This window comes from Argiope bruennichi, chromosome 7, assembly GCF_947563725.1.
Source record: "Argiope bruennichi chromosome 7, qqArgBrue1.1, whole genome shotgun sequence".
Lineage (NCBI taxonomy): Eukaryota > Metazoa > Arthropoda > Arachnida > Araneae > Araneidae > Argiope > Argiope bruennichi.
Genome location: NC_079157.1, coordinates 66,013,503 through 66,085,591, shown reverse-complemented (window position 1 = coordinate 66,085,591; position 72,089 = coordinate 66,013,503). Strand labels below are relative to the sequence as shown.

Below are 72,089 nucleotides of genomic sequence, written 5' to 3'. Positions count from 1 at the left end.
GCTGTATGATATTTTATTTTTAATTAAAAATTTAAAAAATACAGCTTTTCCCATTAAAGATAATATGCTGTAAGCTTCTTTATTTAAAACTAGTCGCCTTTGGCGACCAGTCGGTTCGGCAATCTTAATGTTTGTTTAAATTTTAATAATTAAATATTATACGCAATTCCTACTTTAATAGATTCTTCATCAAAATATTTTAAAACTTCAAATTTTGATAGTCACATAATTTACTCATAATATTATAAAGGCCTTCAGTCATAACGTGATATGTATATGTATTTTCTGTTAGTTCTCGTAGAATTTATGCTTTAAATTAAAGTGGAAAGAATTAATCTGCAATTAATATAATAATATTTTTTACTGAAACAAAGCATTTTTTTATAATATGATTACTGATAACAGAGTCACTGAGCGTTTAAACTTTATAGGCACTAAAGAATATCTTTCTCAATTTATGTAATATCTCAAGAATTTGTCAACAAAATTTTTTCAGATTCATCATGAGCAGATCGATTCATTAACAATGTTTAATTTGAAATGCATCAAACACTAAGAAAATAAAATGAATCGTTTAAATCGGTTTTAAAAAACTACTTAAAAAACGATGTACGTAAAACTATAAGCATATACAAAAAATATATAACTAACATAAATACAATTTAATTTCAAAAGCATGCAACTAACCTAAAAATAATTTAAATCAACAATCTGTTGATAATACTGTCAACAATCAGAACACAATGCGCATGCGTGAATTTTCAACGCCAGTTACGGTAACGCAAATGCGTGAATTTTTCTACGCCAGTTGGGGTAACATTATGCAGATTAGAAATTTTTAATTTCCTTTATTCGGTGTTATTTTAATTCAAAAGTATTTCAGAATGAATCTGAAAGATCGATTCATTAACAATGTTTAATTTAAAATGCATCAAACATTAAGAAAATAAACAGAATCGTTTGAAATAATCGGCCGAAAAAAGTTACCCTAGCTTCATTACTGTTGTGGGGAAAAAAACTGAAGCCTTACTCATTTGGCGGTGGGGAAAATGAAAAGATTTTTTGGCGGGAAAGTTAGTTTTTAATTAATAATTAAAATTCTAATTAAAAATTCAAAAAAGGGACCCCAGGTGCACATTCACGACCTCTAAGGTATACATGTACCAAATTTGGTAGCTGTAGATCAAATGGTCTTTTCTGTAGAGCGCCAACACACACACATACATTAAGCTTTATATATAAGTATAGATATAGATTTAGTGTTTACATTTTGTACCTCTTAGTCTTGTAAGTTGATAATGAAAACATGGCTAACAATGAAAACTTAGTAATAATAAGGATGGTGCAGGTACAAATGTACAAATACGAGCAATATGATTTTATTTATTTCACTTGTTAAATCCATAGCCGTTGGTTATCAACATGACTAGACAAAAATCAGGCTTAATAATTTGCAATTTGTTTCTGAAACAGAATGAACTGACCAAAGACTGCACCAACTGATTAAAAAAATTAGACATAAAATCACAATTCTATTCAACAGATAACATTAAAAATTCTATTTATTTAAATTAATGTGTTTATGTATTATCGTATTTACATGCATATAAAGATTTATACAGACTGTTGGTCAGCTCTTTGATGGATTTGGTTTCAAATTTGGTAAGAATTTACATGTTAGATACTAAACTTGTCATCTTTCATTTACCTAAATCTTAAAATTTTGTAGTTTTCGTATTCACTTTAATTCGGACAGACAGACTTCTTATGATTAGACTTCATTGAAAATTTAGCAAAAATTAAAAAATTTACTGTGAAAGCCATATACCAAATTTCATCTGCCTACCTCAAAGCACTTTTAAGTTACGGTTTCACAAGCAAGCAGAGCAACAGACAGATATAATTCCACAAACGTGCTTTTCAGACTCATAGTAGTCTGAAACATGGATATTAGAACGAATGTCGTCCATGGAATGAATTTCATTGATTTAAGTCATTGCGTTTACATGCTTGTGAAAGTACAGATAGACAGACGGTCTATCCCTCGATGCCTTTGATTTCAATTTTATTACATATCTACATTTTAGAGGTTAAATCTAGTATCAAAAATTTTACCATCTAGGCTCTCTTCGTTTTGTAAGTATTGTGTTAACTCATATTCGGACAGAATAGACCTCGTTCTGGACAGATTTCGTTCAAATTTTGATAAAAAGCTACAAATATGGTGTAAAGCCTATGTACCAAATTTTATCTGTCAAAGTGCATTCGAGTTTTTTTGTTCACAAACAAATGTTTTTCGGGTTCAGAAAAGACTGAAATTTGGAGATTCTCAAAATATCGACCTTAAATTTTTTTGTCTGTTTTAATATCTTCTTTTTGTACGTTTCGCATATAAGAAAGTAAATGCAGATATATATACGCTGCTCAACAATTACATTTATATATCAGTTGTGGTTATAAGATAGATTATGTCAAATCACATCCTGATTAAAGAATGGATGTTAGTAAATATGTATGTTAAATGATACATGTAAAGAATGTGCAAAACCTGTACGTTACAGGGTGATCAAGAAATAACATGAAGTGTTCGGAGCCTTGCAAAATTTAACAAAATTTGCCACCAGATACATTAAAGTATGCGGTTTCAATTTGTCAAGAAATAAAATTAGTACCAAAAAACGCCGATAGGGGAAATTTTGGCGCTGCAAGCGCATAATGTGTGGAAAAAGAATACATAACTGCTAATGGAAACAGTAAATATCAACACACCAAATACCAATGAAAAACGTTTATTATTGCAACTTACAAATTTGGCTCAAAGTGACCACTAACTTGATGTTCCAATAATGTATGCGGTATACGAAGTTTTCGACGATTGCTCGCATCATATCGGCATTTATTCGTCTGGCATGTAATATTATTTTATTTTTAAAGTAGGAATGTCAGAAACATATCCTTGATACACAACGCCTTTCAAGTGAACCAGAACGCCCCACAACCAGAAATTGCCAAGATTCAGATCAGTGTCATCAGTTAATGGATGTTATCTTGCACGAATAAATTTTCTGCGTCTTACGCATTATCTTCTGCACCGTCGAGAACCGGGATATCTGTTTGTCGTGATATTGAACGTGCACTGCTGGTATGCTACTTATTAGCTATCGAATGATCCATAACGGAGGTTGCAACTTCTTCAACTTGATCCTGCTTGATAACTACGTCCTCGGCCTGGTTGAACCAAGAATTCCTGTTGTTTCAGATCTTTCAACTATTTAGTAAGTTAGTTACGATCATCCGTCCTCTATGTAACTGTTTTAACTGCCGGTATTCACGAAGAGCAGCACTGGTATTTTCATCTCGCTAATAAAACAGCTTGACTAATAATGCGCGTCCACGTAGTGACAACGCAAAATGACTTAAATTCCTGCAACCCTTCCTTTTATCTTTTATGTCATGTCACAAAGCACCCGTATAAGCAAATTATATAATAAAGTTTTCAATCGCAGCGCAAAAATTTCCTCTATCGGCGTTTTTTGGTACTAATTTTTTTTTTCTTGATAAATAGAAACCACATACTTTAATGTGTATGGTGGCCAAATTTTGTTATATTTTGTCGGTACATAACACGCTATGTTACTCTTACATACACCTCCAGTAGGTATCAGTGCATACACCTACTGTTATTTCTCGATCATCTTGTATATAAAGAAAGTGTAAAGCATGTATATTTAATGATGAATAATGTTTAAGGATGTATGTAAAGTATGAATAAACGATGCATGTTTCAGGATGTATTCAAAAGATGAGCTAAGTATGCATGTTTCAGGATGTATTCAAAAGATGAGTTAAGTATGCATGTTTCAGGATGTATTCAAAAGATGAGTTAAGTATGCATGTTTCAGGATGTATTCAAAAGATGAGTTAAGTATGCATGTTTCAGGATGTATTCAAAAGATGAGTTAAGTATGCATGTTTCAGGATGCATTCAAAAGATGTTAAGTATGCATGTTTCAGGATGTATTCAAAAAATGAGTTAAGTATGCATGTTTCAGGATGTACCTAAAAAAATGAGTAAAGTATGTATTTAAATGATTAATAAAGAATATATCTTTAAGGATATATGTAAAGGATGAATAAAGAATATATCTTTAAGGATATATGTAAAGGATGAATAAAGGATATATGTAAAGGAGGAGAAAAGGATAATTGTTTACATGCCAAATGAAGAGATTAATTCCAAGTAATTTTATCAGTTGTTTGTATCATAAAGTACGAGGCAAAATACAGATTTAAAAATGAAATTAAGTTATTTCATGACTCAATTCCCGAAATTCCAAACACTTCATAATTTTTGTTATTTATCCTCTATCTAACTACATTGTTTTAAGCAAAGGCTATTTATTATTTAACACAAAGTGTATCTGACGAACATGAGACTAGCTAAAAAGAAAAAAAATCGGTTGAAATGTCAATGAACTGTTGATTTCGAAATAGTCCTAAAATATTTTATTAATTTGACTTTTATATTTAATCTATCCATGTCCTGGTATATTAATTGTTTTCCCAAAATTTTTCTTCGCCATGACTTCTATTTCTCTTCAATTCACAAAAATAAGCTTCTTGTCATATATATAAACTAAAGCCCATAAAAGGTATATATTTTTGCCTTTTGATTCAACGACAGAATTCTTTTAGGTACTATCAATCCCAATATATCTATTTGTCTAGAAAACTGAGCAAGATTTTGGGTTCTACTAAGCTCTCATCTGTCAAGTGGTGCTGTAATAATACGTTATGTGAAATCTCTAGGTTTTTTTTAAAGTGGATATCAGTATTTCTTGCCCAATAATTTTAAGGATTTAACGAAAAAATATCGCAGATGTTTCTGATTTCTTCCTGAACATAAAATAAGATTTTCTCAGTACTTACCTTTTCTTGGATATTTCTACATTTTTGTGAGAAATATCACGTAATAAATTCGATCAAGAATTTAATTAATTTAATTCGATCAGGAATTAATCTATGATGTCATCAATTTTTCCATGCCAAAAAAACCGCCAAATTCTACAAACGCATGCGCAATAAGAAAAAATTCAGTACAGCGACATGTAGTTGTCCCGTTGGGATAATTACTTGCCATCGACCGAACAGCCTTTCTACTCATGCGCTGGCTACTTGCCGTCTTATAATTGGCCGAGTGTAAACCCGGTATAAATTTAAGATGCTCTGAAGTATCCTAAACGGTGTAGCAAGGTGTTCTTAGGGCTAGTGCGTGTGTAAGAAAACAAAGCTCCCTCAGTACCAGAGCAGCTGATTCTAACGAAAGTTTAATTTATTTTAAGTCTAAATTATTTTAAATAAAATGCCCAAGTGCCGGACGTAGGTCTTGAGCCACCTTAGGTATATATGCTTATCGAAATGCGATGGAGATTAAATAGATTAAATCTGTCTGATCAAGCTATGATATATTTTATGGTGAAAGACAATCCTCAGACCAGACAAACTATTAACACTTCTTTGGACAAAAATCTAAAATAACCATAAATGAAATGATTCATCCATCTAGCCTGGCATGGAATTTACTTGAATAATTTTTGTTATGTTCATCACTTGAAAATTGAGGTTAGGACCAAAGAGCTATTACCGGCTTGCATCAGTCCTTCTTGTGAGAAGAACATTCCTTTTTCTTGGATGAAAATATTCGAACTCAACACCATCAATATACCCAACCTGGAAGCGAGAATCTGCTTATTTATTCAGGATTCATCCTAAAATCTGAAGTAGAAATATTATTTTTTAACTTTTTAAAAAGCATTGAATGTAGTTTAAGTTATCTTTCTTCAAAGTATAAAACACTCCCATTTTTAAAATAATCATAAAAAAGATTTTTGCAATTTAATGTTTAGACATTATGTATTTATTCTTCTGTTCTCTTCATTTTGTATAGTTTCTTTGTGAAAAGCTTGGAAATGGAAATAACAAATATCATTAAACTGGTTACAAAATCTCTCATTTCTCGTAAGAAGAAAAGGCAATTTAAGGTTATACCGGAGATCCCTTGAATGGATTCTATAAATTTACCGGGTAATAGGCAGAATTTATTAGATTTTATGAATTGCGATTGGATAAATGTTTCCGTATTGAGAGGTAAAAGGAACATGAATTAAAATCGACTACACAGGCAATGAAGAATTTTGACAGAAACTCAAAAGAATACCGGAATCGTTACTCGATTCTCCTAAGATGCCGAAGGACTGTATAGAAGCTTTTAATTTTTCCCTGTAAATCCTGAAATAAACAGCAAACTCTAATAGTAACTTTATTCTTTCAAGGATATATCCTATATAACTGATTGATATACATAGCTCTGACCAAGTTTAAAACCTTTTTATATATAATTCTTTTACAGTAAAAGCTGCTTTATAATCGTTTTATAATATGCAAATCTGTCTTTTAGCAATTCTAATAAAACAAAATCCTTTTATTATCTGAAATGTTTTTAATTAAAATTATAATATCAAAGAAAATTAAAATATCATTGAAGCAGACGATTTTTTAAACAGTCAAAAACTAATTTCCTTCATAAATTTGTTATATTCATATTATAAATTTTGTTCATAAACGTTGAAGTATAAGAAAGGTTTAAAAAAACATTTTGAAGAACAACTAATTAAATAATTTTTCATTAATAAAAAAGGCTTTAAATTAAGTTAAATTAATGGTTTTCCTAATACAAATAGTTAAACGTCTCTGCTTCTAAAGTTTTCTCTCAGAATTTTGCTCATGTGCTCTGACAATGTATTGTATGTGTTCGTGTCAACATTAAAAAAAAAAATTATTATTTGCCCACAAAAGATTTGCTTATGTTCTCGTTCTGTCAGTTTAAATAATTATTCTAAAGGAAGCAAAAACTGTTATCAACAGATATGTACTAACATAAAAGAGAAGTTTTTAAAAAATAGAAGTAGAGTATTCAAAGTCTCAACGTTGCATAGCAAAGGATTACTTATAAATTTCCTTATTTCAGAATCGTTTGCGATAATTAAAATATTTACATAGAAACTATATCGTTGAAAAAATAAAATCTTGAATTTTAAGATGGTGAAAAATTATTTTCCTGGGTTAATTTCCATTGAAATTATTATGAAAAATGGGCCATATTTTGGCTAATTTTCATATTTTGAAACCGCTGCAATAATTAAAATCTCTTCCGTTTGCTTGACAAAAGTTTGCATCAAGCGCGTGCGCGTGCGTGCGGGATCGTAATCGTTCTTTTCTTATTCTTCCTTTTTTTAAACTTTTATTGAAAGTAATTAAAACCCCCAATGAAATTCTTTGTGAATTCTGAACTGAAATTAAATTTAATGCAGTCTGACTTTTCATATGTCAAAATGAAAAAGTTAAATCGAAGTATAAATTTGGGATTACGAAATAAATTTGAACAATTCCTAATTATGGGTCTTCTTCATTAGATTTGGGAAAAACTGTATCTAGATCTTCTTCATGTCTCAGAAACTTTAATTTTCACTTTTACAATTTCTCCTTTACAATCGAAATTTAATTTAATTTGCCTACATGAGTTTTCGAATCAAAAATATTTGATTATATTAATTGCTTGTAATGCAGATGCTATTAGCATTGTTTTCTATTTATAAGATCTTATAATAAGGCTTGGGAGGTCTCCCTAAAATTTTCTCGTTTATTCACCAATAAATGTCTCTTATCTCCCTCACCCTGCATAAAATTGTGAACCTTAAGTAAAGTCGCGAATGCTTTCCATAGACAAATTAACAAATGTATGTATATGTAATAATATTTTAATTCTAATTTCATTTTAATTAATTTCCAAGATTTTATCTTAAATTAGCCAATAGTAACTGCATTCTAAAATATTCTCTTATTTCGTGATCTAATTCCACTTTCGGTTTAATTAATTCCTCTGTAAAACTAATGCGCCATCAGTACTACGTCTCAAATGAAAGTAATCCCTTCGGTGCCCTTGAAAAGGTGTCAAAGGTCACCATGTGTATTCAATTGGCGCATGGCCGGAAATCCTATGTTATAAGACTAGTGATCATTTGTTTCGCGCTTCTTTCTTACTTCTGCTTTTGTGCTGCGCTGCGTCTGCTTGTAAATATTGTAATCTTATTGAATCTATCGTGTAAATATGTATTTTGAGCACCTTTTTCATCCACCAACTAAAACCAAAATTTTGTGCTTTCTCTGCAATAGTAGTCACAGAATAAAATCTTGAATTTCGTTGATTTGTGTCATTGCATTTAAAAGTTATCACATTAACATACATGCGAAAATATAAATCGACAAGCTGTCCACCCATTAACAGATTTGATTCAAAATTTGATTTAAAAAAATTCTATTTTCGATTTCAAATATATGTACTAAATGCGTGGTTAATCTTGCATCATACAAATTTTTTAGGCGGGGGGAGGGGGTTGTATTCCAGTATTTAGTTTTGTTTATCTCGGTAAAACGTATTTTTATGTTTTGTGGTACAATTCAAATGATGACAATTAAAATAATAAAATAAAACTTTTATAATATTCTACATGTTCCTGAATGTTCTTACTTTTAATAAAATAAGTGTGATGAATTTAATCTTCTGATTTATATTCAAGTTAAACTGATCTCAAAAATTATTTAAGATTTCAAAAAGAATGATGCCAAAGTTTCATACAAAGAAAAAAATGATAATTATTTTTACGAGCGGAAGTGGATTATTGATTGTAGGCAAAAAGTGGTAAAAAAAGATACAGATAAGTTAGATAGCATAGTTCTTGCCATGACGAATTTAACAGAAATCGACAGAAGTATTTTGCATTATATTAACCTTTTATTTACCACATTATTTTGCCATCAAATTTCCACTTTTATTTTTGTATCATTAGATAAGTTTTTGTTTAGAATAAACACTGGAAAGAGGAAAAAAATTAAAAAAATAATCAAATAACTTAATTAATTTAATTAACAATTAAAGATTTTTTTTATTTCTGTCTTTAATTGATATCTACTGCTTGCAATCGGAGTTACGCTCATCGTCTACTTTTGAATATCTTAAGAAATTATAGCCACATTGCAAAAATATCAGCATTTCCGTGGTTATTTTAAGTACCATCGGCATATTAAGGATTAAAACAAATGTAATGTATTTTTATTAATACTGGCTATTTCCAATAAAATATTAATTTTTATGTCTTTTCTCATATAATGATTTTTTTATTTTTTCTTTTATGCTGGAGGTATAAAATGCTTTTCGTATATTATCTTAAAAGAATACATTTCATGAATTTAATCTTTTTATCTAATTTGTGTTCACTACCAAATAAATTTTTATAATCAGATTGTAACAGATAATGATATTGATAGCCAAGCAATGGTAAACAATTTTGTTTTCATTATTACAGACATATGTATTGTATATTATCTCAAAAATATAATCAACTTTTCCAAGAGAAAATAGTGAAGCATATTAAAATAACTTTTGAAATATTAAAATAATCTTGAAATTTCTTCTTTGTTAACATCATAATATATAAAAATTTCTTATAACTTAATAGCATCTTCAAAAGCCAAAAATATTTTTCCCTTTATGGGAGATTTCTTCCTTTTCACTTTAGATGGAAAAGACTAATTATGAAATGCAAATAGAAAGAGAGAAAGGAAAACTATTTTTATGACTATAAATTCAAGTCCTAATTTACATATCCCTTCTGTGCATTTTCTAGCTTGCAATAGCACTCCATATATTTCTTATTTTCGAAAATATCTTTCGCCCGAAAACCTTTAAAATTTCTTATTCGCCTTTGCTTTAAAATTATTTAAAGCGTAAGAACTCCAATCAGAAAAATACCATTCCAATGGGATACATCTCTAATTTTTATACAAAAAATAGAGCTATTAAAATATTTTAATATTTTCAAAACTTTTGTAAAGAAACATGATTGCAATTTAAGAACTATTTGTGGCATAAAGGCGCTGTGGAAAACATTCTTTCAATGTTAAACCAACTTAGTTGAGTAAATTCAAAAAGTGACATAAATACTTCAGTATATTCAAAAATTTTGTGAAGAAATCTGAAATTATTTTGTTATATAACTTGAATGGTAACAAGTTATTTTCGAACATTTTTGAATTTTTATTTTCAGTGCAAACTATTTGTCAACATGAAATGTTACTCATAATAAATATAATATTTATTTGTAATATATTTAAAATCTAATTTACATATATTATCTGCATATTTTCATGTTAGAAATAAAATAAAATTCAACACTTTTATTATTTTCTTTTCTATGCAGTGGCAAAATAATTTGAAAGCAAAAATACCTAAGATTTTTTACTGTGACTTAAAAACTCTATATTACTTAAGAATTTGGAATTTAAAACATGGTTTATTACACAGCCATCTGTGTTAAGTCATTTATTAATAATTAATTTTATAATTAAGTAGTAAGTATGTTAAGTACAAAAGTATTGCAATGTGCTAAAAATTTATGGAAGGAGCCTAAAATAATAATACTGAATTAACACAGTTCTATTTTCTTAGAGTTACACAAAAAAAAGGAAAAATTATTTTCACATTATTTTTTATTCATTATTTTTCTAAAAAAATATTTCGAAATGCTTATAAATTTCTAATAATGTCTATTAGTTGGAAAATGAAGGCTTCTAATTTAAAAAAAAGTTTCTATTTGTATTAGTAATGTAAAAAGATATGCAAAATTAGATTTACAAGGACAGTTAATTTTATTCAGTAGTTGACTTGAAAAGAATGACTTTTTAAATGAGTTTTCACGAATGTCAATATTTCCTTCTTAGTATTTCAGAAAAGAGTGTTTGATATTCATAAAATGATATACTCAGAAGTATCTGAGATGAAGAATCATGAAAAAACCACGTATTGAGATTTTAATACGATTATCATTCCTAAATTAGTGAAAGTGGAACATTTTATTCACCAATTTTTCTGCTTTAAAACTGTGCATAAATATTGAAAAATATACATTCAATGCTTTCCACTAGCATGTTTGATTATTAGAACTGAAGATAACTCTATAAACTCAATCAATAAGGATATACCGTAAAATAATGTAAAAAAAAATATAATTATCGTAATCGTAAAAATAACGAAATGAAATCGTTTGGGAAAATACAAAGGAATTTATGCCACTGGTAAAAGAGTCGTTGAAATTATAAAAGGCTTTAATTAATAAGCTCGGTATCAAGTTAATCTACAAATTATCTTATTGGTTCCATGCATTTGTAAGCATAAACAAAGAGATAGTCAACCTCTTCTTATAATTAATTCTAAATTTGATAGATATCTACATGTTAGATGTTAAATCTATGTGCCATATTTAATCATCTTGTTCTCTTCGTTTTAGTAGTTATTATATTCAGAGACCTGGACTTCCTCAATATAGATGTCTTTCAAAATTTGACAGAAATCTACAAATTTGCTAATTTCAACTATATAGATCAAAGCGGTTTTGCATGTTCACAAACAGATAGACAAACAAACAAACCTAAACACAAAAATGTGTTTTCGAGCTCAGGATTATCTAAAATATGAAGATTCGCTAAATATTTAATACTTTCTCTATACTTTGTATGCAAAAAAGTAAAGAAAGCACAGCTTTATTGGTAATCATATCTATTTATCAAAAATATATATAAATGTAAAAAAAATTTTCTTGTAATTAATCATTATTGTTTCATTTAAAAAATATTTAATTTAGTAGACACCAATTCAATATTAATTTTTCAGCCGTTACATTAATCTTTAAAAAAACGTTTCATTTATATATATATATATATATATATATATATATATATATATATATATATATATATATATATTTGTCCCTTATTAATTAGTTGAAAAATGCATATTGTTTCATCGTTTGTTTAAATCATAACTCTTTTGTAAAAATTCCTTTTCGTCCAAAATTAATTTAAAATGACTTTAAAGTCTAAACATTCATTTCAATTATACGTAAAATTGTCTCTGGGTAACATATATTTCTTTAAAAAAGGATACATTGTAATAAAACTAAAATTACTTACGCAATAAGCAAATTAATTCTCATGAGAATTATTCCAAAAATAGGTCAGCTAAACATTCATTTAAATTGGAATTCTATAGTTCTCATATTATTTTATATTTCTATATAAATTCTATCGTTACGATATAGTTGGGAAAATGCAGCATTTTGAAAGTTTATTTTAATATAATAAAGATTTGTAAATGCATATTAACATATTAAACGCTATTTTTATATTGTCACAACAATTCCTATTTGGAAATGCAGAGCATTTTAATAAGGAATCATTTGTTTAAATTTACATAAAATATTTAAAAACACAACTTTTTCTTTGAATTATAATATTAAATTCTATTTTCCAAAATTATCCTCTTTTCTTTTTTTATTATTTTCATTCCGTAAGTTAGAAATATGATTTACACCAAAAAAATATTATCTTTTTTTGTCTTTCATTTCTATAGTAACTTTATAAACTTTCTATTCAAACTTTAAATATTATTAACAAAAATAAAAACCTTAAAAGAACAGTATTACCATAATACAAAATATTCATTTTTCATCTATTAATTAAATTCATTTTTTCATCTATTAGCTAAAATTTTATTGTTTTTTATGTTTTATTTAATTTTGTTTTATGTTTATAAAGTTGGTGTTTTATAATCGATTTTGCCTTCTTCTTCTTCTTGTAATTTTGCGAATTTGTTGCACTTGATGATGTCAATATATTATTTTAGTATTTTCAATACTTAATCATTTATCATATATTAAAAGTTAGGATGCTTAATTTTAAATATAAGATTAGAAAATAGAAAATAATCAAAAATATTTTTAAAATATAATCACAAGCATACATTTAAAAAAATTGTTTATTTTTTTACTTTCTCTTCAATGTAAATGTTTTCTCGCTTTATTTTGATATTTTGTTTCCTTCTTTAAAATTTTTGAGTTAATACAAGGTCAGATAATCGGTTTTATTCAAATTTTAAAAAAGATTATTTCTTTTTAATATTCTTCAATGATTAAACAAACTCAGTAGCGGAAGAAAAATTATAACAATAATTTGTTCTCATACGTTTTTAGCAATGCTCAGTATTACACTTTTATTTAATGGGCTTTTAAACTTTTATTTATACATTTATTTTTTAAGTTATAAGTATTGTAGAACACTTAGCATAATAGAAATACAGTACGGAATAGATAAAAATTGAACAGATGAATAGATTAAAAAAATAGATCAACAAAAATATGTTTGTGTCCATAATAATTAAACTAGTTATGCTTCTTAAACTAATTAAAATAGTTAGATATTCTTGTTAACTTATACTGGTGGACAAAATTAAGAGATGGGAGACATTTTCCCAAATATCTCAAAAAATACTGAATATAAATAAATGAAATTTGGTATGGATATAGCTTATACCATGATAATAAAGTATGCGAAACAAAAATGAAAGTGCCATTCACTGGCAAGACCTATTGCCAATAAATCCAATGTAGTCTGAACTTAAGGATAAAAGATGACAATAAAAGTGAGGCTTGTATAGTGTGTGTTGCGTCTAGTATGGTGTATGGTCACCCCTGACAGACAGACAGCATGCACAACGAGTATGCATGCTGTTAATAAGGAAGTTAAGGAGGGGTTGTGGAAAACCCTCCCATTCTTCCACCAGAGCAATTTTCAACTCTAGAATGGTTCTGGGGGGGGGGAGGTTGGCGCTTCGCAATATCTCTCCCAAGAGCATCCCAAGCATGTTCAATAGGATTCAGGTCAGGGGATTTGACTGGCCAATCCATTCGTTGAATGTCCTCGCTTTCCAGATACTCATCAACCATGAGTGCCTTATGTGGTCGCGCATTGTCGTCCATAAAAATGAACGCAGGGCCAACAGCGTCCCTGAAAAGACGCACATAGCGCTCTAGGACCTCCTGCCTGTACCTCTGGGCATTCACGGAACCATTGTCAAACACATGGAGCGGTGTGCGGGTACCTTGCATGGTCCCTGCCCAAACCATGAGTCCTCCACCAGCATAATGGTCCCTTTCGATAATGTTGCTGGGATGGTATCGGGTTTCAGGTTCCCTCCATATCAATAACCGTCCAGAATCAGGTTGTAGACTGAATCTGGACTCATCGGTGAAGAGAACATTAGCCCATTGAAGCTGTGTCCAATTCTGATGTTGTCTGCACCATTCTGCACGCGCTCTTTTGTGGGAAGGAGTGAGTGGGATGCAAATAGCGGGCTTCCTGACATACAGCCCTCTTTCATGGAGTCTTCTGGAAACTGTCTTACTCGAAATTGATGTTCCTGTAGCAGCCGCGAGATCCCTAGACAATTGAGTGGCTGTAGCCGTCCTCTGGCTCTTAGCTGAAACGAACAAATACCGGTCTTCATTGGTCGTTGTAGCCCTCGAGCGACCTTGTCCTGGTCGTCTGCATACTGTCCCACTAGTTTTAAATTGACTCCCCAAATTGGAAATGACACTTGGTGTTATATCCAATTCCCTAGCAACTTGAGCTTGGGACTGGCCTGCCTCAAGTATACCCACAATTCTCCACCTCATACCGTCATCTAAACGATGATGTTCACTCATTTCACCTAAAACCCAGCAAGAAACAACACGATTATTCAAAAAATGCACTAAAATCTGCAACTGTATTGAAGAGTGGAATGAGATGAACAGCTCGATGCGGACTTTTATACCTCCTGCTGGCTTAGCAACGCCCACAAGAATACGTAAACTTATCTCAGGGCCAATAGCGCTACAGTGACCATATATGGCAATCAACTGCCCAGGTTTTCTGCGGTAGTTTTAGAGAAATGTGCGAAAATGCTTTCCATCTCTTAATTTTGTCCACCAGTGTATTTTAAATATTAACTTGTTAGAATTATTGAACTTATTTGATAGATATGAAGCTCCCAAAAAGATTTGCAGGCATTACTAATCAGTATACATAAATAATTTCCATAAAAGCTAAGAAATTTAAGAGAAACAAAGAATATGTTTTATGCCTCAGAATCTTTTAAAATTAACGATTTATTAGCAGTTAAATTCAGTTTTACTGGAAAAAAACCATGGGTGATATATATGTTTTGTCATGATGACAGAATTATTAAATATAAATGGATAAAATTTAAAAAAAATATATTTTAAAATTGAGAATTTAGCAAAGATATATAGAAATTGCTATTATCTTTTAATGTACTTAAGTGTACTACCAGATTTTTTTTTCTAATATTTTTTTTCTATTTCCTCACGCTTAGCAAATATAACTACACACATGAAAGCGCTAAATTCCGAAGGGAATAAAATTATCCTCGAGGTGATTATTAGATAAATTTCTTACTTCTTCATTGAAAGTGAAATTCAATAGCAAATTGATGCAGCATTTTAGGGCCTTTAAATCTTCATTTATATAATACGTATGCTACTAAAAAACTAATACAGTTTTCGTACTTTTTACAAACTCCTACTAGTGGCTCTCCTTATGGATACAGGTAAGTGCATGATCCTCAAATATACGCCTGTTTTAAAATCGGCAATTCGCAATTCCCTTCAAACCCGAGGTATATGGTACCGGTATTCTTTCATAATAACATTTTGTACTCAGAAAATGTACACCCTAAGAAAAAAAAGTTAAAACCAACTTTGATAATGTAACACGAAGATAATAACATAAAATGACATGACAATAAATTTTATTTAGTTCTAGGTAAGCATTAACTTTCATATGCGATTCTTTAACTGTTGCCAATTGGACAACGTAACTCATGTTCAAAAATAACAAAAATATTGCAAGACAACATAGACAATTCTTAGCAATGCGTTTGCACAACATAATGCGCATGATATAAAATAGTACCGTTGTATTTATTCCTTAAAATACATGTAATTTTTTTTATCAGAATGAAAAATGCAGTTTTGAAATATTTATTCAAGAAAAGAAAATTCCACCACGGTTTTTCTTAGTAAATAATTACAGGCATAGTTACAGTAGGATCAGTGATTAACAGGCGTAATATTTGAAGATAATGAAAATCAGTACATTCTTGTATACGTTTGTGTGACAAGTAATATTTGCAATAAAGTATTGAAATTAGTGTGCGAAATTTTATTTGAACTCCAACAGTCCTATTGTGAAATTAGTGTACGAAACTGTATTTGAACTCCAACAGTCCTATTGTGAAATCTGTTTTGGAAAATAATCACGAACATCCTGCAAATGTGGACAGCCAAAGAATATCGAATTCCTTTAAGCAGAAAGCTTGAGATGAGTTGGCCGATAAACTTTCGAAATCAATTCGAAAACAAATATGTGAATCTCCTATACTTCAACGGAGACTTAATTCGAACTGATACCAAATATATTTTTAAAAAATATGTGCAATGAACATCGAAAAAGATGGTTGGTTTTCTTTCTTTCATCCAATAAATCGATTAAAGCGACAAAGAATATCAAGTTCCGTTAAACAGAAAGTCTGTCGTGAGTTGACAGGAAAAAAGAATTCGCGGCTAATTCGAAAACAGATATGTGATAGTTTCGTACATTAAACGGAGAAGTTAAATCAAACTGAAAATAAATATATTCAAAAAATATGTAAATGAATTTCAAAAATATAACTTTTTTTTCTTTTTATGCAATAAATTGACTAATGCTTGCAAAATAAGATTTTCACTGAGCGGTGCAAAATATAAAATTTTAACTTAAACCCAGAAATTATGGTTACTGATTTAAGGATGGCTATTCATAATGCAGTAAAAGATGTTATCTCAAATTCAATATTATATTATGTTATTTTCATATATCACGAGTATGATGAACAAAAATACAAGAATTTGAAGAAAGACTATAAGGATTCATTCAAATGTGGATAAATGGGTGCATTGGTTTTGGGAGGGGTACCTTGTTTACTGTAAAATAAAGTATACGATTCTTTCGTCGAAGAGTTCAAGTCTCAGAAGTCAAAAACTGATCTCTTAGACAGATTCAGCGATTCTCTAACAGAAAATATGTATATTTATTTTTATATATTTATCTATATATAATTATATTATTTTATTTGTTTTCATATTTGAATCAAATTTAAAAAACATATTTTTGAAAATAAAAATCTATATTTATACCAAATAAAAAATACCATTTTATAGTATAGTTTTATAGCATTTTATAGTAATACCATTTTATAGTTTTACTTACCATTTTATAGTAAGTAAAAAACAAAAGTAAAAATTTATTAAGAGTAAATACATGTATTACTATATGTCACTTTACCACTTTTGATTTTCCTGTTGACCCTGCAATTTACCCCTTTCACAAGCTTAGGCGTGCAACTAACCTACCCTCCTTCCTCAGAAATGGGAAATAGAAGCTTCCAGTTCAGTCGTAAGCTTTCGCTATCCTTATGGCCATAGTAATGCTGTGGAATTTAATTACTTATCTGTTCCAGTGACAGGGCATACCTACTGCGAGAAGGATTATACTATGTCTAATGATGTCCATTAGGTTTCAACCTATGTTCTCGCCTCCATGCGAAGGCGGCAACAGTCAGTTATTTAACAGAATTTATCTATGAAGTGTTGCATCTATCTCAAGGAAAATGCTAAATACCTTTTAAGGAATTCATTTTTCTAGTAAGAAAAATAAACTCATTTAAAATTCATGTTGAGAAAAGTGTGAAAATTGCAAATACTAGGTACAAAAATTAGAACAATTAAAATTTTGAATGGTGTTCAAACTTAAATTTCTCTTTATTAAAAATTTTTCAATGTATAAACTTTAAAAAAAATAATAAATGTTTTAATATAGAAATCGTTAAAACATTTAAAAAACAAATTGAATAACATAGTTTCTGTTGCTGGGAATAAGTTTTTATACATTTTAAATTTAATAAAATAGATTTTTCTCTGTGGTATCTTTCGTTGAGTTTCGTTTTCCAGTTCCCATGTTGTCTGACCCCTCGGCCAGCAGCTATGTTGGGCTATTCTTTTTGCCTCCTTACTTTGAACTAAATGGCACAAGTTTAGCAATTACTGAGATTTTTTTTTTGTTTTGTTTTCACCATCATTGGTTTATTGCAACAGAAATTTCGTTGGTGTTTGTGTGTTTACCAAGAAAATACTGCACACAGGTCTTTCCTTTTAGCATTAGATGCTCTCCCTTCAGTAGGAAGTAAATTTTGTAACATTGAAGGATCTTACACATTAAATAGAATCTTTTGAGATTTTTGAAAATTTAAGGAAACATCGTAGAATAATTAAACTAATATCATTGTATGCTTCTGTCTTTATTAATAGGAATTTAACAAAATAAAAGCTAAAGTAAAAAATCTGGCCATAGAGTTAATATTCAAAGAAGGATTTTTTCATGACTTTAACAGTGGCAAAAAGAGCAAGAGAAGAATAGGATGAAATAATAAACCTGAAAATAACTTTTGATAAAAGCTTCAGGAGATATTCATTTTTATCTCAACCATTTCTTAGTTCTTAATAGTTTCTTGGTTTGCATTATCGATATATTTTTTGTTGTTGTAGTTATTAAACAATAAAAGTGGTTTGAATTTAATTATAGCAACAGAAAACATTGTAACAAATAGGATTACAAATAAATTTTGAAAAAATAATATTGAAATAATTTAATGACAGTTATATTAGTACCATAAAATTGATAATTTGCTCTTTCAATTGGTATATAAATCATATATATTTCAAAGTTATAGACACAAAAAGTTGGGCAAATACACCAAAATTTGGTTAGTAATAAATTTTTATTAATTGATTTAGGGATAATTTTTATCAATTGTTTTCAAAATAATATATTTGACCAAGAAAAGAGACTAAAAATTGTATATGCAAATTTTTTGTTACTGTTGTTCAACGTTTACAAGGAATTCTTTTGATTTGGAGATACATATATTAAATTTAAGTTATATACATAAAGTATATAATGATAACTTTTAGTATCGAGTATGAAACATTATTTAATTGGTATGAATTGTTCCGACAACCCAAAGAGACATACGAAAATAATTTAGATTACACATTTCGTTTTATTTAATGTGTGTATTTCCATTGCAATATGTTCTGCGAAGCAAAATATTAGGAACAAGGAGCATTCACTCTATATTATACTATTAGGAAATTCAAAAAAATATGCACAATAAAAAGAATTGCAAAAGGGAATACGAGAGGAATGCAGTTCTATGAAAACATCCCTAACAAGTTTGTGGCAAAGAAACCTTCTTTGTGGTTTTTAAAGTATGATTTTTATAAATAATAATAATAATAATAATACAAATCTCTCTGCCTTAGGAATAATCCTATCATTTTAGCCGAAATCGATATTTGCTTGCTCAACGCTGAATATTTTTCTTAATTCTAAGCTAAGCCTTGATTTAAACAATATAGTTTCGGATCATATTTTTTCTTAAGATGGATATAGGTATAGTGTTAATTGAATTATACTTCTAGACAAAGATTGCATTGTCTGTGTTGTAACACAGCGAAATGTTTTATTTCCTTTTAGCACTTGTGGAATATTTTTTTATATAAATTTTTCTTTCCGATAAACCTTTTTTTGACTGTGGTGTAATTTTTTTGGGGGGGAGGGGGGAGGGGTTAAACGTTTCTCTACTCTGAAACTGATTTTGCCAGAAAAAAAAATCGAGTGTTCCAATATTGTGCACATAAAACCTTGTCTTCAGAGTTGAACCCCCTTTGCCTATTATGCTTGAGAAATTTATTTAGAAATTTTAACTTATCCACCCTCCTTATCATTTAATCATGGTACAGATTATTGCACAAATAACTTAATATTTATTGAAAACAAGATATTTCAATTTATGTCCACAGTTAAGGTATTCCACTATGCTAAAAATATAAATTTGTATGAAAATTCCCATTTTTATTTATTTATTTATTTAGTTTCCAAAAATTGGTACGCTTCTGTTTCCAATGATATCTTTATTTGTCTCTTTATCAATTAGAAGCCAAGTAAGAGCAAACTATTGACATGTTAAATGAGGCTAATTTATAAGCATTTAAAAACTCTAAATGCATTTTCTAAACAATGAGTTTTTTTCATAATTCTACTGTACGAGTAGTGTCATATCTCAAAAATAATCAAGATGTATTAATGAAATTTATTATTAATGCTCGTTATGTCATGCAGAATGTAATGGACTATGGATTTGATGTTGAATGCTCTGGAAGTGGATTTATGTTTGCTTAATACAAATATTATTATTATATATTTATTATATATACACAAATATTATTATATTATAAATTTCAAAATTTCATAGATAATTTTATATTTTACACACAAAAAGTTTGTTTTTTAATGTAAGTCTAAGATAACAGTTAGTTACACATTATGTTACACATGTAATGTTACAAAGAAAAATGAAAAGCTGTAACAATTGGTTTCTCTAGAACAATCCTAGTTTTTATAAATAAATGCTAAAATTTACAACAAAATATGATTTTTCTTCAAAGGTACATATATATTTAAATAATATCACTTTTTATTTACCATTTTATTCTAATATTAATAAAAAAATTATATAAACATTAAAATAGTTGTTTTTTTTTAAATCCCCTCCGAACCTAGTCGGATACCATAAAAGTCCTCTGGCTAATATAACTGGGATCTTAGATGTCCTCCTCATGAATCGTCCTTCACATGGCCCAGTAAACCTATTGGTTCAAAACAGAATGTTAGTGTAAACAGGAGTTAGGTTAGAAGCACATCTGCTCAATACTCGTTCATCTTTCTTTCATATGAGAGAAAAAAATTGATGATAAAAAGCCAATAGTTTTCATCAATTTAAATATTTAAAATAATTAGCAAAACTCAACAGCCAATTCCGAAGTCGGAATCATTGATCAGATTTCGTCACCTTTTATTTAATATGTAAATTCATGATTCCTATGCAATGGGTATCATCAATGGGTGCGGGTTCCTTATCTACATTTTCGAGAAAAATCTCAAAAATTCCTCTTCATTGTCCACTATTTATGGGACGAAAATCTCATCATAGTTCCTCCCATCCCAAATCACTGTACCTGTTTCTCTAATTTTTATTTCGTTTGGTGTCGTCAATGCTCATCTTTTCTCTTCCCACATCCATTTTCAAAAAATATTACAAAATGAAAGCTTTAAATCAGTCCCCAACCTTAGCAACCGAATTGATTTAGCCAATTAATTTCAGCATTTGATGCGTATAATTAACCAATCAGAATGCTCCAAGTTTATTGTGCAAGTATACATATATATGTGTGTGTGTGTGTGTGTGTGTGTGTGTGTGTGTGTGTGTGTGTGTGTGTGTGTGTGTGTGTGTGTGTGTGTGTGTGTGTGTGTGTGTGTGTGTGTGTGTGTGTGTGTGTGTGTGTGTGTGTGTGTTACCGAGAAAGACCGAAATCAGAGAATTTGTCGACATTCACAGGTGAATGTCGACAAACACCAAATACGTCGGTGAAAGATCGAATATTTCATTACATTCTTGTACATTCGGACCCTCACCGGTGTATGTCGACAATCACAGATATGCTCTGGTGGAGGTCGAAAAGAGAGGAGCCGACAAAGAAGCGACTGGCTGTTTCTCGCCAAATCCTTCGTTCTGGTGGAGTCCCCCGCCAAATCCTGGCAACTGGCTGTTTCCAGCCAAATCCTTTGTGCTGGTGGAGTCAGTCAGCTTTGTCAGTCTTATGCATATGCAAGGTTCGATGGTGAGAGCAAAGTTTTCTTAATTTTTTTTTTTCTGATTTCCTGATTTATACAGAATGGATACTGCAGTGAATCGTGATCTTTTTCTTGAAAAGTTAAATGTATTAATTGCGGGTAAACGAGAAGACAATTGCTTTTATTTTTCTCGAGAAAAGTACTCTAAAATGAGGGCTCTCTCTAAGAAGGCTGAAGAAGTAGCGTATCACGTTCTTCCAATATTTTTAACATTTGGTGCTCCAGCAATATTGCAATCAGATAATGGTCGAGAATTCAGTAATCAAGTCATATCCGAAATATGCGCTATGTGGAAAGATGTTAAGATAGTTCATGGAAAGCCTCGTTCACAGTCAAACACAAGGCTCAGTTGAAAGGGCCAATCAGGATATACAGAATATGCTAACTGCATGGATGAACGATAACAATACAAATAAATGGTCAGAAGGTTTACCCTTTGTTCAATTCGCCAAGAACACTACATACCACGAAGGAATACGCCAAAGTCCTTATGAAGCCATGTTTGGCATTAAAGTGAAAAGAGGCATAGCATCGTCTTTTTTGCCTAGCGAACAAATCGCAAGTATCGAAACTGAGGAACAACTTGAAGAAATCGCCAATACTTTTGAAACCGAAGAACAGCTTGAAGAAACTGGTAATACTTTTGAAAAAAATTTGAGTGGTGGTCAAACCGAAAACCAAATTCCAAAGAAAAATATTGAAGAGGACTTGCAATCTACCACGTCTTCACATCAAGTTCTGAATGAAAAACACGAGTTAATTTCTATAAAAAGAGCGGCCGCGAAAGAGAATCTTCTACTGCAAGCAACAAAAATGTTGCGAACCTCACAAAATCAATTTCCTCCTGTTCAAACTGGTGATACTGTACGAATACAAGTCCCTGATGTCAACCGTGGTCGTACAGATAACCGAAATGTATTAGCGGTTGTTGTTGGAATAGAAGACTCCGACTTCTATAAACTTGCGAATGAAAATGGTACCCTCAAGCAGCTTTACACACGTAATCAGTTCAAAATTTGTAAAGAAAAGCTCCTTTCCATAGATAAGACTTCTTTTCAAGAAATTTCGCTGAGAGAAGCAGCTGCAGCTAATTCGAGAAGCGTTGGGCAAGGCTATACACGCTGTCATTGCAAAAGGAAGTGTTCCACAAATTAATGCAGTTGTAAAAGCAAGGGCCTCTTGTGCAATTCAAAGTGTCATAATAATTTAAGTTGTTGCAATAAATAAGATTTGATTCACATAATTTAGTAAGTTTTTTATTACTATTATTTTATTTTCTCATTTAGAACTACTGAATAATTTAGTAAGTTTTTTATTACTATTATTTTATTTTCTCATTTAGAAATACTGAATAATTAAGTAAGTTTTTTACTTCTATTATTTTCCTTTCTCATTTTGAAAGTACCGTGTGTTTTAAGTTCTTAGTTATTCTCTCAGAAAGAGAGGCGAAAAATTTATCGCGACTGAATTACGGAGAAAAAAATATAAATCTTGGACATGTTCAACATTCGCCATTAGTGCATGGTAAATGTCGACATTCACCGGTGAAAGTCAGAAATAAGGGTATTTAGCAAATATTTCGGACATACACCAAGCGACTATGTGTTTGTCGACATTCTCCAGATTTCGGTGTTTCACCGTAACATATACATATATATATATATATATATATACCAAAGTTTCTAAAAGAAATTTATGACACCATATAAAAAACGCACTATTCTAAATACAATTATGAATTGTGAAATATATCAATTTATTTATTTATTAAATGTCAAATCAAAGTTGCTCAAAATTTCTAATTCAAACATTCAAACCTTAAATAAACCAATTTGAGTCTAAATGTGGTCCTCTGCACATTTCACAAATGTGACTTAAGAATACACTTGTTTGTTTGTTTTTGTTGTTTTTTTTAAATATTTATAAAGAAATCAATTTGTAACCTGTCTGTCCTATATGTTAGTATCTCATACTCTTTATGACAACAAGCATCCATTTTTCCAATATATCCTACCCTTGTTATTTTACCTATTGTTACTCTCTCGTATGTGTGTTTGTATATGTGTTATTATATATCTCTATAATATTGCTCTGAATCTCATATCCTACCCAGTCGTTGATAGAAAGCTGCAGATATAACGTTGCAATTTGTTCTGTTGAACAAAAAATATATTATTTTTTTCATAAATATATTTTTATTACTTTATCCTGCTTATTGCTGTGTTTTTTCACATCTAGTGACGTGTTTTCTTTTACTCAATATTCTATACAGTTTCAGAGAGATCGACGTCCTAAATTCATTCTGTGCCCAAAACATTTCTTGACAACGTGTTTACTGTTGGTTCTGTAACAAACGTTTATTGCAATTAGTGAAATGATAAAATGAACTATCTATAATAATCTTATAAATTTTTAATCGAAAGGATTATAGAATGGATACAAATAACTTTTAGTTATGTTTAAAAAAATGATTTCCATGTGGGTACATTACTGTACCTTTCATATACAAATCCTTTTTGCTTTCTCGTGTATGTGTGGTATGCAGATAAGTATAGTAATCGTCAGAAATTCGAATTCGAGATTTCGAGGTATCTCCAAGTTTTTGATCTCCCTGAGTTCGAAAAACCATTTTTGGAATATGCCCGTCCGTCTGCTTATCTGTCTGTGACAAAGATAACTCAAAAACTCTTTGAGCTAAACGGATGAAATTTGGTGTATGGTCTTTACAGAAAATTTGCAGATTTCTATCAAATTTTGAATAAACTCTGATTAGATGAATGCCATCTTTCCGGCTGTTAGGATAAAAGTTAACACAATAATTACAAAACCAAGAGAGCTATTGATGCACAGATTTATCATCTACAATGAGTGCGATCGTAGTTTAACCCCCTGCTTGGCGCACTTTTCAAAAGTCACCAACTCGCCAACTACGAGCTTACGCTGCGTTTTTTTGGGAGTGTCCTAGACTAGAGAAAACGGCTGTTTCCAGCTTTGGCGCTGAAATGAAGCATTCAACCGCGAATACTCCAAAACGCAATGTCTTAAATATATCATATTTGGTACGAGATTTTGTGACTACAAGTGCAATTTTGTGCCAAATTTTGGTATCAATCGGTTGACAAAAACGTGTGTAAAACACATATTTGGTTTTTGGATACTATTAACCGCATGTTAGGAATTAATCGCCAAAGATGATACGAAATATTCAGTCAAAATGCTAAGTTCTTGCCAAAATATTTCGTTTAATATTTCGTTACTATTATACGCCAATGCCATTTTGGGGGAAATCTCTCTCTCTCTATCTATCTCTCTCTCTACCTCTACCTCTACCTCTACCTATCTACCTATATCTATATCTATAATCTTAAAATGCAATTTTAATAACTTTGTTTAAGATTTGCTTAATAATGAGACTAAGTTTTTTCTTGTAGTAAAAGAGCTATTATGCTTGCTGTTTACCTACTTAAATTTAAAGAGTTCATATTTAATGAATTTCACCCATTTTGCACTTATGCAAATCTATGTAAAATACTAGAATTTCATAAGTAGTCTCTCTATCTCTATCTCTATCTCTACCTCTACCTCTACCTCTACCTCTACCTCTACCTCTACCTCTACCTATCTACCTATATCTATATCTATATCTATAATCTTAAAATGCAATTTTAATAACTTTATTTAAGATTTGCTTAATAATGAGACTAAGTTTTTTCTTGTAGGAAAAGAGCTATTATGCTTGCTGTTTACCTACTTAAATTTAAAGAGTTCATATTTAATGAATTTCACCCATTTTGCACTTATGCAAATCTATGTAAAATACTAGAATTTCATAAGTAGTCTCTCTATCTCTATCTCTATCTCTACCTCTACCTCTACCTCTACCTATCTACCTATATCTATATCTATATCTATAATCTTAAAATGCAATTTTAATAACTTTATTTAAGATTTGCTTAATAATGAGACTAAGTTTTTTCTTGTAGTAAAAGAGCTATTATGCTTGCTGTTTACCTACTTAAATTTAAAGAGTTCATATTTAATGAATTTCACCCATTTTGCACTTATGCAAATCTATGTAAAATACTAGAATTTCATAAGTAGTCTCTCTATCTCTATCTCTACCTCTACCTCTACCTATCTACCTATATCTATATCTATATCTATAATCTTAAAATGCAATTTTAATAACTTTATTTAAGATTTGCTTAATAATGAGACTAAGTTTTTTCTTGTAGGAAAAGAGCTATTATGCTTGCTGTTTACCTACTTAAATTTAAAGAGTTCATATTTAATGAATTTCACCCATTTTGCACTTATGCAAATCTATGTAAAATACTAGAATTTCATAAGTAGTCTCTCTATCTCTATCTCTATCTCTATCTCTACCTCTACCTCTACCTCTACCTCTACCTCTACCTCTACCTATCTACCTATATCTATATCTATAATCTTAAAATGCAATTTTAATAACTTTATTTAAGATTTGCTTGATAATGAAACTAAGTTTTTTCTTGTAGTAGAAGAGCTATTATGCTTGCTGTTTACCTACTTAAATTTAAAGAGTTCATATTTAATGAATTTCACCCATTTTGCACTTATGCAAATCTATGTAAAATACTAGAATTTCATAAGTAGTCTCTCTATCTCTATCTCTATCTCTATCTCTACCTCTACCTCTACCTATCTACCTATATCTATATCTATATCTATAATCTTAAAATGCAATTTTAATAACTTTATTTAAGATTTGCTTAATAATGAGACTAAGTTTTTTCTTGTAGGAAAAGAGCTATTATGCTTGCTGTTTACCTACTTAAATTTAAAGAGTTCATATTTAATGAATTTCACCCATTTTGCACTTATGCAAATCTATGTAAAATACTAGAATTTCATAAGTAGTCTCTCTATCTCTATCTCTACCTCTACCTCTACCTCTACCTCTACCTATCTACCTATATCTATATCTATATCTATAATCTTAAAATGCAATTTTAATAACTTTATTTAAGATTTGCTTAATAATGAGACTAAGTTTTTTTCTTGTAGGAAAAGAGCTATTATGCTTGCTGTTTACCTACTTAAATTTAAAGAGTTCATATTTAATGAATTTCACCCATTTTGCACTTATGCAAATCTATGTAAAATACTAGAATTTCATAAGTAGTCTCTCTATCTCTATCTCTATCTCTATCTCTACCTCTACCTCTACCTCTACCTCTACCTATCTACCTATATCTATATCTATATCTATATCTATAATCTTAAAATGCAATTTTAATAACTTTATTTAAGATTTGCTTAATAATGAGACTAAGTTTTTTTCTTGTAGGAAAAGAGCTATTATGCTTGCTGTTTACCTACTTAAATTTAAAGAGTTCATACTTAATGAATTTCACCCATTTTGCACTTATGCAAATCTATGTAAAATACTAGAATTTCATAAGTAGAATATGTGATATAAGAGGAATATGAAAATATAAAAAATTACAGCTTTTGTAATAAGGAATAGATAAGTCCTAGAGTCTCCAGTGAAAATCTGAATCCAGAAATCTTCAATACTGGAAAAAAATTTCTGGGATTTCCAATGTCTGCATGAAATTGAAAGAATCTATATTTTTGTTTACAAAAAGTTTTTTAGGAAGAAAATTACGCATTTCTTTGTTTTTAGACTAAAATAAAAATTATTTCTAGATTACTTTAAGTCAATCGATATTATAGTAGTTCAATGTGTATTTTTTCATACCAATTTATTTTAAATTTCCGGTAACTGTCAATTAATGTTTCGATGTAAATAAAGTTGATAATTTAGTTTGGTCTTTTGTTCTACATATTTTTTTAAATCGTATTTTCTGTAGTTCTTTTAGACTTCATAGATATCATTTTTAAAAAATATTTTAAATTTTTAAACTAAACTGTCAAATTATATTTCGAAGGACAAATACTGATATTTTAATGCAAAATATGCATGCGTTCCATTTTGAAAAAAAAATCTAAAAAACTTATTGATATGCGAGGAGGTATTAATGAATATCTAGATATTTTCTATCAACTTTTCTAAATGATATTCGAGAAATATATTTTTTTTCCTGAAATTATGTATTTTTTAAATGTTTATTTGAGAAAATATATCTGCTGGGATACTAGATCTGATAAATGTCTTTGTTCATTTATTGTTTTGATTATCTTTATTTTGAATATCTTGCTTTTTAATCATTTGTTATTTCTATTTAGCTTTGATTTTCACTCACATTAATGCATAGCCTCATCTAAATAATATATTTATGAAAATAAGCTTCAATAACTTTGCACAGAATATAAATTTGTACTTCAATGAATTAATTATTTGTTTAATTCTTTATCATGTTTGAATTCTCAAATTTTAATACACTATATCACATCTAAATGGGCTGTTTTAGAAAATGAGATTAAACAAGAAATCATAGAAAAGAGACATGTATTAAAATGCTTTTTTAAAATTTTCTTATAGGATTAAAAATTCCATTTTAGATTATATATATAGGACAAAATCAAACACCTAATATCCCAGCCACATCTTACTAATTTCGCCAATTTTTATTTTATATGAAGACATATGAAACTGAGATATGCCATCAATGTTTCCCTTCCCAACCATCCACTTTCGAAAGAAATTTCAGATATAATTTAAAAAGCTATTGACTTTTAGATAGGACATCCAAGGTCATCTACTCCTCCTTATAGATTTGTATCATATATAAAATTTGATTAGGAAGGAAAAAAAACTGAACACTCATGATATTCACAGCCTTGCTTTAAATCTGCATTTTTTTATGTTAGGAGAGAGAGGGAGAGAAATAAATGCTTAATTAGTGAACATATGAGATAACTACTCCTGTTGATTTCTTGTAGTAATTATAATATTGTGTTAGGGAATTCCTTTAAACTCAAACGGGTTCTCTTGTAGTGCGTGTATGGTGTTATACAGTCAACAGGCCTCAATAACAAATAACGACGTTTGGTGACACAGACATCAAAACACAGCCAAGACGTACATAAGCAGCAAACTTAGAACAAACAGCAGCCCACAAGCAGTAATCGGTAGCAAACAACAACCACAGCACACAGAATTCAGCAGGAGGAAGGAATGCACGTACTTCACTCCACAGTCTCTCCAAACTTCTGCTATTCTCCATTGTCTCCCCGCTTTAGTTGTATTCACCTGCCGACTCAATACTACACAGCTCCCTACTCAACACACGACTTGATGCTGCTTCAATTCTTGTCTTCAAGACTCAGCTTACCGTGCCAATTCTCAATCTACTAATTACTTGAATTCCACTCAACGCTTGCGCTTCGCTGGACTGATCCAACTAATTCGCTGACTAACTGTACATTTGACTTCGGTCTAAACTGCCGGTCTTTTATAGTTTCCGAGGAAGGGCGCAGAAGATTATCGAACAATGAAGCATAATTCGCCTCATATTGAACCTGTCGTTAAAATTCCAGAAGATTCTCGTATCATCCATGTTGTCGCCAATGTTGTTAAATTCCTCATCAAGTCGCCAAATGGTTTCCAAATTTGTCGCCAAACCAGGGGCTCATTGATTCGGCATTTCATCGGCATCCAATAAAGCTGTCCATAAAACTGTCTTTCCTATGATGGAACTAACTATGCTGGGAAGCAATATTACAGATTCGTAATAATTGTTTTTATGAGCTCTGTCACGAAAGTAAATAACGGAAAAAATATTCTAAAATTCGAAATTCAATAAATACGAGCTATGCTTAAGAAAAAGAAGGAGTAACTTACTAACCTGAGAAATTTTGAAGCAGAAAAACTTTGTTTTTCCTTTTTTTTTATTCACGTTGAAATTTAAACTGCTTTACGTTGCAGTAAAAACTAAACACTAAATGTGTTTTTTTTCATAAATTTTCTTTCTTCAAACAGGATTCCCAACTACTGTGTAAATTATTTCTTGAAATATGGCTCATATTTTGCCTATAAACAATATATTAGTTGATCCCAAACATGAATGCAGTGTTGAAATATTGTAGAGTTATGCAACCTTTAAATGAAAGAAATGAGACTAAAATCTCCAAAAAAAGTTGAAATTTCATGCTAAAATTCTTATAATTCATATAGTTTTAAATTAAAAAGTTTTGATTCAGCCTTTATTCAATGAATACATATGTGTTTTGAAAGTTATACTATTTTAGTCATTGAATTTTTTAATCGAGAATGTTGACGCAAAAATTAAACAATTTTTTCAAATATTTAAGAAAAATATTCATATTATAACATTCTTGTTCGTCATATTAAAATTTTCCATAAATGATTCATTGAAACGCATTGAAAAACTATTGCTTCAAATATCATGAATTTAAAAGAAATCCCTCCGTACTTATTCGAATGCTTTAAATAGAATGTGGAATTTGCTAGTCTCGCTTCTAATGAAGAACTTTTTAAATTTTATTCATCCATAAGTAAAAGTAATTTACTGAGAAAAACCATAATAAGGTAAAATATGCATAAAATTACACACCCCATTGAATGGTTTTTATTGTTTTTACTCTCTTTTTTTCCTTTTTAATCACTTTATATATATATATTGTTCTTTATTCGTGTTTATTATTTTTCTTTCCAACAGTTTCTGTGTATTAGTAAGTTTTTTTTCCTTTGAATTTTTTCTAATAATTTTTACAAAATAATTTAGTTCTTATTCCATTAATAATATTCAATTTTTATCATTGCACTTTTTTTTTTTTTTTTTTTTTGCGCTTAGAGGCATTTACCAAATAATTTTTTACGATTTTTTTCTTGCAATTTTATTTTTTTTTCCTTTTTTAAATTTATTATTTTTGCTTTCTCTAGTTTTATGATTTTTTTTCGCAAAGTTGAAGCAGTTCCTATTTTTGATTTTCCTGTTGCTGATTTTTCACATATTAAAATTTTTCTTAGAATCAATCTGCAGTCTATTGAAATGTAATTTTCTTCTTTATAATTTAATCCTGATTCTTCTTTTTTGTCTGTCTCTTTTCTAGAAATCTTCTAGTAATGTTTGAGTTTCTTTTTTATATGGAAGTATCTACTATCATTAATAGTATCAAAAATGCCGGAATACAAAAACGAAAAGATACTGATTGGGAACGAGACCCATAGGAGCAGCAAACATTTTTCCATTCTTTTTATATAAATGAATCTTTACATTTATTTTGTTCAGCTCATTTTAAATATTTCAAGTTCAGATAAGATTAATTTTTAACAGTGAAAGGACTATGTTGTGTTCTTAATATAAATTTATATTCTGAATTCTCCTATATTTTGCAGGATAAGCAATAGCCAAGTTTCAACAATGGAAATGTCTTTAATATGCCATATTTATTTTTAAGAGTTCGTCAATCCTTCCTAATAATTGTAATGATTCATTTTGATTTGAAGGGTGTAAAAGAAGTATTTTAGCAATCATTTTAATATTGTATTGACCAAAAACTGCAATATATTCTTATATATTAAATATATTCTTATATATTATAAAATATATTCTTATATATTTTATAATACGGGGGTCTAAAATGTGTCCGACCTTTGGCCAGGAAAAATATATTATTTAAGTGGCGAAATTCGGACACTAATTCCCTTCACACTCTTAGCTTTCCGATCCTTCCACTGCCGAAAACACTCCTGGAAGGCTTCTGTTGGAATGGTGTTCATCTCCTTTATCGCGTTCTGCATTATATTCTCTCAGCCGAACATAAACAGCTCATCAGCTGATGGATTTATCTTAAATTTGAAGCAGATTTATAATGTTATTGTAATAAACATATCAGATATTCTTGAGCTACAATTACACGAATAGAAAGACAGTTAGACAGTTAGTCTGATGTTAGAAGCTGTCTACTATTTTAAGCAAATTTAAGATATAATTAAGGACAAATGACTGAATATACCAAATTTCAGTCACTCAGCTTGTAATATTTTCGAATAATCGAAATTCAATGCAAAAGCAAGGGATTTTTTTTCTATGAAAGCTTTGATTGCTCCCAAACGATTCGAAGTTTTAATTTTAAAATAGGTGACTACATTAAAAAGCAGTCACCTATTTTAAAATTAAAACTTAAATTTTTGTAATTAAATTAAAAAGTAAATTTTTTGCGAAATTAGGAATTTTTTTTATTTAATATTCTTAATGTTTAAACAGGTTTCTTTATAAAAACCATTTGAATTTGGTTTCTAAGTTTGTTCTTGAGGAAGTTACATTGATTTTTATATTTGTATTATCATACGTTTTAATGCTATTTTACATCTTTAAATGCTATTTTTTTCTCAAATTCTAATCTATACTTATAATAAAGCTCAATGTGTGTGTGTGTGTGTGTGTGTGTGTGTGTGTGTGTGTGTGTGTGTGTGTGTGTGTGTGTGTGTGTGTTGGCACTCTACAGGCAAGGTCATTTGACATACAGCTATCAAATTTGGTACATGTATACCTTAGAGGTCGGGAATGTGCACCTGTTGTCCCTTTTTTTGAAATTTTAATTAGAATTTTAATTATTAATTAAAAATAACTTTCCCGCCAAAAAAATCTTCCATTTTCCCCACCGCCAACTTTTCCGCCAAAAAAATCTTCCATTTTTCCCACCGCCAAATGAGTAAGAGTTCAGTTGTTGTTTTTTCTCCCAACAGAAATGAGTCGGGTTAACGTTTTTCGGCGGATTATTTCAAACGATTCTGTTTATTTCCTTAATGTTTTATGCATTTAAAATTAAAGATTGTTAATTAATCCATGTTTCAGATTCATTCTGAAGTACATTTGAATTAAAATAACACAGAATAAAGGAAATTAAAAATGTATAATCTGCATAGCGTTACCCCAACTGGCGTAGAAAAATTCACGCATTTGCGTTACCGTAATTGGCGAAGAAAATTCACGCATGCGGTTCTGTTCCGATTGTTGCCATGGCAACAATTATCAACGGACGATTTAAATTATTTTTAGGTTAGTTGCATGCTTTTGTAAGTAAATTGTATTTATGTTATATATTTTTTATATATGCTTATAGTTTTAAGTACATCGTTTTTTAAGTAGTTTTTTTACACCTGTTTTCGACCGATTATTTTAAACGATTCATTTTATTTTCTTACAGTTTGATGCATTTAAAATGAAACATTGTTAGTGAATCGATCTGTTCATGATGAATCTGAGAAAATTTTGTTGACAAATTCTTGAGATAATACATAAATTAAGAAAGATATTCTTTAGTGCCCGTAAAGTTTAAACGCTCTGTGACTCTATTATCAGTAATCATATTATTAAAAAAATGCTTTGTTTCAGTAAAAAATATTATTATATTAATTGCATATTAATCATTTACACTTTGATTTAATGTAAAGCATAAATTCTACTGGAGCTAACAGAAAATTAGAGAGATACCGATTACGTTATGACTTATGGTCTTTATAATATTATGAATGAATTGAAATTTGAAATTTTGAAATATTTTAATGAAGAAGCTATTAAAGTAGGAATCACATAAAATATTTAACTATTAAAATTTTAACGAGTATTAAGATTGGTGAACTGGCTGGTCGCCAAAGGCGGCTAGTCTTTAATAAAATGTTCTTACGAAATACCTCATAAATAAAAGTCTAACGTATATTTTTTTGCTCAAATTTTGTATATTTGCTCAATGTCATGCATGGCAACTTTGCTCAATATGTTTTTCAGTCCCTGAACTAAAAAATAAGTAATCTACTCATTTAGAAATGTTTTATAGTTGCTTTAGTACTTCACTATGTGAAAAAAATGGAAATTTCTTTTTATTTATCAGTCGAGCTCTAATATTAATGGTTTAGACAGAAATACAGCCTACTTTTTGCTTCATTAACTAGATAATATATTCCTTAAGCTACCTGCAAAATTTCAATCAAATAATTTAATAAACCTTTAAACTAAAAGATTTATGCTTTATACCTCTTTTTAGCCAAAAAAATGTTTTTTTTTTCTAATAATAAAATTTTTTCGCCACTTAACTTTTGCATATTTTGATTTCATAAATGTTTTGTCAATCTCTTTTATGCGAATATTCAAAAATAGTTCTATTTTCGATCATTTTTCCAAAAATTAATCCCGTAGGTAGTCATATATATTAAAATAATTGGCAGCATTAACAAAATCTTTAATGAATCAGTCTAATACATGAACTTGATGTTTAGATAAATCACAAAAGGTGCCTTCTGCTAAATTAAAAACTCAAGAATATTTTATTGTAATAAAAAAAAGTTAATTTTCTATACATGGTAATGGTTATTTGTAAGTATAACGCATGAGACTTGTAAAAGCCTTATCGAAACCAACCAAAATTAGTTTTCATCTCCAAAATGTTTTTTATTCATTATATTCTGTTTACATATTATTACGAAGTGGTAAAACGTATCCCTGACATGCGAATTTGGCGACCTTGCTGATAAAAGTTGGTGACTTGGCTAGACATTTGGCGATAAAAGGAATCTTTTAGAAGAATCCAGATGGTTTGAACATTATATCACCGTGACCAGTTTTTCCTTGAAGCTTGGAGAAAGTTCTGGAACTTTCCCAAGGTGACACCACTTCCTGTGGAAAGACTATTTAAAAAGCAAGCACTCAAGACCGGGAAAAATTTGGAGGATTAGACAGCAAGAAAGCTGCAGAACTAGCGATTAAATGCGCTGCGTTATTGCTTTTGATTGGCGTTATTCGTTGAAATTGATATTTCCGTTGCTTAGTTACTACCTGTTCACCTGTTAGTCTTCGTGAAAATAAAGAGCTTTATTTTTGTAAGATCCTGATTATTAGATTGTCTCCAAAAACACCCACAAGGAAAATTTTGTAACAATATATTCAATTGGGATATAAAATTGACAGATTTTAAAATTTGATCAATACATCCACAACTTTCTTTCAGAGTTAAAAGAATAACTGTCTTAGAGTAAAGATTAAATACTTTTGATAGTATAAAGTATTATGTTTACAACTATATTCATGTAAATAGCTTGAAACCATCATTTTTCATAAACATCTGTCTCTCTTTATCTTTTAAATGTTTTCCTGAGGTAGTCATGCTTTTATCTATGAATCTCTCTCAAACAAAATCTCCGTCTCCGGCAGAAACATAAGGGTTCATATTTGAAGATCACCTGGATCGATAAATTTCTAATTAGAGCACCATCCTTCCTTTCAGGAACATTTCTTCTTAGTCGCATTTTCCTTATTTTGTTTTGGAGTGTGGTTAATTATCGATACTGTCGTTCAGTTCATTCATAATCCGTTGACCTATAGTTCTTTGTAATCCATTCAATAGTCTTGTGACTTTAATTAATATGTGTTGAGTCAATTTTTTATCTGTTAATACAGGATAAAAGCTTTTGGTTCAAATCTATTTCTAATATGTTACAAAAATAAACTATTTTTAAATGAATTTCAAATGCTTTTACTACTTTAGAATTATATTTTATTAATATACAAATATTTACCTAAGTAATAATATCTTGTCAATTTTTTAAGCAATACACTCTTTTAATCAAAATCATAAAGCATATAACTGCAGTTATATATTTTTTTTCAATTAGAAGTAATAAATGATTTTGAAATTAGCTATTAGGCTATGGTTAGATTGAATATCCAGTCTGTATGTATTTTTCGTATTTTACTATAAAGAATTATTCCATTCTATATAATCTATATGGGATTATCTTGATCTTTTGATCTATATTTTGATTCTATGCATTAGCAAACTAAGATGAAATTGACCTGAATTTGCTCCCTTTTAAAATATAATTTGCACAGTAAATGAAAGAAGTATTTTAAATTTAGAATTACTTTTTGGGATAGTATTATAAATAATAAAATTAATTAACTATTACTTTTACATTCAATTTTATTGGAACTTTAAATTTTTCTAAATGAGCTTGTAATTTGTGAAATTGTAATTTTAATTTGAGTATTTATTGCGCGCGCGCGCGCGTGTGTGTGTGTGTGTGTGTGTGTGTGTGTGTGTGTGTGTGTGTGTGTGTGTGTGTGTGTGTGTGTGTGTGTGTGTGTGTGTGTGTGTGTGTGTGTGTGTGTGTGTTAACGAATAACCTTTATTTGCACTATTATTTGTAGGTCGCTCTTGGTGACTTTTATCTTCTTGTTCTAAATGTATAACTCTAGAAATAAATTTTTAAAATAGGTCATAGTTCTATTACAAATCATTCTAATAACTAGTTTTCCAAAGTTACGATTGCTTCCAAAAACCCTCACTTCAAAGCCTATTTGTTACATTACAGAATACATGCTTATAACATTCAGATGAATATTTTGCGATTTTATGCGCATTGTTTGAAATGCAAACATGGATTCAAAATAACGCTGAAGGAATATCAATTTCAGTAAGAGAACTGAATCCTTTTATAGCAAATGAAATTAATTATTAAAATTTTATCAGAAACATTTATTTAAACATGTTTTTATTAATCAAATTTCAAAAGTAAAATACCAGTTATTGAATCACAGTGCCAAACGACTCCAGTTGCTTTCTAGGCAATATTTTTCAAAGTAAGGAATAAATTATAAATTATAAGAAATGTTATAAACTGAATTTTAACGATGAGACAGAAAATAGTTTAGTAAAGACATTTTAACTTGAATTTAGATATTTCTGTTCAATAAATCAATTTTCTAATATTTTTACTGAAATTCTTATACAGATTAACACATTATTGTCGAAAATTAATATGGTATGCATTTTAGAGATTAAAATCAAATGACCCACACACATAGTCTACTTTATGTTTTATTTTAAACCATAGCCCGATTTTTTTCCAATACTAATATTTTTAAAATGTTTCTCGATTCTTTAATTACAAAAAATAATCTTTTTAAAATCTTTTCTATTTATAAAATAATAATTTGCATTTAATTTAGGTAGAGACCGTTGTGAGCAGATGATAAAATCTGCTCACAACGGTTTCTACCTAAATCTTCGAAACAAATTTCCCCTGAAGATTCGCTATGTAATATGCATTTCATATCATTCCGTTAAAAATGAAATCTTCTTCTTGATACAAGATAAAAAATTTATTATGTTTATATGGTTTTTCGTCATAATACTACGGATGGTTAGATGTACTATGGATGTGCGGTTTTTTATCTTAAAATAGCATTTTTGTGATTTTCTCTTTAAAATTCCAATATTTAGAGATCATATTTATGCACAAATCAGAATCACCAGCAATTCACCTGGTTCAATCGGCAGAGCATCTTATTTCTAATTGGTTGGTCCATGGTCCAACCACGATGTTTTATCTCAAGACTGTCATTCTTTTGTTTAAAATGTTATCTATTGCTTATCCAAGATCTGTGAGGTTCTAGATCTTTCTTAAATATTCAAATTGGATTGTTCTCGAACTTTCTATGCCTGTATTAAAGCTGAGTCCCATCAGTGATGGGTAAATTCTCAGTCTAGTGCTGTTGTGAGTTGCTTCGTCCTAATAAATCTAATTGTTTAAACTAACGAAGTAGTTCTTTACATCTTCATGACAATATCTGTAGAAAGTTTTCTAGTTATTAAATTTTTTAGGAAGAAATTTTATCCATGCAAATGATTTCTTTGAATTATTAAATTTCGATTCGGCAATTTCATTTGTTCTACTTCGTTTTGAATTGATTCTTCTATCATCCTTTTTTTATTTCTTCCAATTACCATCTCTTTCTTTTAGAAGGATATGTTCCAACTTTCTTGAAACTGAATACTTAATCTCACTCACATAAAACGCCTTAATTCTGCATTCATTTGCTATTGGAAATTTCTTCTCGTGGCAAATATTTAAAAGATAGTATTTTAGTAACCCATTCCTTCCTACAATTCAGATTAAATTTAATACACCCCTATTCAGCTTACTTTGGAGGGACAAAAATTATTAAAAACTGCAAATCGTAGCAGTGTGCACTTTATAACAGGAAGAAATGAATGACACAAAAGAAATTTGACTCCACATTTCTTAAACCTTACTTCAGTTTTTATGATCTTATTAAATCAATATTTAGATCATAATAAAAGTTGTTAGTACCTATTAGTCTGCTAAAGAGCTTAGCATTCTATAATAATACCCAATATGATTACTATATTATGTTTATATTAATATATTATGTACGTATATTCCACTTTTCAAAATAACTGGATCGAATTCAACCATATTTTGCACTCATTATTTAATACAAAAAAAAATTCTATCAAAGTTTAAAAAATTATTTAAATATTTAATTAATTTGAAATAATCAAAATTTTTCTGAAATAATTTCAGAGCAAATAATCATACTTTAATACCATCTCAAATTCAAAATTTTATCAACTCAATGATATCAATTTCATTTTTGCACATTTCTTTCAGTTATTATTTTTAAAACTTTAAACGCATTAAAATTAATGATAAGTTTGAACTACTTTATCCTTATTTTAAATTTCTGTTTTTATTTCATTACATATCATTTATCAAATTTTTAAGATTTCAAAAAAGTGATTTAACCCTTAACTGGGGAGGTGAAATTTTAGGACTTAACTGGGGAGGTGCGGTCTACGAAACCGCATTTCATTTACACTCAAATTAAATTTTTTAATGAATGTATTAGTATGAAAAACTGCAAATATATTTTGCAGATATTTTTCTTGATATATAGATATGTTTTAGAAATTTTTCAAAATATATTATGATTGAAAAAATTAATGCGTTGGAACATACATTTTCTCCTCAAATTACATGTTACAATAAATAATATTCTTGAAAAAGTATATTACTTTTTACTTTTTAAATCATATTTATTTTTACAGTATATGAAGGTATATAGAAAACAATATAATGTAAAAATCGGCAATTATATGAAAAATAAAAAAATTGACAATAGGTAAAATTGGACCTTTTTTTATCGGCTTGTGTGACTTTCATAGCGCGGGTTTCAAGGGCATTTTAAACATACAGGTTAAGAACTAGTATAAAAATGAACCTATAAATTATGTATATATATCTCTTGGTATATTAATATATTTTATAAATTTTTCAAAATACATTATCACTAGAAAAATTAATTATGTTTGAACATACATATCAAAATCAGTTGAATGCGAACTTTCATCGAAAAACTCTTCTGTACAATTATTCTTATTACTAAAACCACTTTTTGCTTCATTTAAAAGTGTCTGGAGCACTGCTTCATAATAGGATCAGTAAACTGAATGATATTTCGGGCCCACGTTTTAGTGCCATCTGTTAAGCCTTGTTTATCACTGGGACACTAACAGGGAGATGCGGTCTTAGAAACCGCACTCGAAGAAATAACTGAATTATTTTAAAAAGCATCTGCTGAAATCGGTTGAAAACGTGCACGTGTATCGAAGGTCACAAAACAGGAAGCTACAGGGTCAATCCATTCAATTGACCTAAAAATAGAAAAGGGGAGACAGAAAATCCATCGCTAGCGGTCTTACAGACCCCCAGTTAAAGGTTAACGATGTTTAAAAGCAGAAATATAAGTCAATCGTTCAAACGGATACAAAAAAAAATTTCATTCTTATAAACAAATGAAATAAATGTTCGATGATAGCAGTGGCTACAGGGCTATGAAATAATAATCAATACTTGGACTTTTTTCAAAAAAAAATTCTGGTAAAATTATTTCAAAAAAATTACATCATTTTAAAATTAATAATTTTTTCTTTATGATGGTAGCAATCTTACTGTTGTGCAATTTTTCTTCCAGTTGCTTTAAATTTTTTAGAAAATTTATTACAAATGATTTTGAAATAAGAAAATTTGCAAGTATTCCTTCACTGGCAAAGTTAAGACTTTGAACTATTCTACGGCATTTCTTTTTTATTTCTCTAATTTAATAATACTATTTTTTTAATTTCTCTAATATAATACTACTATTTTTTTAAAATTTCTCTGATTTAATGCTGCTATTTTTTTTTTAATTTTCCTAATATAATGCTACTATTTATTTTTATTCCTCTATTGTTATGCTGCTGGTTTTTTTTCAATTTTTTTAATGGTTTAACATTTTGAAAAGTGCTTGGATATTATATTTCATACAGAAGTAGTTTCCCCCTAAAAAATATTATACATGAAAGGATATTATCCTGAGGAAACCCAAATGTATTAACTAATTATTTATAACTATACAAAGAATATTAATACTAAGCATATCGTAAACTTAGTTATTTTTTTTAAATAAGTTATCTTTTAAACAATGTGTCTACAAGATTTAACATAGCTATCCTTTGAAATCTCTCTTCAAGTTTGTTATGCATTCTGCTCCATTTATGTTCCCATGGCAACCGATGTCCTTCATGATTTAGTAATTCGTTTGTATCCCTTCAGCTATTAGCGTAAATGGAATTTTAAAGCCATCGAACTGTTTCAAACTCGTATACGAACACAAAGCTTTTTACCATAGAAAGTTTTAGGGCAATTTTAATAGTAAAGATGATGAATCCAAAAATATCGATAGTGCTTATGGAACAAAGGTCTCCAATGAAGACTCCATGATAATAAATTGTTTAGGAAGCTATCTTTATTGTGTGTTATTTGTTTCTTAACAAAGAGCTCTGATTAAATTGAAGCATTACATCGTCAATAAAAATTTAAATGTTCGAATGTGAAAATTCGAAACAAATTTCTGATTCTACCTTTAGGGGTTTCTACAGAAATGACGAATTTGGCGACAATACCTTGAATCTGAAATTCTTGCACAAGCTGCATCCAAATGTATAGTTTGTTGTTGATGTTCTGTGATGAAATATGGAATATATCTCATGCATTTGATAGTTTGAATTTGTATCGAAGATATGTAGGCGTATTCATTATAATTAAAAGATCCCATGATATTAAATAAAAAAAATAAAAAGAATATTAAGACACATGCTTTCTTAAAATTATATTCTGTTTAATCAAACATAAAGAAACCAACATTTGGAATTTTGGTTTTAACTTATTTTTATTAAAGCCTATTTCAAGAACGTTTGTTCAGTTACAAATATGGAAACATCTGCAAAAATACGTTAGTAAAATTTTAGAATGATGATTTATAATAATAATGAAGAAAAAAAACTAAAACAGTTTCAGACTAGAATTTTTAAATTATACTGTGCTGAAACATGAAATGAAATTATATAAATATATGATCAAAACTCGGTGTAAAATAAAGAAATTTCTATAAATTCCAAAAAATAGAAAGAATTACAACGAATAAGATTATCATTGTGGTCAATATAGATCAAACCAAATTTTTTAAAAAATAAATGAGGCCCTGAATTTATGACGGAAATTTTAGAAAAGCAAATTAAAAATTAATTTAAAAATTTAACAAAAGCTTTTTAAATATTATAAATACTTTTTAAGAATTAAATATTAAAGATAGCATATTATTTTAAATACTAAACCTGTAAACCAAATTTTATCTCTAAGACTCTTTAGTTTTGAAATTAATGGGTTCACTAGTATTGGAATATCAAGACATGTAGAATTCCTCTGAATGAACTTCGTTCAAAATTTTATAGAAATCAACAAATGTGGCATAAAATCCAACTACTAAATTTCTTTTGTCTAGCTAAAACCGTTTATAAGTTTATTATATTCATTCACAAATAGACAGAATTCCCAAAACCTGTTTTTCGAATTCAGAAAGGTAAGAAACGTGGAGATTCGTCAATTCTAGAGTTCGAAATCTTTGGCGATTATAGAAAATTTTGGCGATTATTATTTGGCGATTTTGGCGATCTTTGTAAACTAGAATGTAAAAGTTCCATTGTACAATGGTTTAAGTCCCAGATCGATATTTTATTTAAAATGTTATCAAAAATTTTAAAATCGAGTTTTCCTGTTATACATTTTGTAGTTGAAAATTTTGCAGATTTGTGTTTCTATATAAAAAGAAATTGAAAAGAATGGTTGCTTAGAATTAACAGCAAATTCTTAGCATTTACGAAATAAATTCATCCAAAAATGAAAATCTTACAAGAAAAATTATTATGATAATTAATACGCTGTTAGCTCTTCTAGTATTTCAAAGCAATAGGTGATCATTCGAAAGCTAAAAAGAAAGAAATGTTTATTTCTATATAATATAATAACTGAAACCTAATTGAACCCTTTAAAGGGCCATTTTTTCTAGTCAAATTATGTTAAAATATTTTTAGGCTTGAAATTAGAATAAGAAAATGGATTCATTTAGCATATTAGATAAATTTAATTTGATTAATTAATTAATTTGGTTAATTAATAAATAAGTGACAAACTAAGACACATCATTTTGTATAAGATAAAGAACTGAAGCATCTAAGTTTCTGTCTTTCTAAAAAAATGTGTCAGAACTTATGCCAAACTACATAATTTCATACAAAGATTGATAAATTTGGTGGGAAGCATACTTCCCACGGCTTTAGAAAGGGTTAACATAAAACTAGCAGGAATGAACGATACTTTCTCATATATTTTCCAAGATGTTTTTCCCTTTCTCTGCTTAAAATTGTAAAACTTGAGTAAAGCCATGATTTATAAAACCGTCTATTGTTTACCATTACATGGCATTGATGAACGATAATTACGAAATGTGAACCTTTGGCATTTGATTCAAGCATTTTTCTTGAATCTATAGCGAGAGTATGCATTTTCAGTGTCTTTTTGGAGACCAATTATTACAAAAACGTGACATAAAATACAGTTGTGATCATTCGATACCATACCAAAATTCATTGATTTAAATCATTGCATTTATGGGTTATTGCTTTTACATGCATACGAAATTGCATAGAAACAGACAGTCAACACTTTGACGAAATTGTTTCAAAATTTAATAAGTATCCATATTTTAAATATGAAACCTGCCCACGGAATTTTACTGCCTAGGTCCTTGTAGTGTTACCGAGTCCATTAATAATCGTAAAGCTGAACAAATAGACTTCCTGTGAATGGTTATCTTTAAACATTTTTTTTAAATCTATAGATTTCGTCGTTTTTGTTGTGTGTTGTGACTTATGGCACTTCACAAGCCCGCTGACAGTTATCCGTCAGCGATTTAAGCCGAGTGAGCGTCTCTTGTTTTTTCAGTAGTGCTAACTAGAGCCAAGCGACAACTACGACTTAGCTACTTCATGCGTCGTATTCGCTTACACAACCCCTTTTTACAGGGGAGGGGGGAACATTCACACACTTTACAGATAGAACACAGAAGAAGAACAACCATGCCCGGACCTGGACTCGCACCCGGGACGCCCAGATCACGGGGAAGAAGATTTCTTCGTAATTTTAAGTAAGAAATTTAAGCTGTCTAGCTTAAAGTGTTCTTGAGTTAATGTTCACATATAGATAAAAAAAAACCTAACAGACAAACATGATCTCAAAAATGTGTTTTTCGGATTTAGGGAGATCTAAAACATGGATATTCGTCAAAATCTCTATTTGGAATTTTTTGACGAATACCATATTTACTCTGTGCTTAGCATTCGAGAAAATAAAAAGAGAAAAAGGTAATTCCATTACTTATATGAACGACCACGAGACCTTATTACTACATATTCAAAGGAAGGAAAGCAGAAAATCGATAGTCTTCGATAAACAGATGGGTATTTTGGGTAGCAACTGTGTTATTTTTGGCATAGATCAGCATGTCGCCGGTCGTGTGAGGTTTTATTTCCTCCGTTTCTATTTTTATAACTAAGGTCTTGTCATCATCTTTCATAACCTTCCTTTGTTTTGGTAGGAACAAAAAATTATTATTGTGGAAATGGATAAATTGGAATTTTAAGCAGCAAAGGCCTCTAATGCCAGATAGTCACAGTTAATAGATGTCAAAAAAATGTATAGTTTAATAAGTACAATTTGCAGGAGGCCCTTATGAAAAACGATTTTTCTAAAACAAAGTTTTAAGAAACAATATATTTACTTATTTATTTTACTTTCTCGTATTCGTAGTATAGAAAAAGTGTAGTAATCGTTAAAAAATTCAAACTTGAGATTTTGATTAATCTCCAAGTTTTAGATCTCTCTCAATTCGAGAAATACATTTTTGGGAAATGCTCATTTATCTGTCTAACCGTCTGTGACAAAGATAAATCAAAAACGCTTTGAGCTAGACGGATGAAATTTAGCACATGATCTTTACACTAAATTTGCAGATTTCTTTCAAATTTTGTGTGAACTTTGTTCAGTGGAAGTTCACCTGTCTGGCTGTTCGAATTTAAGTTAACACGATGACTGTAAAATAAAGAGATGATAGATGAGATTCGGTACACAGATTTAACATCTATAGTGTAGGCATCTTCCTAATTTTGAGCCAAATCCATCAAAAGTGGGGTTTTTTTGTCTGTCGGTCTGTACTTTGAGACACATGTGAACGCAATAATTTAAATATGCAGTGACTTTAGTATGGAACTACAAGTGAAATTTTGTGTCAAATCTTTGTTTCAATCGATTGAGAAAAACGTGTCTAAAGCACAAATTCGATTTCCGTATACTATTAAGGGCATGACAAGGATAAAATGCAAAAACACTCGCCAAGGATGACACGATAGATTCTGTAAGAATACTAAATTCACGCAAAAACACTCGCCAAGGATGACACGACAGATTCTGTAAAAATACTAAATTCACGCAAAAACACTCGCCAAGGATGACACGACAGATTCTGTAAGAATACTAAATTCACGCAAAAACACTCGCCAAGGATGACACGACAGATTCCGTAAAAATACTAAATTCACGCAAAAACACTCGTCAAGGATGACACGATAGATTCTGTAAGAATACTAAATTCACGCAAAAACACTCGCCAAGGATGACACGACAGATTCTGTAAAAATACTAAATTTACGCAAAAACACTCGCCAAGGATGACACGACAGATTCTGTAAGAATACTAAATTGACGCAAAAACACTCGCCAAGGATGACACGACAGATTCTGTAAAAATACTAAATTTACGCAAAAACACTCGCCAAGGATGACACGACAGATTCTGTAAGAATACTAAATTGACGCAAAAACACTCGCCAAGGATGACACGACAGATTCTGTAAGAATACTAAATTCACGCAAAAACACTCGCCAAGGATGACACAACAAATTCTGTAAAAATACAAAATTCACGCAAAAACAGTCGCCAAGGATGACACGACAGATTCTGCAAAAATATTAAATTCACGCAAAAAATTAAGGTTTCGTAACAAGTGTCATACAATGCGTTCTCTGACATCACAAGTTTATTAGAGAGTATGCGAGAAAGTTTTGAGGAAACTCCTCCCCCTGGCTAAACAATGTAATTGCAATCAACAGTTGCGTTTTTCATTCAACAAACGACAAAGAAAAGCTATTAGATGGAAATACCTAGGGCTGCTGTCGAATGTTCTTATAAAAGAGTACGCTGAACGAAGAACAATTACCTCTTTGTATAGAAATCTAAAACTAAAACATTTGAAAATGAAAGATGAACAAATTTTTAATGAAGTGAAAGATGCAATGTCAGGCAAAAAATATGCAAACCTATTAAAATGAGAAGCACATTAAAATCATAAGATTTGACTGTGAGATTTGCCAGAAATGTAAATGTTTGGAGCATTCTAAGCATATTTCCTCGAACTGCAAATACATAATAAAGTATGATTTTTTTTTCTTTTTTATAGCTAAATTTATGTTGTTTATTTCTATAAAGCTTCTACAGTTTTGAATTATAAATGATAATATTTTAATCGAAACATTGACAATATCAATTATTTTATATCTTAATCACTCAGTTAATTCTTTGACCATTTTGTATTGTTTTTGTGATTTACCATTATATTGTTTCCATTCTTTTTTAAATAAAAATTGCTTAGATAATGGTACTCATTAAATTTTATTTAATTACAACCTAATTTTAATTATTAACCTCTTAAAAACTTAATTTCATAATATGTAGTAAATAGACATATCCTTTCATTAGTTTTATACATGTTTAGAGCTGAAAATTTAGCAAGCGGAAAGTCACCAAATAATTTATACCTGGGCTAAAAAAAAGTGTCATCAATACCAGCGTCAACTTGCATACAAACTTAACACCCTAACTTTTCGGCGTCTTTTTTGGGGGAGAGGGAGAGGGATGCAGGTCTAGAATATTTGGCATCTTTTCGCTTGCTCCCGGCTAACTGAAAAGTACCAAAAACTGCATAAAAATATGGTTTTTCCAATAAAAACGTGTATTAAATATTTGTATGATGCTACAAAGATTCGTCATTGAAAATATGGTCATGTGATGGAGAATCATTGATGCTTGGACCCATTCAAACTCTTTTGGCGAGTGCATGAATGGGTTCAAGCTCTTTTGGCGAGTGTATGAATCGGTTCAAACTCTTTTGGCTAGTGTATGAATGGGTTCAAACGCTTTTGGGTAGTGTATGAATGGGTTCAAACACTTTTGGCTCGTGTATGAATGGGTTCAAACGCTTTTGGCGAGTATGAATGGGTTCAAACACTCGCCATTTCTTAGAAAAACTCTGTTAACATTTGAATAATTTAGACACATAGTTACTCGTAAATTTAGAACAGAAACTGCACACAAAAAAGATTCATGTCGATAAGCCGAAAAGTGGATTTATTTTTGAATAATTAATGTGCTCATACATTCGATAGCTCCCATGAAATTGAATGTCGAAATCACAATCTTCCTTTTTAAAAGCTGAGATTCTATGAAATACCATGCCTTCAGGGAAATAACACCATCAAAATTTAAATATATATTGCGATTTTTTTATCTAAGAAAAATATATATCAAAGTCCTTCTAGCAAAAGTTGATTTAGCGATCATTTGTCTAATTTGAATATTTTTCTCAATAGGAAAGAAACTTGCGTAAATTAAAGTTTGAACTTTCCCTGCATCATTTCTTCCTCCTGTAATTTGTAGAGTGCATCTAAGAATTCGTTTGATATTTTCACTCAGATAATACAAAACATCCATAGATTTCTTAAAATTTCCAAACCATAAATTAAAACCTGTCAGTAGAATTGGGACATCCAAATAAAATATTTTTTTCTTTCAAAAAATTAAGGTTTAAAAAATATTTTCTTTCTGAATTTATATGAAGACAGAAAAGTTTTATACATCCCTCAGTTACAAATTTGAAAAAATTTAAGCAAAAAATTTATAGTGATGATTTGAATTATTAAAGTCAATTACATTGACGATTTGATATGTTCAAAAGTTTCTGTAAAAACATACGTGAGTTTTACAGACATGACGTAAACTTCTAAAATAAGAAATATGCATTTCAGCTTGTTTATTCACTCTAATGGAATTCTAATTTCCATCTTACTGAAATCACAAAACCTCACTCAAAAATTAGACGAACACTTACAAAAAGGATATATTTATAATTTGTTTATCAGACCAACTTTGTGTCAGGAATTCTTGTCACTAATAAAGATTCTCTGAATGTATCTCTATATTATTTAGGAACCTTTGAATGCTTTAAATTTGAACCTCAACTTACCGTTATTGAGAAGCTAAGATTTTAAGTTTAATAAATAGGAGATGGATAGTAAAAATACCTCTTTATAAAAAAATATAGAGAAATTATAGTTGAAATATAACATTTTATATGAAGATTTTCTATAAAGATAATCAAAAATTTCTATAAAGAAAATTTTTTATAAACTTCAAATCCAGATGTATCCACCACATTTCATCAATAAACAATCCCAGAATAAGAAATTTTAACTACTCTAATAGGTTCATCATTGCTTCGAAAAGGGATTAAGTATAACTAAAACTAAATCTGATTGGCCTTATCATCAGACGGTTATTTCATAATTCAGACTTACAAAATCCATCCCAAAATATATTTGTACTACTTGAAAACGGAACATTAACCGCTTAACTGTTTTGAACGAGTGCCATACGTGCATTGATTTATCGAATTTTGAGAGTTGTTAAAATTACTTCGAATACAAAGATAAACCAAGTATTCAATGGATTTCCATTTGAATCACAATAAGAAAATATTCCGAAAATAGAAAATGACATCTTATTAGATAACAAAGAAAATAAAACAGTTAAGGGATTAATAAAATTAAACTTAATCCGATCAAATAGATTTCGAAGGATTAGATCCTTGATATATTAAGGAAACAAGATGCGTCTCTAACCAGAAAATTAATAAATTAAACGGAAATACTAAATTAATGAAATAAAATTCACCTGAGAAAACTTTTATGTTTTTATTAATCTAAGATATAGTTGGGAATCGAATAAAAGAGGTTCTGATCTAGAAGCCAAACTTTAACACGTCCGTTGTCATGAAAAATGCCTGTGATTTGCACCACTATCTTATAAGAAGACTACTTCTATTTTATCACATTCATTATCAACTTGAAAATTAGAATTTTGTTTGGTGAGAAATCGCGTGATTGGCAATTAAAGTGTTAAACAATTTTTAAATATTGTTGCCCAAACATTAAAATATTGGAAAAATCTTGTCTAATTTTCCAAACAATTTATTCTTTGAGAATAAATTATTCAGAAAAAAATTGGCTTCATTCCAAATACTTCTTATTAATTTTATAATTATCAAAGATAACCAGTTACGGTGACATTTCCACATATAACCATTACTCAGGATTATTATAAATATCTTTCAAAATCCAAAGCATGTTGCCAGGTGTTAAACTAAAATCATTTGTATCATCGGCCATACTATGATGCTTAGCTCTTAGAAATACTTAAAGAACTGAGAAGATTTGAACAACGATATCTATAAAAACTCAAATGATATGATTGGATTAGCAAAACTGAGATAGTAGAAACGAATGTAGGATCTTTCTGTGCTATCTGGACGAAGAAACAAGTATCCTTGATGTCAATTCAAACATTTTAAATACTGGATTCTTTATACGGCATAATCAATTCTTTATAAAACTAGAATATTTTCTATCTACACAATATTGGATGATAATTGAGAAAGAAAGGATAATTGGATGATAATTGAGAAAGTATCAAGATTTCATAAATTCGACTGAATTTTTATACCTTTGACTAAGTGTGAAGTAAGTTAACTCAATTTTTATCGACCTGTTTATCGAAAAATGTATAGTTAGATTTCTATGCAATTCCATATTATTTTCGGAAACAAAAATCAACCGTAATGATTATGTGAAGACTTCCAGGGTAGAGTTCTTTTTATCTATATTGTAATAACCGTTAAGAAATAAATATGGCGATTAATTGCAATTAATCCAAAGTCAAGAGATAAATCAAGCGTAAAACATTATTTTTTTTTAATATTTCGAACTCCTTTCATTTTTTAATGTAGTTTTTCTTATATGTATTCATTTATGCATAAATCTGTTGTTTTATCCCCAAATTTAAAAAAAAAAAAAAAACACTTTTGGTGATTTTATAAATTTTGGAGATCCTAATTTCAATTTGAAGGTTTGATCTCAATATGATTGAAAAAATATGGCATGCAGATGTTATTTATAGTTTGATGATTTAATCTTTTGGTGATATTAGCGAAACGAATATGGACTGGAGAACTTATTTCCAATTTAATGTTTTAGTCTTTTGATGATGCAATTGAAAAAATATGCCTTGTAATGCTTATTTTCAGTTTGGTCTCTTGATGATATTGTCAAAACAAAAATGGTCTGGAGAGCTATTTTTCCATTTATTGATATAATCTACTATTGAAAACAAATGACTCGTAGAACCTATTTTCAATCAGATGATTTGAATTGATGATAGAGATCCTAATACCAATTTAACCCTTTAAAGGGCCATTTTTTCTAGTCGTATTATGTTAAAATATTTTTAGGCTTGAAATTAGAATAAGAAAACGGATTCATTTAGCTTATTATATAAATTTAATTTAATTAATTAATTTGGTTAATTAATAATTAAGTAACAAGTCAAGAGACATCATTTTGTCTGAGATAAAAAACTGAAGCCTCTAAGTTTCTGACTTACTAAAAAAAAAAAATTTCAGAACTTATGCCAACCTACATAATTTCATATAAAGATTGATAAATTTGGTGGGAAGCATACTTTCCACGGCCCTAGAAAGGGTTAATTATTTAGTCCCTTAAGATACTGAAATACACAGCAGTCACACAATCATCACACACATATGTAAGATATTATAATTAACATTATTATCATAAAACCGTTTTTAGGTTAATTCTTGTAGGAATACTACATATTTCAATGTTCTCATGACTTCTGGAAAATTTCTTCGGTTCTTTACCGATCATGGTCCCTAGAACCCAAAAGCTCCCTTCATTCATAAATTTGTGTGTGTGTAATACGTATAACGCTTTGCCCATGTTTTGAACAGTATAACTAGAGTAATTTTGTTTGAATTTTAACTCTCTTGTAATATATTGTTAGAAGTGTAAAAATCTCGGACGATTTTCTAATTGCCCCATCTAGCTAAAAGGGGTGGAAATGATAGGGGGTTAAATTTTCATTTCGCTATAATTTTCTTAATGTTGAAGATAGAAAAAAAATCCTATAATATCTTAGAAGTTAGGAGTTAAAAAGGGATTTTCAATCCCTAACTTTGATTGTTTTTAACATCAATAATGCCAGATAGTAACTTACATGTAAAGAAATCTACCTTTGCTTTCCAGCTTGCCGGGAGGAATTTTTTTTAAATTATATTTTAACAGAACTAGCTACAGCTAATATTGCTTGTTGTTTGGTCAGGTCTTTAACAATATTTATCAAATATTGTAAAGTTAAGCGCTATATTCCATATAAATTTGTGCTAATTTTATCTTCAAAGCCACCCTTAATCTAATTCAATTTACTTAAGTCTTTCATATTACCTCATATCCATTTAAATGAATCAGCAGCTTTCATTAAGTATTTCCCTCAGAGTATTAATGATTCAGGAGAATCCTTAATTACAGTCAGTTTGTAAATATGCAGTCATTCTATCTTTTTTTCAATCCAATTTTGAATTACCATCTGATATTAATTCAGACACATCCCTTAAGGCACACAAATATTAGGAAATAACCTGGTCTTTAATTAAAGTTCATTGAATTGAATTATTTTTAAAGATCTGGAGATGCTCTAAGGCTTTAAGCTGCATTTTTCCAAACCACACATTTGTTAATAAGATCTGGAAAGTGTTTTTCTATAGGAGATTTTATTTCCTCTTAATTATATTTCTGTGTAACTCAAATTAACTAATTTAACTACATATTTAATAAGAGATTCATCGAGGTGGAAAAAAAATGTCTTGTCATTAAAGCAATCTCGTAATGTAAAAAATAAACGTAAATACCTTGCTTTTACAGTGATTTTGTAAATGGTCTGAATGTTAATTAATATTTTATGTAAAACAAGTTGATAAAACTATTTTTTATTCATTTACAATAAGAAAACTTCTTTCGTTTATATATAATAAATATTTACTATATATATTCTTAGGAATCGTAATTATTGCTTTTCATTGACTTTTATTAAAATGTGTGCATTAATATTTTGAATTTCCTATTACCAGTAAACAAAAAAAAGGCTTCACCTTCATAATTTCTAACCCGAATTTTCAATAATATTGACATATTATTTAAATACGATTTGTTATAAAGGTAAGTCGGCCATCTGACTCTCCGACCCGCCATGAGGGCACACGGATTTAAACCCTAAAACTGAATGACCGGACCGCCGCAACAGCAACACTGGCGGGAACTGTGGTTGAGTCCTAAGGGCCATCATAGGCCACGGTACAACCCTCCCCGTAGGAAGTACGTTCCGTCATCGATGGGAGGAGTCAGATCCCCCACCTATTTGTGTACCCTCCAGGGTGGCGAGATCCAACCACCATGCCAGAAACATCTCATCCTCATTTCGAGGTACCCCCCGGGGGTTTTGTTATAAAGGTAAGCATAATCTTTTCCTGGGCCAGAAAAAATTTCAAATCGTATTTTGTTTATTTCTCGTAGATATGAGAAATAGACAAAATAAAATTTGAAAAATACGATTATGTAAATTAAATAAAAGGCAAGGCAATTAGCTTCATGCAGAAATCAGAAATAGCCCCCCCCCATCTTTTCTTTGAGTGTTTGAATAAACAAACAAAAGGCATGGGAGATTTATTTATATCATACTTTCATTTAAATAATATAATTTAATAATCAGCCGTGGAATGAATTTCAGATGTGATGTGTCATCTCGGAGTTTCCGATTTTATGCTTGCTGGTATAAAATAAGCTTTTCTTTATTCACAGCTAGCTGCCTTTAGCGACCGGCTGGTTCACCGTAACTATGGTTACTATTGGTTACCTGTAAAATCTCAATTTAATGTTCTAAACGTAAATTATTATTGGTTTTATCAGCGAAATATTTTTAAATTGCCGATTTTGATAGTTATTGAAGTCGTACGATTTTAAATCCTCTACCACTCTGTTCATTGTGCTATATCCGTTTTTAATTGTCAGTCCTCTCGAATAAAATTTTGCACTTAATTTTGAAACTGGAAGTGGTTAAACTACAAATAATTCAGTAGCATGCTTGCTGGATCAAAGTCATTCGAAAAATATTACAAAGGAAAGAAGAATACTTCATTTCTGAAATTTTTATTTTCAGAAATGAAGGATTCTTCTTTCCGTTGTGACATTTTTTCAATGACTTTGATTCAGAAAGCATGCTACTGAATTACTGAAAGTTAAAATAAAAATAAAATCAATAAAAATTTCAGTACTCACGTCACATAACGCAATAGACGAACGAAATAGGGGCCGGTAAGCATTATCATCTTAAAAATTAACAAAAAAATTAAGTATAAAAATTATACATAATTTTTTAACATATGATTTTGTAAACAACCAAGTTATTATTTCTTATACAATAATTAATAGAAGTATTAATAAAATAGTGATTTTTTTTGTTCAGTAATATTTTTTAAATGTAATTTTTTGTCGAAGGAATTTCAAATGTATTCAATACAATAGAAACATATTGGTAGACATAAACCAAACTTTTCTTAATTGTCTTTTATGTGCTTATTCATGCGAAAAAGGATCTTGCTTTTGAAAACCTTTTATTCTAAAATAATGAAATAAAACGGCAGAAAAAATGACACTATTTCATTGTCAGCTGTTTTCCAAGTTCCTATATATAACAGGGCTGACCTCAGAGAATAAAATACAATGAGCCATCATGGTAAGACATGACGACTGGACAAAGAACCAGGAAATTCTTTTCGAAAGTTCAAATCACATAAGTCTTCTGTCGACTCCGTCGGCAAAAAGGAGATTTCATTCGGGAATCAATTGTAAAAGTGATGGCTATACTTTTTTGAAAACGGAGTTCTGAAATATCAATGAAACAAAGCTGAAAAGGCAAAAGAAGAAAATAAATTTTTTTCACTTGGATTGCATTTTTTGTTATGAAGTCAAAAAAAAGAATTTATCACTTATTTTAGAACCCCTTCAAATCACTGAGGATTAGTAGTTGGGTGGTAAACCTTTTCTATAACTTCGCACCTTTCATTGGTAAAAATTTTGTTTCAAAGTAAACCTTCTCTCGATGTTTAATTAGTCTTGACTGTCACAGGTGTTCCATATCATCTAATTAATTAAATGTTAATTTTTAAATTCTTGATTCATAGAGATTCGGCATTTTATTTGCATTTAGATATCTCAGAGTTATCCCTATTTAAAAATCAATTTTTAATTTTTTTATTTTTTATTTTTGCTTATCTGTAATATAATTTTAAATCAACTACACTCTAAAAATAATAGCTAATCGCTCTAACTCCGTTTTCATTATAACTGTAAATTCACACTAAAAAAACTTGAATTAAATAATATACTCCTTTCTTTCCATTTAAAACATGCTATTTTAATACGAAATCTGAAAAGTAACCCATTGAGATGTGGGATTCAGTATTGTAAAGGCGCGTTCAAAAGAAATATTTCATTTTTTTAATTAAAAAACGTTAATAAATGAAAATATACCTATGCGCTAAAAATGTCATTAAAATTAAATTCAACATAAAAGGCTTTTATAATTACTTTCATATCACAATAGCTGCTGCTTAATCCTTTCTAGGGCCGTAGGAAGTATGCTTCCCACCAAATTTATCAATCTTTGTAGGAAATTATGTAGGTTGGCGTAAGTTCTGACAATTTTTTTTAGAAAGACAGAAACTTAGATGCTTTAATTCTTTATCTTACACAAAGGGATGTGTCTTGATTTGTTACTTAGTTATTAATTAACCAAATTAATTAATGAATCAAATTAAATTTATCTAATAAGCTCAATGAATCCCTTTTCTTATTCTAATTTCAAGCCTAAAAATATTTTAACATAATATGACTAGAAAAAAATGGCCCTTTAAAGGGTTTATATGATCACTTCTAGATTTTTGAATTTTAGTAACATTAACTGATTGATAACAATTACCGAATTGATTAAAAATGTATAAATTTTTATCGCATCAAGGAAAAAATGTTTTTCTCAAAAGCTATTTAGATTTCAAAAATAAATAAATAAATTATTAATTGCTTACCTATCTATAATTCTTCTTTAATAGTTCACTTGTATATTGTTCATATTTCTGCTGTTTGATTTAAAATTTTTTGAACGTTGCTTCACATTATGTTTCAAAATATTATGAGTTTTCTCTATTCAGTGGAGTTTTTTCATCATTGATCAGCATTTATTGTTTAGTCTTGCTCACAAAAATCCAAAAGAATTTCAAAATTTTACAAAGAAGAGGCTGCGAAATTTTCAACTGCATCACAGCGATGTGTTGGTTCATTTTATGTAAAACTATCTATTCCAGTTAAGAATTTCAATTTCATTGAATTTCAGTCTTTAGCACTCAAATCAATTTTTTATCCATTTTTATATTGTATTCAATCTTAAGTGGCAATGTATTGTGACTGTTCAGATTTCAGTAAACACTTGTTTTATAGTTGATCTTTTAAACCAGGCCATACCGCTTTAATCCAAGTAAAAGAATGTGAATTGAATCTATCCTATGGTGAAAAATGGCTATCAAATATGTTCTAACAAGTGAAGCTAGAAATGTCACGTATGCCAATACTAAACGTAAGTTTAAATTAAAGAATGAACTCAATTTTCATTTCTTAACTGATAACATTAGACAATACAGTGATTAGATTAAACGAATAATTTAATATTCATTTGATTATATCGGTACGAGACAGAGGATTTCGGTAATATAAAATGAATCATTGTTTGTTTGTTTCTTATGGCACTTGCCACTGACAAGCCCGCTGTTACGAAGACAGCGATTTAAGCCTGAGGGGGAACGTCTCTTATTTTTTATAGCAGGGCCAACTAGGGCCAAGAGTACGACTTTGCCACTCACGCATCATTCATTCGCTTGCACAACCCCTTTTTACAGGAGGGCACATTCACACATCTCACAGATAGAACAACAGAAGAACAACCATGCCCAAACCGGGACTCGAACCCGGGACGCCCAGATCACGGGGAAGACAAAATGAATCATAACATCATTTGCCTTAACATAAAACTGTGCCCTCGGTATTATACGAAACACTTTATGTATTATTGCTTTTAATCTTGAAATCTTAATCACACCCGAGTTTGAGATTGTTTCAGAAATTCACTACTAGATGGCGCTCCTATTACGAAATCAAAAATTAATTTAATTTTTAATAATAATAGGGATTTTAAAATATGAAGGTATATTGTCAGAAAACAAACACAACTGTATAAAATTGCAAATTTTTAGGACATTCAGACTTAACGGAAAAATCGACTACAAAATTCTGCTTTTAATAAGGGACAAGTAAAATCAAAAATAATATCTGAAAGAGGGTATATATTATGTACTAAACAGAAGAAGCATTTACTGTATTTTTTATGTTCGATATTTAATTTTAGATTCATAAATTTATGAAATAAAAGTAATTACTTTAATTATTACTATTGATTAAATGTTATACTATTGAATCGTAATACTTAATTTAGAAGTATTTCCCAAATTTCATCAGCCATTTTATATTGACTGAAGTTTAAAACCATAAAAGATATTAACTTAAAATGTTCCTAGCTATAATAATCCTTAAATCAATGAAACGAACTAAAAGGCTAATACTAAATATTGGAAAATATTTTTTTTTAAAAATCGTCCTTTCAAATTTTGAATTGCCATCAGTCTTTTTATCAAATAACTATTTGCTATAAAATCTATAAAGAACTCTTTTTTATCTTTAAGCTATCACCTATCAAGAAGGACTCCCTTGATACTTAAAAATAACTAAATTCTTCTAAGTTTCTGCTCCGATGAGAATCAATATTTCTTTGATCCTGTAGTTTTAAAGACTTGACGAAAAAGTCCTCCAAATGTTTCCTTTTCCAACTATTGCTTCAGAGAAATGGTACTTCGCCATTTTTAAGACTTTTTTCACGTTATTTTACTTTAAAAATACCTACAAACAAATTCCTTCGAGATCCAGATATTCTCGAGACCAAACAACAGACAGTTCATTCTAGAAAGTGGATATAAAATTCTGAAGTGATTCGGTATAAAGGGAATAATTGAAAAAAAAAATAAAATTGAAGAGATATCAATAAATGAAAAAAAAAATCTTTGAAGAATTTTGAAAATATCTTAAGAATAAGAAGAACTTAAGAAAATATAATAAAAGAAAATCTCAGATATATATGTAGCTAAATAAATGAGTGAGTGTGTGGGGTATAAAAACATGTTAAAAAACGCTGAGACAATAGGAGCTTCTACTTATCATAATGTCGGACATGTTTCGTGGATTGAGAGATAAGTTTGGGTACCAGATCAATTTTGTTCTGTTTACTCTTGATTCTGATTCTCTGCTTTAATGTATATATATGGAATACGTATAGGAAAATCAAAGAATGAAACAATAATAATTTTTAATGAAATACACTAGATTTGCTTCAAAAATTGTGAGTTTATTTTCGATATCGAATCTATAGCATTTGAATTCATATTTAATCTTGTGAACTTATATAACAATCTTTACAAAACTCTTTTATAAAACCATTGATGACGCAAAGTTTTGTAAATTTTTAATGTCCCTGTTTTGTATATGTAGCATTTTAAATTAAAAGACATTTTTGGGTTTTTCGTATACGAGGTAAAAAAATAAAAGGTATTGTAATCCTCAGGAAAAAACTGAACACGAGATTTTGAAAAACTCTCTACATTTCATATCTCATTGAATACAAAATCCATATTTTTGGCATTAAGTCTGTCTGTAAATATAATTCAAAATAGCTTTCAACTCCATGGAAGAAATTTGGTACACGGACTTAACGCCAAATTTTTATCGTCTTTTCAAATTTTGAACAAAATCGATTCAGATTAAATCTGTGTCTGGCTTTTCAAAAAATATAGAGCAATAAAATTCGGGACCCAGGTTTAGCCTCTAAAATGTAAATTCTTATAAAATTTTGGTTCAAATATCCCAAATATTTATTTTCGTCTGTCAGTACTTTCGCAAGCATGGAAACGAAATATTTCAAAAACAAAAGACTTAAATAAATGAAATTTTTGAAATTTTGGTTTCAATGGACAGAAAAAAATTGTCCAAAATACATTTCTGATTTTCGGGTACTCGTATATTAATAGCATGCCAAGCATTGATCGACAAGATCTCTTGATAGATACAGTAAAAAAAATGTGATTTACACCAATATTTTGTCATTTCTAAATGTCACTGTGATGAAAGGCATTCAGTTTTATCTACGGTAAAAAAAAATTGCGGGAGGGAGGGGATGACACCTTTATTGGAGAATAAGAGAGCAAGTTTAGAAAATCTAGCTGTTTTTTGCAATCAATCTGTCTTTTCAGTAATTTTACTACCATCATTCTCGTGTTGATTTGCAATTTTAGCCTAAAATTTTATTTATTTTAGAACTTTCTGATATAATATTACTTCTTTAAATAACTTTAGAATAATCGTTAGTCACATAATAATGAATTTCAACCAAGAACTGAAACAGTTTCAATTTATTTCACACATAGCGAGATCTTGTTATCAATTGCCTTATCTGAATTAAACGGGCGTTTCTATAATAAGTTCCTGGAAGTTTACACTTCACCGGAGATTTTTAATTCAGTTACAGTTTCCGCCCTCGCTTTCTCTTCCAGTAATTATAGACTCTTATTCCATTGCTAACAAGGACGAATCTGTAATTGTCGTACTAGATTGGTTTAAGCCGAAGTTTTCTCATGTGATTCTAATAAATTCAATTATGCGACTGCAAATTCTAAATTTCTTTGCTGTACTGACAAATATTTAAGCATTTGAATGCCGTTTAAAGTCTTCCATTTTGAAAGTGATTGAAATATTTGGTAACTAATCAAAACCAGAGGGAGTGGTCTTTTCAAAACTTTCTCTCATACTCTCTAATAAAAATGTTATCTAGGACAAAGCTTTGAGCGGCATTGGCTTACTATAGTTGCGATGTATTAACTTTTGACTCGAATTTGGCATCTTTAATGCATCCAACGTTTCATCCTTCACTAGTTATTCGGCGATTAATCTCTGGCATGTGTTAATAGTACTGAAAAATCGAATTTGAGTTTCCGACATGTTTGTCGCAGCCGATTGAAACGAAACTTTGACACGAAACTGCACTTGTAGTCATAAAATCTCATACCAGATTTAATATATTTAAGTATACGTTTGATATAGTTAAGTACGTCTTTCAATCATCACGTAATTATGTTTCTGAAAGTAAGGACCGATAGAAAAGGTGGATTTAGCTCAAAATTTGCAAGATGTCCACTTTATAGATGTTAACTATATTGTTACGAATCTGTGATGCGGCTTCCCAGCATAGTTGGTTCCATAGAGGTCCCAGAGCTTGGCGACAAACTTGGCGACCATTTGGTGACTTGGCGACGAATTTGGCGCCAAAATAGATTATACCCGAAACATCGAGAATTTTCCCGATCCGTCCAATAGGAACCGAGTTACGCCTCGAACGTTCCTGATTGGTTGAGAGGCTTCTAGCCCGCCTCCTGAGACCTATAAAAGGAAGCAGCAGCAGCTGCCGGGCAGTCGCGAACCAGTGGAGTCGAAGAGTAGTCGGAAGCGAAAGAGTAGTCGTCGTGAACCAGATCGGAGAGTCGAGAGTAGTCGGAAGCGACAGAGTCGAGAGTAGTCGGAAGCGACAGAGTCGAGAGTAGTCGGAAGCGACAGAGTCGAGAGTAGTCGGAAGCGACAGAGTCGAGAGTAGTCGGAAGCGACAGAGTCGAGAGTAGTCGGAAGCGACAGAGTCGAGAGTAGTCGGAAGCGACAGAGTCGAGAGTAGTCGGAAGCGACGGTGAAGAACTGGTCTTCCGGAGATAAGCGGAGCAGCGACGGAGTCAAGCTAGTGCTGAATTAAGCTGTGCACTACTGTCTGCAGTAGAGTCTTGTTGTATGCTGCACGTTTCGGCTGAAGATAATCGTCTTCTATGTTGTATATAGTTGTCGTCTTTGTGCTGTCCTGTGTGTCTTCGTGTAAATAAACGTCGTTGTTTCATTTTCTACTACTGATTGAGTGTTCTCCACACCATATAACTCCCACTATCCAAACAAACCCGTGAAATTTCGTAACAATATGCACCAAATTTTATCAATCTAGTTCTCTTCATTTTGCTACTATTGTGTTAACTTATATTTGAATAATCTGACAAGTACAGTTTTTTGGAACAGATTTTGCCCAAAATTTGACAGAAATCTGCATATTTAGTGCAAAGACTGTGTACCAAATTTCAACTATCTAGCTCAAAGCGTTTTTGAGTTATCATTGTCACAGACAGACAGCCATTTTAGAAAAATATCTTTTTTCTTAACTCGGGAAGATCTAAAATGTGAAGATTCATCAAAATCTCAAGTTGAAGTTTTTTGAAAATTATTATATTTTCTCTATACTGCTTATACGAGAAAAATAAATATGTTGTAGATAAAAATATTTCATTTAAAAAATAACGGGGAGAATAACTGATATAAATAACAGCAATTCCAAAATACGTGCGTTATTTGTGGTTTAAAATAATTTCTGGAAAATGAAACATAAATTATTAATTATTTCCTTGTACAAATATCTCTAACTGAAGCTACGAAGCATTTTGAATTTCACAACTTTTAGTAATTATATAAAATATCAAAATAATCACATCCTTAAACACTTTCCTAACAATTATATGAAAGGGCAGAAGTTATGAATAGCTTTTTGATAGATTCAAGCATACAATACTTTTTAATATGATTTAAATATATTTAAATTCCATTTTCTATAAGCTTTTTGTGTTGAATTTAAATGAGAATCTGACTGCTCTTCTATTTTAAGTACAATTTTATCCAGTGCGATTCATTAACAAGAGAAAGATTTGCTAAATTAGCTAAATATTATTTTTAACCTTCTTGCATAAGTTTTATATAGGAACCATGGTGGTTGAATGGTAAAGTCTCGGGAAAAGGCAATAATAAGCCTTCAAGTTCGAAACGCAGTTCGAGAGTCGCTGAACAAGCGGAAATTGCGCAAGTTAAATATGATTTCGAATAAATTTTTTGCGATTGAATTCCAATCTTCAGTTGGAATAGAATTAGGAAGATGTGGAATTTCAGAAAATGAGGGATGTTAGCCCAGAAGCTGTTCGTGGTATGTAACTGCAATTCAAAATTACGGGCTGTGCTTATATTAACTCTCTTGGTATACAAAATGGACATTAGTATAATATGACAATTAAATAACTTTAACTGCTTAGAGGCATCTGCAATTAAAACCCTTAATGGAAGGAAATTTAATTTCATATTCAATCTGTGATTGCCATACAAAAAGGAGTTCCGAAATAAAAATCAGCAAGAGTGGTCTTGCTGAAACTTTATAGCATATTCTATTCTATTCTATACTAAAGATACTGTCCCCCCACCTCTCTACATAAAATTGTGGACTTCTGGCAAGACTGAAAATGCCATGAGTTTCCAGATTTTTATTTTCATAATAATTGTTTGATTCATAATGTAGCAAAGAAAACTGGACATAGTACATTGATGCATGGCATTGGCAAACAGTAGTTAATAAATATCCCTATTATGTGGGAATCCAGCACTTTTAGTGTAAAGTAGACACCAGTTTTAATTTTTTAATATATTCAGAAAATCGAAATATTTGTTTTTATCCTTAGATTAACTGATAAATATCTTCATAATTTTTTTCACCACATTACTTTTTAAAATTGCTTTTGCACATTTGTAAAAAGAGGTATAAAGCTACAAAAGGATTTACATTTAAAAGAATTTCAAAGCACTATTTATCGTTCTTGTATTTACCTATCTTTAAAAGCATATTTTACTTATTTTCCTAATAGAAAGCGTTTCTTAATCAAGAATTTTTTTTCATTCTTTTATATCATGAAGATGAGGATAAAAATTTTTTGTTATTGTTGGTGTTACTCAAAAATTCAGACATATTTCTTTCTTTTGAATTCCGTTATTGTTAGTATAAAATAAAGTACTCATAAATACATCACTAATAGTGCTAAAAATTCATATCGAAGTTTTTAATAATAGTATTAGTAATATTAATAATTAATGTGCATAAACACAAAAATATAGTAAAGAATTGTGAAAATGAGTTTTGAAGCCAGCAAAATAAATAGGCTTATCACTTAGAAGAATTATTAATTATTTATTTATCCTGATACTAGGATTATAAAAAAGAAAATAATCAGCCATGATGTGAAATAGCATTTCTTCTTCATATTTTAATGCATTTGGATTCAGTGATTAATTTGACAAAAACTTTCAAATTTTCTAATCCTCTAATAACTTACTATTACTCGAAAAATAATCCTTTTATTAAACAATATACTTAAACATCTCTTGAAATGCAGATTCCATTTGTGCTTTCGATGCTGAATTTTAAAAATTACTGTTTACGAAAGAATTGATTTAATCTTTACAACTGAACCTAAGCATTTGAGAAATAAACAAGGAAAACACCTCAGGCAATCCAAGTTGTTACTAAAACTGGAAATGATCTTTTTATCTCTCAATAAAATCCCTTTTCAAGTTTCCTTTTAAGTTTGGAATCAAAAGAAATTTAGGATTCCTTTACATTTAAGTAGCATAACAGAAATTTATAAAAATAACACACATTGGAAATTCTATTCAAATTTTTGTCATAATTAATTCATTATTTTAGTAACTAAAACGACTTCAAAACACTAATAAAGGATTATGTTGTTATATCAATAACCGTTAACCGAATCAATAACCATTTTTTTTTGTTTCAAATTATTACTAAATTGTAGGATACAAAAGTCGTTCAAATTAATTTACAGCTCAGTTTTGTTGGACCTAAAGCTACCAAATGTTGCAAATAGATACTTCTTGTAGAGTAAGTGTTTACTTAGTAAGATTTTTCATTATTTAAATAATTTTTTAATTATTTAAATTTTGACATTTTTTGCATCATACCTTTGGAGCATATCGCGCAAAACTTATTTCTCTGTCATTTTAAAATTAAATTCTGCTTTTTAGTCACACAATTTTATTTTTATTTATGTAAATTTTTCTGTAATAAAGTTCAAAGAATTGATAATGTTTTTTAATTTATCACACAACTGCTGAATTCACTTATTTTTACCTTTCATTTGCCCTTGGGATTCTCAGTAGTCTATTTAATGATGAAGTCAACTTCCTTAGAGTAACTTTTAATTTGAAATATAAAGATAAATTTCAAAAATATATAATTTTCAAAATTTGCTTACGTACCTTTGTTTTATATTTAAAGTAAATGTATTTTATATTATTTTGATATATTATTATAAAGTTCTGATAAAAAGCTATGGCGAAATAAAATTATAAAAACGCAGAAGATAAAACAATGTTTTTAACATTATCATCCGATGATCCTATTTCATTTATTTATCATTTTTTTTAACAAATTGGCATAATAAGATTCAGCATAATAATTTAAAATCAATAAAATCAAAATATTTTTTTAAAAATCAAAAGACCTTATTCCAAAATTCCAACGACCAGTTCCTTATTCCAAAACAATGTGCATATTTTTTATGTCATATGAAAACTCAACGCTCCTGCATAAATCATCAACGGCCACCTCTACTTTCCTTCAGTTTTGAAACAAATCTCAAAAATGGGATTTATATGGAGAATATGGGAAAATAAACATTACATTATCAATATGTGAAAAATCTTAACAGGGTCCACCTGCGCCAAATACTGTATCGAATTCTGCAATTTTTATTTCATATGGATCAGGCCCCCTAAATGCAAATGCATCATTGCTCTCATTGCCGCCCATTTTTAAAAGATGTAGCAACGTTTTGAAAAATCCCTAAACCTCGAAAACTCGACGGATTTCACCAATTTTCTCCACCAATTAATACCATCACTTTACAAGCATAGCTAATCAATCACAATGTTTTGTATTAGTTGAAAAAACGTCAAAAAAGTATCCGGAGACTACTCGTTTTTTATCTCACAATAAAAATGTAAATGCCTGTCACTGTAAAAGTATGTTTCAGAATTTTAATAGAAATCTAAGAACTTTGGTGTAAAGCTCAATTATCACATTCCATTATCATCTAGCTCAGAGCATTTTTGAGTCATGTTTACAGAAAGACATTACACCAAAAATAAGTTTTCCAGACTCGAGGCGTCTAAAATATGAAGATTCATCAAAATCTCGCTTTGGAATTTTTTTATATAGTTACAATATATTCTCTTTTCATACCTTCCATAGAATAAAGTAATAATGTATGTTAAATATCAAACAAAAATAGTGTTAATATCGCCATGTGAGATGATAGTGCGCCAATTGTGGCAACCATTCTTCTGTATAGATTCTGATTTTTGTTCTGTATTATGCTTGTTCGTCTCGTTTCATGGTTGGCGTTCAATGGTGAGCGTTCAGTCATGAATAGTATTGAACTGTTAATTAAATATTGTTGATTACAAATAAGTTTCATCATTTAAGAAACGAACCAGCAGTCGTCGAAACTTTTTAGAAAAAGTAATGCATGCAGCCCATTTAGTAATCTACATTTAATATTCTACAATTACTTGTGCATAAATATCAAAAAAAGGAATCAAAATTATCTATAAGAAAAGTATGCATAAATAGGAATCTGTTTGTAAATGAAGTGAGCCATATCCGACTCCATCTACCAATGATGCTAAAAGGCAATGAAACCATTGCCAACTGATTTTTAAAAGAAATAGAAAACTCATTCTACTGATCTGGGGAATCTTCCACTTGAAGCCTTCATAAATTGCCTAAGTAGTGTGTATATATATATATATATATATTCTTTATTCAATTCATCATTAAATAATAAAGTGAATGTTGTCGAAATGCTCACAAATTAAAGTAAAATTCACTATATGAATGTGACTGAAAATTTTGCGATCATGAGTTTTCTGAAAAGCGCACTTTTGAGGTAAACTGGCTGAAACTTTAAACTTATCCTCTGATGTGTGAAAAGAGTGAAAACTGGAATGTTGACAGGCAAAGGTGAAGCACTGAAATAGAATAAATTTCGAATGCATTCGACTAGATTTGTGCTATTTTTGTCGCAGATAAATCGGATTGTATGGGGTGCATTTTGGCAAGAAAGAGTGCTCCAATGATCACACCAAAAGATATGTCATCCTGCCTGCTTTGACTTCAAAAGAAGCTTTTTTTTACAGCTTCCTTGTAAGCCAAGACGGAGCAACGATGTTTTCCTAGACGCGGAGAAAGCCGATTTTATTTCATCGTTAGTTCAGTTTTTATTCCGCAGGCCAAACGTTTTTGTAAATATATACTACGTGGAAAAACCTATAGTGGGAGTATAATATTTTATCTTCTCCTTTCTGGCTTCCGCCATAAAAATACAATTCAAACCATCTTTATGAAAGGAGGAATATGTAGAATACTCGGTAAAAATCTTTAATAAACTTATATTTTATCAAATATTTCAGTAACATCACTTGATTACTACTAATAAAAGGAAACTAGAAAATCCTTTCTTTAGTTTCTGAAAACTTGTCATAAAACACCTGCGAATAAAAGGTTTCATCTTAGCTGTCGGTGGTAAACATAAAATTATATATTAGTTCTTAATTAATTTTCCTAATTTTTATTTTAAATTAGCCCACATTAATTTCGTTCTAAAATATTCTCTTATTTCTTGGACCAATTGCACTTTTTTTACTTAATTAATTCTACATACTCTCTAGAAATCGAATATCCTCACGCTCCGAGTGAAGCGATAAAAATTCCTATTGCTTACAATATTCTTTAAAAAATACCTATGATTTTTTTTCTCCTAAATCAACACTTGTCAAAGAAATCCCTATCAAAATCTCATAGTAAAATAAATGAAAGGAAAAAATTTATTTCTTTTACTCTTGTGTCACGATATAGACTGACACATCTTTTATAATTGTTTATTTCTTGTACAAATTATGTATCCCGAGATGAAATAAATCTAAGTTAAAATATCAAAAGTCTCTTCTTCTCGGCCAAGCATCTGCTAATATATATATATATATATATATATATATATATATATATATATATATAGATAGATAGATAGATAGATAGATAGATATACAGTGGGCCACAAAATTGAGTATACATCTTAGAAACTTAGAGACTTTTTGCAATTACAAATTAAATATTGCTTTAAGATGATTGAAATTTTTACCTTATATACTTTAGTCTATGCTTTACCGTAATATACTAATACAATTGTCACGTTTATTTATTTTTTACGAAAAAAAATAAAAGATCTGAGACGAGAGGAAAAACAACACCACAAAAATAAGTATACACCTTTATTAATTTCCTTTTAACGTATAAATTAATATTTTGTTGCACAACCTTTTGCTTGAATTACAGCTTGTAATCTTCTGGGCATAGATTCTACTAGTGTTTTAGTGGTTTCAACAGAAATTTTAGCCCATTCTTCTCTCAGAACCTTTTTGAGAACTTCCTTGCCTGCGATTTCGTGCTCATGTACAGCTTTCTCTAATTGCGACCACAAATTTTCGATGACGTTTAGGTCTGGAGACTGGGCTGGAGTGTGTAATTGCTTCCTGCAATGCTACAGCAAGTATAACTTCACAATCTTCGCTGTATGCTTGGGATCGTTGTCCTGCTGAAATATCAAGCTTGACCCAAGCCCCAACTTACTGGCACTTTTTTTCAAGTTATCATTTAAAATTCCCAAATATACATGTTTGTCCATAATACCATCAATAAAAGCAAGCTCTCCAACTCCTCCAGCTAACATACAACCCCAAACGAGGACAGATCCACCTCCGAACTTGACTGTCTTAATGGTGTTTTTAGGTGCCAGTGCTTTCCCAGTTTCTCTCCATATTTTAAATCGTCCATCGCTTCCGTAAAGATTAAACTTACTTTCATCAGAAAATATTACAGTGTTCCAGAAAGAAATAGGCTTTAAACGATGTTCTTTGGCTAAAATCACTCTTTTGTCTATTCACATACTTGATGAGTGGCTTTCGTATTGATGTACGGGCATGAAACCCATATTGGGGAAGGGTACGTCGAATTGTTTCAACTGAGATCTTTTTCCCGATTGTAGAGGACATCGATAAAGCTAGTTTAGAGGCACTCACCCTCGGATGTTTCTTTACTGAGTGAATGATCTTCCTCTTCGCTGTAGTACTCAGTATTTCTTTACGTCCTCTTCCAGGAATATTGGCCACAGATCCACTTTTTTTATACTTCTGTAGTATTCTTTGGACACAACCATGAGTTACACCAATCAACGAAGCGATTTCTCGAAGAGATTTGCCCTCTTTCGACCATTTTACAACCAATAAACGTTCAGATTCAGTAGTTTCTCTACGAGAGCTCATTTTACGATTTTTAATGAGAAAAAATACTATTTAAAAGCATTGAAGTACTTTTAAATAGTATTGCTTATAACTGCACGTGTTATAAGCAGCAGCTACTCCTGAAACTCTTGAAAGAAAATTTGAAACTAAAAAAAGTGGTGGCAAAATTTACAAATACAAGAAGTGTATACTCAATTTTGTGGCATGGTTTTCTATCTTTTCTTCGAATCGCTTAACTTTTTTCGTAATAAATAAGTTAACTATAGAATTGTGTTATTATAGGATGGTAAAGCAGAGGTTAAAGTATCTAGGATAAAAAAAATTATCTATTTTAAATCAATATTTAATTTGTAATTGGAAGAAGTCTAAAAGTTTTAGAGGTGTATACTAAATTTTGTGGCTCACTATATATAATACAGAATAATATCATCATGGTGCAATAGCTAAATTCTGAACTATTAGAGATACGAATACACTTCTTATTGGAAGTGTAAGGAACTGTTGTGTTGGTACTTTAAATGATGTAAGGAAATATATTTTTCATGTTGTCTGAATTAATAAATATTGAAGAAATATGAAGTATGTTTCTTACATCCCCCTGATCTTATTAATTAGTATTTTTTTAAAAATTTATTAAACATAACGTTTTAAATAAAAGTTTGACTCATCTAAGCTAAACCTAATTGGGTTAAAAAGCTCTGAAGCTTACTATTATTTTAGGTGGCAGTTTTTACTTTTAGACGAAGCTTATGGTTTTAGACTATAGTAAAGCTTGGAAATAGTTGTTCCATGATTAAAAATAATAAAGCTGAAAGCTACATAACTTGATCCATTTTAGCCATTAAAGAAAGAAATATTTTTTTTAATTGCAGAATATTTATCTATTTTGTAAATATATTGTAACCAAATATATTTCGTAGATGGAAAAATGTAAATGAAAAATAGAATAGAAAAAGTGTATCAATATTTTGAATTCGTATTTAGAAGTAAATGTATTAATACAAAGAACATAATATGTAGTAAATTACTTCATTCAAAAGATTTTTCCAGTCAGAAACGTATGCCTATATCTAGAAATATTATTTTTAAGGCAAAATAAGGAGGCTTAAGGGGGCTCTTTGTAATCAGTTACTCTACAAAGACCAATCTTTCTTATAAGTTTTTTAGTTCCAAATAGAAAAACAGTTTCGAAGCATGTTATTAGTATGACTATTTCTCCTTATTTCTGATTGGATAGTTTTTATGAATAAAATGCAAGGAATTGATGTCATCATATTTATCATAAAAATATGAGTACTCCAAGAATTGGTAAAACAACATTTGAAGAGAGAAAAAGCATTGGTAAGAGAGTGCAGCTAGCAACAAAACCTAGACAAGTCAATTTTCTTTTCAAAATTTCTATTTACGTTTGGGTATTCGTTATTTTGGATCTCTTTTGTTTTGTGTGTATTTCCAGAAATAACAAATCTATTTGTCTGATAATCTGATGCTTTGTGGTTGAATTGCCCAATTTGGAAAATAGGAAGCAACTCGAGATTGAGTATACATTTCTAGATTTATATCTAAGATATCTATATATTTTGGAATTCGATTAGAATATTTCTAATGAAAAATATAACGCAACATACTTCGAGTTTTTTCCGATAATTTAATTCATTTGAATGAAATTAGGAATTACATAATCTCTTTTGTTCTGAAAAGAATATTTAAAATGTTGATGCGTAAAAAGATATTTACATAACCAAATTAATCTCCTTTAACATATAAAGGCTAAAATTCTGTATTCAATAATATAGAAATTTATGATTCTTTACAATATGATTAGAACTTAATATCATTATAACATTCCAAATATAATCGTATTTTGAAAATAATAAAATAACAACAATATTTACGGTTTCACTCGAATGCATGTAGGCGTAGAAACGTTTGGGATTTTTGGGATTCTGTAATGATTCATTTTCATTTTTACATTAGAATTAATTATTCATATTCTCCTGGTTCTCCAAATACAGATTATAGAAAATTGGGAATAAGCATTCCGACAAATGAAATTCTTAAATTTGTTGTTTAATAATTAATTTTTTTTGTTTGATAAATTACTGCCGATTAATTATAGTAAATCCTTAATAGTCTCGTAAATTTCATAATCTGAAGTGTGTGTGTGTGTGTGTGTGTGTGTGTGTGTGTGTGTGTGTGTGTGTGTGTGTGTGTGTGTGTGTGTGTGTGTGTGTGCGTGCGTGCGTGCGCGCTCGTTCGTTCGTTCGTTCGTTTTAAAAATAGACGATGGAAATTCAAGATACTTTCGAAATAATTTTATGAATTTTCAATGCAGCAGAAAAGATGAAATAAAACTTTATATTGTATATTACTATATATTGTATTATTTATAGATAATACAAGAACTGGTGAGTGAGAATTTTGCAAAGAAGTGAATTGAATTGTCTAGAAATACTGGCAAAATAATGGGCTGGATTTTAGAAACATTCAAAATAATCTTTTAGACATGAGAAACGATCAGGGAAATGCTATTTTGGGAATGTCGAAAATGCTGATTTTGCTATGTCCTGCTATTCTATATTTGTATATATATATAACTGCGGTTTTTAAAGACAAAGTATTGGAGACGCTAATTGGACCAGAATTTTGCAAGAAAGCCAGTTGAATGGCCGATGTTATCTAACTACGGAAAAAAATCCAAAAATTCATCTATAAGTTATATATGATAAAAATAACCCAATAATCTTGTTAAAAAGTATTGAATCTATATTCTATACACTGCTAAATCGTACATAAAAATGAAGTAAATAGCAGTACACAAGCAGAAAACCGATAATAAAATCCGTAACAGCTGAGAAACAGAGAAAACTAGCAGGAGAAAGAATTTATTCCATAATTCAAGTGTCTCGACTAGTCTGTTACTCTCAATTCACTCAATATTGACTGGCTACAGCTCTGTTTCTCAGACTTTTATAGTTTGGAGGACAAGGAAAAATCGTTTCAAGAAATATCTTCGACATTCGAGTCCTAATAAAGCTATCTCCAAGATTCTTGTAACTTCTGGAATGCTCGATTTAGTTGCCAAAGTCGCCAAATTGGTGGTCAATGCTGGGGATCATTAACTCAGTATCCGTCAGAATTATGTATAAAACTATCTTCCTTATAAGGAGACTTACAGCGCTGGGAAGTAATGTTATAAATACATAATCTTTGTAACATTTATCTTTGTGCAGTGCTAATTAAAAATGCATTATCTTGATTTCTATGTTGTAGCGCTTGATGAACACCAAGTACAATGCTTCCAGTAATTAACAGTAGACTCTCTACCGAAACATTGATGGTGAAGGCAAGAAAATATGTTTAATCTGTCTCTAAATTCTGAAAATATATTAATTTTGATGCATTGATAGCATGCAAATTTTCTTTCCTTTTTCAGCATCTTCAATTAAAATACGAATCTTTAAAAATCTTGTTTCATTTCATTTACTATGAATCGAAATCCTCTTGTATATGTCTGTCATACATTATTGCTTTAATATGGAATTTTTGGGAGCATGCCATATAAATTTTCTTCCGTAGCAGTTTTTATTCCCAAATATAACTATAATTATACATGTGTATTTTGCTTCTCTTTGATAAACTAAAATTTTTAAACTCAAGACGTTGTTGTTAATTTAAACAATTGATTGCCAAAAAATAACTTTTAAATTTAATTATTTAAGTTGTACTTTAAATTTATAAATAAAATATATCAAAAATAATATAATTAATCCGGGAAATAATATTTTCCTAGATTACCCTAATTATAATTACTAATAATAATTATAACAATACAGATACATTATACAAATACAGATTAGATAATTATTATATTATAACAATATAATAATAATATAACTAATACAGAACAATACTAGATTTCCTAATTATAATTACCCTAATAATAATAATTTTGGAAATATTTCTTTGCAAAAAGTTTAAAATGAAACAAATCTTTAATGTTAGCTTGACATCTCAATAGTATCCGATACATATATTAATATCACTTATCAAATTAATATTTATTTCCAGTAATATTATTAGCATGATTGAAAATAAAGGTTTTATTTTGATATTTTAGGGATGCCTTTCGTACACCAAGAAGCAATTCAATTGTCATATCTCCATATAATTCCAAGTAGATATTAATGGAATCATGACTGATTTCTAGCATATTAGTAATCTTCTGAGCATGGTAAGTATTCGTAAATATTATTTTATTCTGTTATCTTCCCCAGGTAGATTGCAGTACAAAATTTTAGTCAAAAGATATTACTGAAACAATTTAGTTTTAAAAAAAAGAATTTATTCGCATGAGAATTTCGAAATTTTTCATCAGATTTATATAATTTCAATATGAACAGATTTAATCTATGAATTATTATACAAAACTACATTCCAAACTTTTTATTCTATTTTAAAATCTATATCAAATAAAAAATCTTATGATATTTATATTATTCAGAACAATAATATTCGAAACTATAGTATAATAATAACTATAACAATCGGTGATATTAAATTTGCTCTTCGTGTTATTTAGAATAATTCATCACGAATTAAGTAACTTCCGCGTCACAAAATGAAAGATTTTGAGATGTTAAAATTTAATTTCTTGATATTATTTTCTACTTGTGTATTTTAGGCTCATTTCCAGCAACTAAGTTATATTACTAAATATAATCTAAATTTCACAGCTATAATATGTTTTTATAGTTGTCATAATTTATAAAATCACACCAGAAGTGTCAGTGAAGTTGATAATACGATTTTAATAAATATATCGCTTCATGGATTTTTTTTGGAATATTTTTATTCAAAGAGTGGTTTAGCAGACTTATTACATGTTGAAGAATATAACTCTTGTTTAATTGTTATGAATTGCAAATATAATTTCTGTAATTAAGGTGTGTCATACATGAAGCTTATAAACAATAATTTGAGTTTATTAAAATATGCAACCGCATAAAGACTGGTGGGAGTCTCCGCCATAGAGCATATTTAGCTACCATAGAGCGTGCTGCAAAGTACCATCTATGTCTAATTACTATGACATGTATTGTAAATACTTATAATTTAAAATATCATACCACCAATTTTAACTAAATTTGTACATTTTAATTTTATTTCAATAAAATATTTCATTGCATGTATATATCAATGGCATTCTCCATTCCCGAGAAAAGTCTATCAATACCATACTGAATGTTTCTGTAGTTGCCTTCTTCATTGACTTGGCAGGCCGTCATATATCTCTGGGTTGAATGAGGTGGAGTAGTTGTTAAAATAAAAATTGGCCTGTTGTCTTTTCTATAAGCATATATACCTTGATGATATGTCGATTGCCTGTATACATATCGACCACATATCGATT

At 29.6% G+C, this 72,089-nt stretch overlaps 1 protein-coding gene across 1 annotated transcript; it reads left to right on the top strand.

Moving 5' to 3' along the window:
* The first annotated feature begins 22,113 nt into the window (after nucleotides 1–22,113).
* On the top strand, nucleotides 22,114–22,956 carry LOC129975400 (uncharacterized). Its single transcript, XM_056088463.1, has one exon. The coding sequence runs from the start codon at nucleotides 22,114–22,116 to the stop codon at nucleotides 22,954–22,956; it is 843 nt and encodes a 280-aa protein (XP_055944438.1).
* Nucleotides 22,957–72,089: the final 49,133 nt, after the last annotated feature.

Excerpts from the sequence above, each read along its gene's own strand:
- LOC129975400 (XM_056088463.1), top strand. The coding sequence starts at position 22,114 with ATGGAAAGCCTCGTTCACAGTCAAACACAAGGCTCAGTTGAAAGGGCC.